This window comes from Triturus cristatus, chromosome 6 (genome assembly GCF_964204655.1).
Source record: "Triturus cristatus chromosome 6, aTriCri1.1, whole genome shotgun sequence".
NCBI classification, from domain to species: Eukaryota; Metazoa; Chordata; class Amphibia; order Caudata; family Salamandridae; genus Triturus; species Triturus cristatus.
In genome coordinates, this window is record NC_140589.1 from 1,190,530,504 (window position 1) to 1,190,602,592 (window position 72,089).

Consider the following 72,089-nt stretch of genomic DNA (forward strand, 5'->3'; position numbering starts at 1 on the left):
GACAGAGCGGGAGACTTTTTCTGAACAAGCGTAGTTGGCCTCTCGATACCTGCTACCTGTGGTCTTTGCTTTTCCCCTGGTGCGTGGCGTGGTCCCCGGCAGTTTGTGATACCGTTGCCCGGACTACATTTCCCAGCAGCACTTGCGGCGGAACCGGAAGCCGCATGATCCTTTGGCGCGCCTGGAGGCGCTTAAATTGCAGCAACGCCACCGCATCGCGGGTCCGCGCGCGGGTCGGCGCCGGGCTAAGCCCGGGCAAAGGGCGGGCCCTCTGTGGCCCTCAGTAGCCGAAGGAGGCCGGGTCGGGCCTATCCCATTGTCTCATTGCTGTTGAGACATTATTACGCCTGACTGGTATGTGTGGTTGTTATCACTAAATCCGTAACAATCGTCTTGGTGTTTACACAGACCCAGAGCTAATTGTGTTCTCTGTTGTTAATCGGTGAGCAGTGATATCCTTGCACTATGAATGAGCGGATGAAAAAGGGTACTCTTGATAGTTATTTTACGAAACCTAACACTGATTCTGCCCGGGAGGCTGCCCTTGCAGAACTTAGGGCTAGACGTCGTTGTTCAATAGAACATATAAAAAATATGGCATTAGCCACGACGTTTCCTGAAGCTGCATGCCCGGTCAATGAGGTTTCTTCTTCTCAAGACTCCATGCCACCCTTGGGTATTAATGACTCTATTACGTGCTCTGCTACCTCTTTTGTACAAGACCAAAGTACTGATTTGGCCTTACCTGTTCTTTTTTCCCCTATTCCTTCCCTTGATGACTCAAGTAATATCTTGGCTGTCCAAAATGAGTTATCGCCTCAAGTTACTGAGTCATTACCCATCATTGATATCACACTTAGCCAGACCACACTGACTGGCCCATTGCCCAGGAAAAGGAGGAAGATAGTTTCTGGGTTACGCAAAAACAAAAGTAATAATGTTTTTAACAGTAATTCCACTGTCGCCTGTTCTGGAAAAAGTGTTATCCCCTGCACAGTGAAACCATCTTCTACTGGTAGTATTGCCTCTTGCTTAAATGAAGCTGGAACTACTGGGGAGTTATTGGATAAAATTGATAAATTGATGAAAATACTTTTGCTGCCAATTGTAGAGAGCTTAAAGAATATTGAAAAAAGGCTAGAGAAAGTTGAAACTTTAGTAGGCAATAAGATGGAACAACACACAACCCCACCTGGCCCCTCACTTATATTATCCACCGCCTCGGTTTCTGCTACAGTTTCTCCTAATTTGCCCCCAGGAGAGCCAGCCTCTCAGATGATTACATCTACAAGTAAGGGAGGGGTTAGCCATTTAGATAGCACTACCATCTCTAAAACATCTTGTACAACCATGGCTAGGAAAAGTGTTGTAAATACCCCAAAGAAAGGGGGTCAATTGCTTGTCAAACCTGGGTATAATGCAGATTCCTCGACCAAACCACGAGGTCCGCTTTCTATCAATTTACCACCAGAGGCAGTTCCCTTGGTAGTTGTGCTTACAGGGGTTCCTACGATAAAATCGGAAGATGCAGAAGGATACCATCAATTAAAAAATAAAGTTATCCACTGGCTAGGCCAAAATCGCCCTCTTCCTCCTTACATCAATGGGGAAATTTTGCATGTAAGACGCCTGCCTTGGTTGGGTAACACGCCAAAAACCATAAATGGGGATGTTATCCTCATTAATTTTAGGGACCCAAGAGCTGTTGCCCATATTTTAAATTGGCAAATGCCTAGTAGGAGATCCGTTATCACAACATGGGAACTTACTTATTTTTTTTTTCCCAAGACCAAAACCAGTTGCCATCTCTGGTTTGGGGGACTTATCTAATACCCAACATATTCCTGTGATCCCCTTAAGAAACAGATTTGAGGTGCTAGAAAGCTTAGAGGATGTTGATTGACTCAATAATTATGAGTCTATGACAGTACTACCTGAGGCGCCGGAGATGAATATAAATATGCATTATAATGAGTCCAGTACTGTATTACTTACAGCAGAGGTAGTACATACCCCCGAGCATTTGGCTGATCTCGTTCTGCCTGCACCAGATAATGATATGGTTATTACTCAGGAATCATTGGGTAATTTATTCTCATGGAATATTGCTGGGTTGACCTCCAAAATGGAATCAACTGAGTGGTTGAGTTTTGTCAATAAATTTGACCTATGCATATTTCAGGAGACTTGGTCATGTGAAGCATGTTTTATGCAGGGATATTTGAACTATTTTGTCCCTGCGGTAAAAGGCCCTAGGGGCAGACCAATGGGGGGCCTGGTAGTATGGGTTCGCCAATCCTTAAAACTGGGCATTAAAGCTCTTGACACAAAAAACAAGGATATTCAATTAATTAGATTAGATTTAGACAAGCTGGGCACTGTAGACATCTATAATGTATATGTCCGGAGGAAGAAGAAAGGGAGGTCTGAGGTACTAGAAGATCTTGATAGTCTTATTGACATACACTCGTCGACCAACAACATTATCATTGCGGGTGATTTTAATAGCACATTTGAACCCTTGATAAGCAATGATGAGTTGTTTGGAGACGAGGAGGATCGACTATGGGGCGTGCCTAAACTGGAGTTGCCTCCCATAGTGCGATGGTCTGCTGACACCATTGGTTTAAATGCTCTATGTTATGAAAAAGGGTTAAGAGCGCTGAATGGCAGGACTAGTGGAGATAGGAATGGTGCAAGCACATTTGATAATGGCAGGTACAATAGTAGAATCGATTATGTGCTATGCAGCCTACAGTTATGGCCATCAATTTGTGACATGTCGGTGGATGGGAGGCTCGAGAGCGACCACAATCCCTTGTGCCTGTCACATAAGTGGTGGCCACACACTGGCTTGCCTGTGGGACTTCCTGTGCTCGTCCCACCCCGGACTGTCCCTACCAATAACATGAGGAGATTACCATGGGAAAAGGTAGCAATTAATCAACAGGCTATTGTAAGTATTAATAGCTACGTTGATCAAGCCACACTGGACCTAGAGCACTGTAACACACTTAGCAATGGCCTAGATAGGGTTGAAGGAATTCATAACTCCCTTTTTGACACAATTAAGGGATATTTCCTTAAGCCTGTCAAGGACAGAGGCGATAGAGTCCCAAAGCCAGCTGAATGGTACAATGATGAATGTAGGGAGTGTAGATTTGCTCTGGGTAATGCTATCAAGGGAGGGCAAACAGCTTTGATCCAAGCTGCCAGGAAAAATTACAAAACTAGTATTGTTAAGGCTAAACAAGCCTGGGATGAGCAACACTGGATTGAGTTAAAGGCAGCTAGCGATAGCAGGGATTCTCGGCTGTTCTGGCACATTGTTAGGTGGGGAAAATCAGGCGGTCCTGAATCCCCTCATTACAATGTCCCTGAAACTGAATGGGTAAAATTTTTTAAAAACCAATATGCTGCTTTTAACACCACCGAACGGCATGAGACAATCCGTGTAGACCTTCCAAAAGAAAACCCTTTTTGTCCTAGTGAAATTATGATTGCCTTGGATGCAGTTGCCTGCGGACGTGCCCCCGGCCTTGATGGAGTGCCAGCGGATCTATTTGTTAACGATAAAGAGCGCTGGTGCTCATATATTCACCATCTTATCAATGCTATTGCCCTGGGTGCATCAGTACCAAAATCCTGGCAGGGTGCAGTAATTATCCCCCTTTTCAAAAAAGGAGATCGATCATTGCCAGGTAACTACCAGTGGGGCGTGTGATCGTCAATAGGCTCCTGGATTGGGCGGAAGAGACTAATGCCCTTTCAACCTTCCAGGCTGGCTTTCGACGATCCACAAGCACGGTGGATCAGGTCTTTCGTTTCACCATGATACAATGGAGGACGGTAGTGCTCGGCAAAGGAAGCCTGTATGCGGCCTTTGTCGATCTACGGGCTGCTTTCGATCTGGTCCCCCGACTAAAGCTATGGACGGTTCTACAGAAGCAGGGCATCCCAAACGATTTGTTATCTATGATAATGAGACTCCACGAATCAAATTATGCAAGAATCCAGTGGGGTGGCTTAGGTTCAGTTACCTCAGACTTCCCAGTAGAGAGGGGCGTTAGACAGGGATGTTCGATGGCCCCAGTTCTTTTTACACTTTATATTAATGATGTTGTAACACGTATGACTTCCGCACAAGTGGATGCTCCCTTTTTAGATGGTATTAAAATTCCTATTTTAATGTTTGCTGATGACACACTCATCCTAGCTAAAACGCCGAGTGGATTGCAGTGTGCTTTGTCCATCTTTGACCAATTTTGCAAAGAGTATGGCCTAGAGGTAAATATTACTAAAACCAAGCTGATGACTTTCAACCCCCATCGTAGTTTTAAGACAAAAATTACCTTAAATAATCGCCCGCTGGAGGTAGTGAACAATTTCACTTACTTGGGTATGCATATATCCAATGTGAAGACCTGGCGGCATCATATTGAAATTGCAACAATCAAACATAGGCAATTGGCAGGTGCAATCAGCTCAGAGCACAGAAAATCCTTCACTAAACCTGTGAAACCAGTTTTACAGGTTTATGAAGCTAAAGCTCTGGGTTCTGTACTTTATGGTGCTGAGCTGTGGGGGTTTGAAAAAATGCCGGCTCTCCAACTTTCAGAGAATACATTCCTAAGGGCCATTACAGGCGTTCCTAAAAGTACTCCACTGCTACCCCTTAAGTACGATTTGGGTAGAAGAGCCATTTTAGATATGGCACGGCTCCGCCCAATATTGTACTGGCGCAGGTTATGGACAACGCCTGCACTTTCTCACTATGCAGGGGGCTTCCTAGACATCATAAGAACTGATCTCCACCATAAAATAGGTTGGTTAAAAGCGCTTAGGGCATCCCTGCTTGAGCTTGGTTTGAGTACACTTTGGGAAGATCCTGCAGGTTCAACCTTCCCTTCTAAAAGTGTGCTCAAGACCATTTACTGGGAGAGGGTTGCCCAGCGGAATTGGTGTAGCTCCAGCACTGGTAACATGACTAGAGAGTTCCTAGAGGCCAAGATGTATCCCCATCTTGAACCTTACTGGGATATTATAACTAAGCCCAGAGACAGGAAGCTTCTCTTTCAATTGAGAGCTGGAGCACTTCCCCTTAGATTTTTGACAGCAAAATGGGAAGCAGGAACTAGTGCTGTCTGTCCTGTCTGTGGTACAAATAACGAAACTATTGGTCATTTTCTGTTTTCTTGTAAAATTTATGCTGCACCACGGCGTATATGGCTTACCCCAATGTGCAAAAATTTAGGAACTACTAGTAGCATTGTTGCTTTACGCATTATATGCACTAGCACATTGCCTTGGATTTCAATTGCCACTGCAAAGTATCTAGGATGGGCGTGGATGATTAGATTGAGACTGCTAGTCATTTGACTATTCTCTTGAACAGGGTGAGACTGCTAGTCTTTTAACTATTCTCCCCCTTGCTAACTTTTAGCATTTTATCATATGTAATCTGTTTTAAAAAAAATCTTTTATCAATTAATTGTTTCTGTTTTTAATAACTAGTATCCACTGTTATTATTGCGGAATGTTCAATCCAGGGCTTCAATCATGTCTACCTGCATGCGATACAAACAACACTGTCGCTAAATGATAATAATGTCTCCCTTATGGATGTATTTTAATCAGAAATTGTTTAAAGTATGTAGTATCGAATTATACTGAATTTAATAGTTTTTTAACTTATTTAATGAAATGTTTATTGTAAATTGTACCTTGCTTTTATGAATATCATTCGAATAAAGCATACTTTGACTTGACTTGACTACTTCGTCTTTGTTCCTTCCCTTTAATCTAACTGCAAAACAACAATTCATGTCCATGAAGGATGCTACATACTCGTTACTGCACACTGAAAAGTTAGGACCTTTGCCTATCTCTGTGGCCGAATTGAACTCCGCTGTGTGGCTTATCCACGGGTTAATAACATTACCATTTCCTTTGTTTAAGTTCAGTTTGTGCATGAAACATTATGCCCTAGGCAGATATGAACCGTTGGTTAGTGCCTTCCTGCATGAAGTATGGTCACTCCCATTTACATATAGGTGCATGAGAGAAGGTAAAGAAGTATACTTGAAAGGTGAGAAATGCACTTCCACACCTGATCACTCGGTAGTTTGTAGGCACATCCAATTACATGGCGCTTGCAACGTCCAGGCACCAAATTTAGCATGCGTTCTGAAAGGGATTCCAGTGCCAGCTATTACACCCTCTTTCATGTTGCTAGCTAACGGTAGTTATTTGCTTTTAAATAACAAGGCTTGCTGCGGGATGCTAGTGGGAATTCCCTACATTGTGACTGTATCACAGAGAGTAGTCTGCTGTAAAAATGTCCTTTTCCCACCCCCGCATGTGCGGCTGGATGTATCCATCTGGCCTTCCATTCCAACCTTGAAAGCAGAGTTCAACAAGATGAGCAGAATAAGGGCTCTATTGTCTCAAAAAGAAGTCGCTCTGACTTCGTCCCGTGAAACATTTGTCCTTCACATAGCAAACACCCGCACAGAGGTGCATGCGCTTTTAAATACTGATCTCCCACTGTATTTCGGTGCCCTGATTCAAACTATATTTAATGCCTCGTCCACAACTGGCTTGGCTCATTTTTTCAAAATTGTGGGCTCCGGCCTTGTGACCTCCTTCCAAACTATTTTTGGTGTGATACCGGCATTTTTTCATTCTATTTTTTCCAGCGTCTTTGGCGGGCTCCCTTTGATTCTCGCCCACACGGCTGGTGTGCTGTTGTTGATCTGCTTACTGCACAATGGCTGCACGATTTGTGTCACGCTACAGCCTGTCCTGGCTGCTCCATCTTCGTGACCGGATGCTTGAATATTATGGAACGTTACCACTGGCCACCCTGAGTATAGCCTATGGATTGTCCTTCCGGTTTTCCTACTTTACGTGCGTGCAACCTGTTTTTCATTGCCTAGATTGTCCTTTCGAATGGCCTCTGGATTTGTGCCTGTCGAACTCGGTGTCTCCGGCTCCAGTTTATGATCGACTGATGAGTCCCTTAGTGGCTCATGATTGGACTGTTCTGGTGTCAGGATTATGGCCTGTAGAGCGGCTCACGGAGTCCTAGGGAATTGGGACATCGGTACGGCTGCATATGACTTCTTGGCGAGAAGTTATCTTGAAGAACACGCAAGTTGTCCTCTGAGTGTGCTAGAGGCTCCGGTTGTCGAAGAACATGTGTGTTCATTGGCCTTGTTAGACTGGATGGCGGAAACTTTTGAAGACCATTCCAATGACTTTCTCTTGGAGGCTGTCGCAACTTATTGTGCTTACACATTGATGGATTAACTTGGATGTCGTCCAACTTTCCTTGTCCGTCGCACACACATTTTTGTTTTGATTCGACATTTCGGCTCGCTGAGCCTTTGCCAGATTTTGCGATTTACCATTTTTTTTTCCCCCTTCAGCAACATATTTTTTCCCCTACTTTTTTCGTTTTTTTTTCTTCTTCGAACTTTCACTGCCCTTTATATGGATTTCCAATTCATGCACTTAGTTCCGTTCTATCGAACTTGAACTCTGCGTTTCTTAATTGTATCCCTAATTGTTCATGGTCCGATCAAGGGGGGGTGTAGTGAAGGCAGCGATTTATATACATACATTGCTATATTAGCATAAGCGCGTTAGATGTTAGAAACACCATCTTGCCACTTTTGCTGCTTTTGCACACGACATTGCAGGTACATGTTATTATTTGAAAACTGCTTGCTTGCTTTTTCTTCACATGAGAACTGTCTGTTGTTCACATCCCTAGACGTGCACTGCGACCTTGGTCTGAACATTGTGTGCAGAAACAGTCTGCGCAACCAGACAATGTATGTTTTTGATTTCAGGTTGATCGGCCCACGCTCTAGCCATAACACGCACACAGCTGCAAATACCTGAAAGTCGAGAGCCTTTAATATTGCAGTTTGCATGCATTACACACACATTCTGGAGAAGAACTTTTCCAGGCGCAGAGCAAAGCTGATCCTGTAATGTGATTCACCTAAGCTGAATTTTACGGTATGGGGTTCCCCATTCAAACCTAGAGACCTTCTATTAGTCTAATAATACTAGCTTACTAGTGAAGGGAAGGTGGTTGTATTCCACTGTCATTTATAATATCATTTCTCTCTTCATTTTCTATGGTATTGTAATAATGCTGATGGTTTTAATTTTAATCATTTGTCTGCTTATGTTGGCCAAAGTACTGCATCTTAGGACACGTAGTTTATAAAATAAACATTTTAAACTTTACCGTGTCTCTGATTACTCTTGTTGTGGACTGATATGAGAATAATAACGAACAGGTATTTCTGATTCCCACCATTCCTGAGAGTACTCTAAGTCGCTTGTTCTGGGTTGTCTATACATTGGGACCTCTGAGAAGATACGGATAACGAATGGGACACTGTTGCTAGTCGGATTGGGGTTCTGGGTACAGAGGTGAGTTTTTGGTACACCACAATTCACTGAGGTCCTGGTTTCCTGCGCATAGTTCTGTGCATGAGCAGAATCCCCGCAACAAGCTTTGTACAACATTATCACAATGCCCTGAACATCATGTAATAAAACTAAGGTACAAATGTCATCTCTATCTTCATTCACGGGGCGACAGGGGTATCTACATATCCATAACATCACTAATCTATACGTGCATCGCAAGGTTGCTTTATATATTCAAAGATGAGCATCCCAATAGATTGGTAGAGGAGGCACTTCAGCTGACACAAAGGGTCCCTGCATGCTGAGATCTCACCACACAGCTGTCTGAGTGATATCTTGTGAGGGGTGTCCAGTTCATGACCAAGATGGAGTCCTTTATTCTCTCCGATCAGGTAATAGTGTTGGATTGTCTCTTGGGGGAATTCTTGGCTCTACACCTACATACACTCTAGGTACACTTAGAGTAGGATTCGAATAGTAGGAGTACACTTGATTACAGCCTTGTTTTATGTGCCTACATATATACACTGTTTTAGCACCATGGTAAAACTATATCTACTATTTACGCTTTGGTGCTTGTAATCACTTTTATCTGCTTCTGTCTGTTAATCATTGCAGCACACATATTTTATACAAGAATAACGTTGGTTCAATAAACGTATTTAAAATGTCCCACTGTGTATTCACTGTATACTCCACTAAGAATAAGTAAGCACGAGTGACTGATCAAAAGGTTCTGTACTGTTGCCACGATTCCTGAGGGGTCAGGTTTGTCATGTTCAGAGGTTGCCAGAAACCATTTGCTCCCTGAGGTAGCACTGTGAGCTAGCTGGTTAATAGGGCAACAAATCCTGTGGGGTGTCCGGAATCAGTCTAGACACCAAGCCCCTAGTTTATGTTTTCCAACAAACGCACTGATTTTACAGATTAGTAGGAACACATGACAATTGGATGAGTACTTTTATGTTTTACATGTCCTGATAGTGGAAAATTAAGAGAAAAAAAAAGTTACTACTGTGAGGCATAACTCTCCCACAGGATAACATTAGGTTCCTATTACATTTAATAAGCATGAACCTTTCTTTGGGAGAAGCTAGAAATATCATGTTTGATGTCTAAGGAACTGTAAATTAAAATACGTTTTAATGGTAAGGTCAGATTTTAAGTCACAATTATCAAAGTATCATTTTTAGAAAGTTAGCACAAGGGGGTATGGTCTCGCTGTGAATGGAGTGAGATGCATGCCGCGGGAACTCCGGCCGATCGCCGCATTCCTAAGCCATTAACGCGGAGCTGGGGCTCTATCGGCGCCGCTTTCCGGGGTGTACTGGTGGCAGAGTGCGAGGGCCCCCCCCTGGCTAGCGGACAACGATGAGGGCTCACTTGCTGCGGTGGGGTGGCCGCCTTGCATCGGCCTCCTGGCCCTGAGCGTGGCGGCCGCCATCTTGTCTGGGACTCCCCTGTGGCGACGAACGCTATCCTGGGTCTCCCCCGGACTTCCTCAGTGCCACGCCACCCTCACAGAGGCACCAGAGCATACTTGAGACGGCCTCTGAGGCGCCGACGATCGGTTGGGGACTCTCTCCTGCCGCCCGGTTGTCCTCCTTGGGGCCAGGCGCAGGCCTGATTGCGGCGGGGACTGCCCGGGGCGGGCAATTGGCGAAGCCAACTCCTGGCAAATGAACTCTTCAGCGGTGAGAGGCGCTGCTGTGTGGCTGGCGGTGGGCATCACTTTTCACTTGGGATGTTTTTAATGTGTTTTTTATTCTAAATCAGGTACACATTGTTTTTATTAACAAAATTATTTGTTTATGGCACTTAGATGTTGAATTCTTAAACATCACCTTTCTTTGGGATGTGTTTAATGTTCTTCTCTTTTTCTTTTCTTTTGTCGTAATGAAGGAAGCTTACTGTTAAGTTGTGACCCTTGGATATATATATTTACACGTTTTTTCTTTGTACAGAATTTGTCTGCCACTGTTTTTGGTCTGTAAACATTCACTATTCCTCTGTACCAACGCATTGTATAGAGCTCCACTGTTTTTCTCTTTATCCTAATTTTTCTGACGATTATTAATATGTTATTTGATTATAAAGTGTAGTTTTTTGTAATTGTTGTATTATGCAAGATAATTAGTTCTTGAACTACTGTTTGGATTAAATAATAATCTTAGTTCTTTGGGGCCACGACTGAATTGACTGCGCTGTGCTGGAGGCACGATCTAGAGGGGCCTCGGCTTACACGACCCAACCAACAGGGCTTGATCGCCCTATAGGTAAGGGCCCGGATACACCTTGGTGCTTCGCATCACTGCGTGCCCTCACCATATTGATTGGAGCGGGCAGAGCCGACATCTTCATCTATCTATTAACGATCCCACAACCTCCCCTAACTACCATTCCTGGCACTGGTGGTTATTGGTCCCAGCCGAGAGATGACTCGCACCAAGTCAGTGAAGGACGCAACAGTACCCCCGAAGGACAACCCTGTGGCCGCGCTGTGGGGCAAAGCGGGCACAGCAGCCTCCGGAGAGATGGCCTCACAGACTGGGGGGGACTCACCACTTGTAACCCAGGCTTTCATGGCTAGCTTCATGTCGGAGCTCAAAACTGAAATCGGATCCTTATGTAGAGAGGTCCACTCCTGTGTTCGGGAGCTCAGGAGGGAGGTGACTGACCTCGGAGAACTAGTGGATGGCCTCGAGAAGATGGTAGATGCACGAACAGAGGACCAAGAGCAACTCTGGCAGTGCCTGGCCACCTTTGTGGAGCAACACATCGACCTGCAATTGAAACAGGAGGACTTGGAGAATTGGAGCCGCCGGAATAACCTCCGCATCCAGGGGGTTCCTCTAGGGGCCGAGGGGACAGACATCATGACCTATGTGGCGCAGCACCTACACGAGGTCTGGGGAGATAATGACGCCTCACCACCGGCTCTGGATCGAGCCCATTGAGTCTCTGGCCCCTCCAAACGACCAGGCCTCCTTCCTGATATTCTGACCCGGGTCCATTTTTTTACGGAAAAGGAGTCAATTCTGAAAGCGGCACGCTCTAAGCCGAAGCTTATCTATAATGGTGCTAAAATACATATCTACCAGGACCTTGCGCCCACTATGCTCCGGAGACGCCGAGACTTTCGACCTGTGACGGACAAGCTGAAAAGTTTAAATATCTAATATCAGAGGGGCCACCCCTTTGCGCTCATCTTCCAGCGGGAATCCAGAGGTCGGATGGTGAGGTCCCTCCGGGAAGTGGTGCAACTTCTCCACCTCTCCCTAATGCCACCATCTAGCCCTGCACGCTTTCCGCCTCTCACTCGGGCCCCTGCCAAACCATCCTGGTCTACAATAGACCGTAACCAGCGCCTTTCACACCCTGTAGAACAGACGTCTTCCCAAGCCAAGAATGAAATTATCCAGCACATCCATTCCATGGAAGGGGAACGCTCTACAGCCAGCTCCCGGCCCTCAACTCCTTGACTGACTTGATTCCCACCTTCACCGTCGGCGGAATGCACTGAATTCTGTAATTGTCTTATGATTTAGAGGTGTTGGCAACTCGCCCCCTGAGTTGGCCTTACCCCAGCTCCCCAATTGCAGTGCTGATGATGCTGGATCGTCCACCCGGATGACGCCACCGACGGCTGGAGACCCGCCCCCTCCCTGTTCCTGGGAGAGCGACTTCCCTGGGATCACACGTGCCTAAGGGCTTCGACTGACCCAAAACTGGAACAGGACACTGTGGCCTGGTTGGCCAATGTTGGTTGTATATATTTTGGTTGCCTATCTCTCTTTTCTCTCTCCCCTCTCCTTCTACCTCCTCTGTATCCCTTTCTATGGTGGGCGGGGGCACCCTTCGAGGCGATCTTCCCCCTCCAATGGGAGTGACATCTCCCTACCCATCTCCCCTACTGCTCCACCCTGCTCCCTACAGTGGCGTGATGGACTATTTCGGACTCTGACAAAATGATAACTGTTGCCCCTCCCTTGAAGATCTTGTCCCTCAATGTTAAGGGCCTTAACTGCCCCAACAAGCAACACCAAATATGGTGCTACCTCTTGCAACAAAACCCAGACATCATCCTCCTCCAGGAGACCCACCTTATAAATGCTGCTATCCCTCGCATGGCCCACCCTCACTATCCTGTCTAATTCTGGGCTGCAGCCCCACTAAAACGGCTGGAGTAGCGATACTCTGTAGACCCGGCATCAGGCAGGGGGAATCTAGGGTGTTTCGTAGTCAGGATGGATGCTTTGTCAGGGTTAGGGTCAGGATTGGGCATCACCTCTTCACATTGTGAAATATCTATGCGCCTAATCAGGCACAGGACTCCTATCTCCAGACGATCCTGCGGGAGCATGTCCCACAGGCAGATCCCTCATTGATCATAGGGGGGGACTTTAACATGGAGGGGGCAGCTTTCGGACCTTGGCCCACAGGACACCTGGCGCTACTACTCCCCTGACACGCGCGAATATTCATACTACTCACACGGGCACCGCTCGTACTCGCGTATCAATTACATTTTTATTTCCCACACTCTAATCAGCGAGTCGCTCTAGGCATCCATGTCCGACATCTCTGTCTCAGATCACGTCCATCTCAAACTTCTCATAAAAGACCGGTCTACCTGCACCTCTCGGACCTCAACTGGCACTTACCTCTGCACATTCTTCGGGACCCAGTCGATGTAGCAAGCCTGCGAACCGCCATTGACTCCTACTTCGCGACTAATGACATTCCCAAAACACCCTTCCCTGTAGTGTGGGATGCATTTAAGGCCACGATACGCGATCACATTACATCACTTGCAAATGCAAGGGTGCACAAGGCACGCCTCCTGGAGAACAACCTCTCCAAGGACATCAAGGCCCTGGAGAGACAGGACCAGGAGCGCCCCTCACTCACACACAAACATCGCCTCGCGAACCTTCGCTGGCAACTCCGCTCTCTTTGAACGAACAAGGCTGAGAGAGCTCTCCTAACTTTGAAACACCGCTATTTTGAAGGGGGGACAGGGTGGGTACGGTCCTGGCTAGACACCTACGAGTGCGTGCAGCTAAAGCACACATAGCCAATTTCCAGACTTGCAATGGCAAATGGGCCACCACAGAGATGGCTAAATGCGAAGCCTTCCACGCATACTACTCAGCACTCTATGCAACAGACGAGCCGCCCCGGGCCGGGTAAAAGATATTCTAAACAATTGCTCCTGGACTCCAATCAGTCCATATCACGCTCAGCAGCTGGAGGAACCCCTTATTCAAGAGGAGCTTGCGAGCGCGCTGAAAGATTTGCCCCTTGGGAAGTCACCGGGCCCGGATGGCCTTCCCCTGGCTTTCTACTGCATGTTTTTGCCACAGCTCCAACCCTAGCTCCTGCGACTGTTTAACTCCTTTACCAACACAGAGGGATCGTCCCCCTCCATGGGACTGGCAGAGATTGCCCTCATCCCCAAACCGGGCAAGGATCCTACACTATGCTCTTCATTTCGCCCTATACCCCTCTTAAACACAGATCTTAAAATCTACACTAAAATATTGGCCAAGCGACTTGACCCACACTTACCCGGAATTATTGAAACAGATCAGGTCGGCCTCATCCGGCATCTCCAAGAAGCAGACAATGTACGTAGAATCGCCCACCTCGTAGGTAAGGCACAACATTGGAACATACCAGCTTGTCTATTATCGCTCAACGCGGAAAAGGCATTCGACCAGGCAGACTGGACCTTCCTCCGGGCTGTGCTGCAGAGAATTGGGCTAGAACAGTCCATGATAGCCAGGATTATGGCTCCCTAGCGCTCTCCACAAGCCCATGTGTGAGTCAATGGTCAACTCATGAATCCCATCTCCATACGACGGGGCACGAGGCAGGGCTGCCCCCTTTCCCCCTTGCTGTTCGCCTAGTGGTAGAACCTTTGGCCATGATGATTTGACAGGCCACGGACATCCACGGTATCTCCCTTGGAGGTCAACAACACAAGGTGGCTCTTTTTGCCGATTACCTTATTCTAACGCTATCTTGCCCACATTCATCTCTCCCAGCAATCCTCTCTTTGTTGCAGTCCTTTGAATTGGCCTCCAGCCTCAAAATTAACCACAAGAAGTCCTGGGCCCTGAACCTAATGATCCCTGAGGTGGAGATTCCTGCACTGCAATCCCTTCTCCCCTACCAATGGGCTACTAACTCAATTCGCCATCTGGGACTCCAGTTGACCCCCTCACTCGCCACTTGGTCCCAAACGAACGGGATTGCAGGAGATCAGTCCTGGAGGACCTGAGGGTTTGGAAATCCCTCCCCCTCTCCTAGCTGGGCCGCCTAAACGCTATCAAAATGTCGGTACTTCCAAAATGTTTATATTTATTCCAATGTCTCCCCATCCCCATTCCGCAGCACCAGATCCAAAATCTTCAGTGAGACATCACAGGCTTCATCTAGGGTGGACTCAGGCCGCAATTCTCTAACACAATTCTCATGCTCCCGCGAGATAGGGGTGGGCTTGCGTGCCCCAACCTACTGGAATACTACTGGGCTTCCCATCTTCGCTTCGTCTCTGAATGGATGGCGAGAGAGAGCAAAAAGGTCTGGTTCCATATGGATAGGTCAGTAACTGGACGAACCATTTGGGACCTTTCCTGGCTACATCGGACCCCACGCACCGGTAGCGCTTACATTGCCATGCCCACCAAGACGTTGTTGGACATCTGGGATAAGGTTGCCATTTCCAAGGGGCTCACTACCTTCCCCTCCCCCTACATTCCCATTGCAGGCAATTCGCTATTTCCGTCGGCTCTTAAACCGCAGGCGTTCTCTAATTGGCTGGAAGGGAACTGCAGGACGATCCGAGAGCTGTTCACGGGGGACACATTTAAAACTTTTGCTCAATGTAAGGAGGAGTTGCAACTCCCGGAGGGAGCCAGGCTCCAATACACGCAGCTTCGCCACTGGTTATCCATGCCTGCTATAATGCAGGCTGCCACCCGAGCCTTCACCCCATTTGAACGCCTAGTGCGCTCCTTTGACGACTCGAAGGGACTTATATGTCGGACCTACCAGATCTTACAACACCCTCTGCTAGTAGCCACTCACCCATACCAACGACAATGGAAGTCAGCGTCTTCCGCCGTAATTGCACCTGCCCAGTGGAGTCGTCTGTAGCGGGACATACCGAAGGTCTATCGCAGTGTATCACAACGGGAAACCGCATACAAGATCATGATGCAATGGTATTACACACCATCTTGACTGCATAGGATGTTTCTCGCTTCCTCTCCGCTGTGCTGGAGATGCTTGTGCTCCCCGGGCGACATTATTCATATTTGGTGGGCCTGCCCGCTCCTGACCTTATTCTGGAATGAGGTTCTTAGTCATATTAACCCTGTCGCTGCTAGGCCTTTTCCCTCCCATGCTAAGCCTTTTTTGGGCTATTTGGGGTAGTGTGCGCTTAGGCCCCTGTATCTTTTTGACCACATAAGGTATCCACGCCAAATTTGCGTCCTTTTCTTGCAACATCATTGGGATTCTAAAGCTACCCAGAGTTTGTGGATTCCCCTGGAGGGTCCCAGAAATTAGCCAAAATACAGCAAAAAAATATTTTTTGGGGAAAAACGGGCTGCAAATGAAAGTGTCTGGGTTTTTCTCTGCAAATGGTATCAAAAAAGGGTTTGTAGGGCTGAAATCACAATTTTCACAGCTTTTAGGGTATGACAGACTTTTGTCAGAAAACCAACATTTTTTACACAATTTTGGCATTTTTCTGGGACATAGCCTATTTTTGCTATTTTGTGTGCTTTCAACCTCCTTCCAGTTAATGGTAGAAATGGGCCTAAAAGCAATAATGGATCCTGGAAAGCTATACATTTTTGAAAAGTAGACAGCATTCTTAATTCAGCAAGGGGTCATTTGTGTAGATCCATCAAGGTTTCTTTATAGAAACTAACAGTTAAATATAGGAAAAAATGAAAATTAGTTGAAAAAAACAGCCTTTTGTGCCAACGTCTAATTATGACAGCTCTTTGAAAGCAATATACCGTTACATCTACTGGACCTTCCTGGTTGTGGGGATATATAGGACTTGTAGGTTCACCAAGAACCCGACGAACCCAGAGTCAAAAACTGAGCAGCATTTTGCAATTGTTTTTTATTATGTTCCGGGTATATAGCAATTATTGTGGGAAAATGTATACATGGAAAAATCGGTATGAAAGACACCTATGTATTTTTGAAATGGGACCAAATTATAGAGTTTAGAAACAGGACATATTTGCAAATTTTCGAAATTGGGAATACTCATACTAGCATGAGAATTATCAGTCATTTTTCAAAATGACTTCTTTTTTACACAAAGTGTTTCATTTGGAAGGCAGAAATGCATCAAAAATCAATAGGTAATAACAGTTGCTTTACAAATCTGAATTACCCCAAGTCTCCCAATAAAAATGGTACCTCGCAAAACCCAAAGTGAACACACCACATTTTCACAATGAAAATGTATCCTCTTTTTGCAAAGTGTCTAGCTGTAGTTTTTGAACACTAGCTCTGCCGGCACCTAGTGAAATGTTGCAAACTAGACACCCAGGGGAATCCAGGATGGGGTGACTTGACTGCCTCCCACCAGATTCTGTTACCCAAAATCCCTTGCAAACTTAAGCAATTGTCAAAAAAACACATTTTCCCCACATTTCTGTGGTGGAAAGTTCTGGAATCTGCGTGGATCCCCAAATTTCCACCCACCCCGCGCTCCCCAAAGTCTTACGATAAAAATGGTACCTTACTTGTGCGGGTCGGCCTAGTGCCCGCGACAGGAAACGGCGCAAAACACAACATGGTCACACCTCAATTTCGCAGTGAAAAATGACCCTTTTTTGGCAAAGTGCCTAGCTGTAGTTTTTTAACCCAAGCTCTGCGGGCACCTTGGGAAACCTAGCAAACCTATACATTTTTGAATACTAGATACCCAGGGGAATCCAGGATGGGGTGACCTGACTGCCTCCCACCAGGGTCTGTTACCCAGAATCCCTTGCAAACCTAAAAATATTTTTTTTAAAACCACATTTTCCCTACATTTCTGTGGTGGAAAGTTCCGGAATCTACGTGGATCCACAAATGTCCACTCACCCCACTTTCCCCAAAGTCTTACGAGAAAAATAGTGCCTCACTTGTGCGGGTCGGCCTAGTGCCCGCGACAGGAAACGGCGGAAAACGCAACGTGGTCACACCTCAATTTCGCAGTGAAAAATGACCCTTTTTTGGCAAAGTGCCTAGCTGTAGTTTTTTAACCCTAGCTCTGCGGGCACCTTGGGAAACCTAGCAAACCTATACATTTTTTAAAACAAGACACCCAGGGGAATCCAGGATAGGGTGACTTGACTGCCTCCCACCAGGGTCTGTTACCCAGAATCCCTTGCAAACCTAAAAAATTGTCCAAAAAAAACATATTTTCTCCACATTTCTGTGGTGGAAAGATCCGGAATCTGCGTGGATCCACAAATTTCCACCCACCCCGTGTTCCCCATAGTCTTACTAGAAAAATGGTACCTCACTTGTGCGGGTCGGCCTAGTGCCCGCGACACGAAACGGCGCAAAACGCAACGTGATCACACCTCAATTTCGCAGTGAAAAATGACCCTTTTTTGCAAAGTGCCTAGCTGTAGTTTTTGAACCCTAGCTCTGCGGGCACCTTTGGAAACCTGGCAAACGTATACATTTCTGAAAACTAGACACCTGGGGGCTTCCAAGGAGGTATGGCTTGCGTGCATCCCCCAACGTTTCCTTACCCAGAATTCCCGGAAAACCTCCATTTTAGCTGAAAAAAATCAAATTTTTTACACATTTTTGTGTGGGAAAATTGTGGCATCATCGGGCTCACTCAAATTTCCCACCACCCAGCCTTCCCCCGGGTCTCCCGGTAAAAATGGTGCCTCACTTGTGTGGGAGGCCCAAGTAGCCGCGACAGGCAAGGGCCCAAAACGTAGTGAGCCGAAATCAGAATTGCCTATCTCAAAACCACCTGGTTTTGCAAGGGGGGTCACTTGGGTGTTTGGCCCGGTGCTCGGCGGCCATCTAAGGAAACCTACCAAACCCACACATTTCTGAAAACTAGTCACCCAGCGTTCCCCCAGGTCTCCCAATAAAAATGGTGCCTCACTTGTGTGGGAGGTCCAAGTACCCGCGACAGGCCAGGGCCCAAATTGTAGTCCCTGACCAAAAACTCATGGAACCCCCCTGGCAAAACCAGGTTGGTTTGTGATAGGTAATTTTGATGTCACATCAATAGGTTTTGGGCCCTTCCCTGCCGCGGGTACTTGGTCCACCCATAAAAGTGAGGTACCATTTATATTAGGATACTTGGAGAAATGCAGGGGGGTGGAAATTTGTTGTTACTTTCCGCCGCGTGAAAATTTGGGCAAAATAATGCAAGGAAAATGTCACAGTCACATTTTGGGGTTAGCAGGACATTGTGGGTAAGATAACTTGTTGGGATCCACAAGAGAGACCTCACCATGCACTCCCATTGGTGTTTAGTTTACGACAAAAACTACAGTTGTTAGGTTATTCTTAAATGAAAAGCTATAGCTTGGCAGAGAGACAAAACAAACAAAGATTACTGCACAGCTATCTATTCCTCAAGCACACACACATACTGGTTGCATTTGGCACGAGGGCGAGTGATGGTTCAGTATATAAAATTTTATAAACAAGAGATTTCACAAAAATGAAATGCACTGTCAATAATTGAAACGACAAAAAACTGAACCAATGACTCGCAGCTCGTGAGCTGTAAAGCCACGTCAAGGCACCAACCGCTTTACAGGCCATTCACACACCTTTCATACATGATACACACAAGACCGTTCACACCACCAGGCACCAAACCAACACATTCACAAAAAGGGACAAGGTACACCCTGTTTGACAAAAACAGAATAGAATTTTTTTTCCACACAACCATCTTTTCCTGAAGCACACATACATACTGGTTGGATTTGGCACGAGGGTGAGCGATGGTTCAGTATATATACTTGTATTAACCAGAGATTTCACAAAAAAGAAATGCACTGTTAATAATTGAAAGTACGAGAAACTGAACCATTGACTCACAGCTCGTGAGCTGTAAAGCCACGACAAGGAACCAACCTCTTTACAGGCCATTCATACACCTTTCATACATGTGACACATACAAAACCATTCACACCGCCAGCCGCGGGCCCAGCACATTATAACACTCACACCAGCAGACAGCGCCATTCAAGGGCCCATCACTTTCACACGCTCACATTCTTGACACAGCAACCACACCAGCTCACGGATTGCGTGGAGTGGCGTTTGGCTAGCAGTGTGTGTAGGGACCAGCAGCTAGTCACTACTCCCACACCGCCAGCCAAGTGCCAGCCCACTCACCGCCAGCCAAGCACCAGTCCACGCACACTGCAAGCCAAGCGCCAGCCCACTCACCGCCAGCGCTTCCCTCGTTGGTGGGTGTCACGATGGCCGGGAGCCGTCATGAGCACAGCCCCACTGTGACTCATGACGGCTCCCGGCCGTCGTGAGCACAGAAGGGGTTAAGGTAGTGCATGGCTTTCCCCTGCCTGAATCTCCAGTCGCAATTCTTTAGGCCTCAAGCCCGACAACTTGCGAGCGCTCATCAGTAGTGATTGGCATATTGCCCTCCACATGCTAGGGGCCGCTAAACAGCTCATTGCTTTGTATTGAAAAAAAAAGCAGAGACCCCCCCATCAACATCTGGTTCACGCGCTTGTGGCAGAAGTGAAGACCTCTACTCTGACCTATTTAATTTTTAACTAGACCCCACAGGGTTCAGAATTACCAAAAGACCTTCTGTATAGAATACATATACATGGAAATCATGAAATATTTTTAAAGGACTTTTTATTATCAAATTTTATCTTTTTGTAAGCATTGTTTTGATTTTATACAACTTTAAATACATGTATGTAAAAGTTTTTTTCACAATTATCTATTATCATAGCACATTCAGTATTAGCAATAACACATCATTTCTTTTTCATGAGAATTATGTAACATTAAGTCCACAAAGACACCCCCTAAGTATCAAATAACATAAACATGCAAATACTAATTATTATCAATCATTCAGTTCTGCTATCATACTCACACATACCTGCATACATACTACAACAATGCTAAGTCGCTATCTAAAATAGATGATGGGACCCTAAAGAGGATCTCAGGAATGTCAGTAGGCGGTCTATTACGTTCAAATCGCAACACCCAGTAAATCAAGGATAGACAAATCTCCAAAGCCACTTTACAGGAAACAGTTCGCGGTCTACGCGCATTTCAGTGGAAAACCACCTTCTTCAGGTCCGAGATTTGTTGATGGAACAATAAAGCTAATGTTTGCTCCCCTCTTTCCACAGACATCCCGTGAATGTTTTTATTGTTCCATCAACAAATCCTTGATTAGACCGTGTTGCAATTTGAACGTAATAGACCGCCTACTGTTCCCAGATAGATTTGATGTGCGTATAATGCTCTGTTACAGCGGGCGTGTCTGTGAGAGGTGGGGAAAGAGGCAAGAACTTAGGATGGAACCCGGTGGAAAAAAAGAAGGGAGAAACCTTAGACGCAGAGTGCGTGGCATTATTGTACGCAAATTCCGCCAAAGGGAGCGCTCTGAACCAGTCTTTGGAGGTAGTGCTTATTAGACACCGAAGATACTGTTCCAGTGTCTGATTGGTTCTCTCTGTTTGCCCATCTGTTTGTGGGTGGTATGCTGAAGAGAGGCGATGATCTATCTGAAGAACCTTACATAACCCCTGCCAAAATTTAGACACGAACTGAGGGCCTCTGTCCAAAAAGATGACAGATGGTAAACCGTGTAATCTGACAACATTGGTGATGAATACATCAGTGAGACCTAAGGCTGTGGGTACTTTCTTAAGAGGAATGAAATGGGCCATTTTGGATAGCATATCCACTATTACTAATATAGTAGTGAACCCTTGAATGGGTGGAAGATCGGTGATGAAGTCCATGCTGATGGAGGACCACGGTGTATCGGGGATGGGCAAAGGTTGTAACAAGCCAGCTGGAGCACAATGGGATGATTTTTGTCTTGCACAGGTAGGACAGGCCTTAACAAACTCCTCAATATCATGAGCCATGTCTTTCCACCAGAACCATCTCTTACATGTTAATAGAGTTTTTTCTCCTCCAGGCTGACCTGCCATAGGCAATGCATGACACCACCTCATAATCTGATCCCGAGTGTCTCTTGTAGGAATGAATAGACGGTTCTGATGATAAAACATACCTTCTGCAATTGAGTTGTCTGGATCGGTTAACCAGTTTTCCTTATCAATGGTAGCGAAGGCGCCAGTTATCTGTGAAGCAAAAGAACCGGCCTTGTCGGAAACTGACATAATTTTGCTTGCCGGGATGATGGGCATGGGGGTGTCTTCCGTGTGTTTATGTTCTATCCCTAAGCGGGACAGAGCGTCTGATTTGCCTTGTTGTGAACCTGGGCGAAAGGTAATTAAGAAATCGTATTCAGAAAAAAAGGAGACCCATCTCATCTGGCGTGGTGTAAGTACTCGAGCCGACCTAAAGAATTGAAGGTTCCGATGGTCGGTGTATATGGTGATGGTATGAGGTGACCCTAAAAGATAATGACGCCATTCTTGGAAGGCCAGTTTAATGGCCAGGAGTTCACGTTCCCCAACAGCATAATTTTGTTTTGCCTGTGAAAGTGTCTTTGAAAAATAGGCTACGGGATGAAGAACTCCCGATTGAGGGTCACGTTGAGAAAGAACCCCCCCAACTGCGAATTGAGAGGCGTCCGCCTCTACATAATAGGGTTGGTTTTCATCTGCATGCTGTATGATGGGAGCTGAAGTGAAGCTGGTCTTCAGTAATCGAAATGCTTTCTCAGCGGCCTCAGTCCACTCAAACACTACTCCCTTTTTCAGCAACCGAGTTATCGGGGTGACAATTTCAGAGAAATGATTAATAAATCTCCGATAGAAATGAGCAAAGCCCAAAAAGGACTGTACTTCCTTTACTGTTTTTGGGCTGTTCCAATTTGTTATAGCGGTGACTTTCTTTGGGTCCATATGTATGCCTTTGGGGGAGATCACAAACCCTAGGAATTCTACTCTGTCAACATGAAAAAAGCATTTATCCAATTTTGCAAACAGATTGTTGTCCTGTAGGCGTTGCAAGATTAACTTCACATGCTTTACATGTTCTTGAGTATTCTGAGAATAAATCAAAATATCATCAATGTAGACGATAACAAAAACATCTAAATACTCCCTTAAAATATCGTTAACAAAAAATTGAAATGCCGCAGGGGCATTGCATAGACCGAAGGGCATCACGCAATATTCAAACAGCCCGAATATGGTACGAAAGGCCGTCTTCCACTCATCTCCTTCTCTGACTCGGATCAAATGATAAGCCCCTCTTAAGTCTAATTTGGTGAAGATCTTAGCTTTTCTCACCTGATCCAAGAGAGAGGAGATGAGAGGGAGAGGGTATTTATTTTTGATGGTCACCTTGTTCAGTGCTCGATAGTCTAGGCAAGCTCTGAGACCCCCTTCTCGTTTGGGAATAAAAAAAATAGGAGACAGGGGAAGTAGAATGACGGATGAACCCTTTTTGTAACATGTTCAGTAAGTATTCTGAAAGATATTTCGTTTCTGGTTCTGTAAGGGCATACACCCGACTGACAGGGAGTTGTGCCCCTGGTATCAAATCAATTCTACAATCATACGATCGATGAGGCGGTAAGGTTATAGCTTGTTCCTCATCAAATAATCCTGCAAACTCCATATAGTCAGAGGGTAGAATTGAGACTTCAGGCTGAGACAAGGCACAACACAACGGGGCATTCCAATGAGCAACGTCTTTGTAACAATGTTGTAGACAATACGAGGAACGGAGCGTGACCTTCCTCGCAGTCCAGTCAATGAGCGGATTGTGTACTTGTAGCCAAGGGACTCCCAATATTGCGCCAAAATTAGGGGCATCAATTAAATCAAAGGAGAGGTCTTCTGTATGACCGTTATCGCAAGTCATCATGAGCCTAGGAGTCTGATAAGTGATCAACCCAGAGGATAGTTCTGTTCCATCCACGGCTCTTACCGTTTCAGGTTGATCCTTAGGAACTAAGTCTATGCCCAAAGATTTGGCAAAAGAGATGTCAAGGAAGTTACCGGTGGCTCCGGAATCAATCAAAATGGGCAAGGTTTTTCCCAGCTGCGAAGGTAATAATATTACCACTGAAATAGTGAAATGTTTGGGAATGAGAGCCACCGTATTGGCTAGAAAGTGAGAGATCTGAACGTGTGCAGGACTTGAACAGGTGATCTCTTGACCGTTCAAGTCTAGTAGTTTTCCGCCTGTGCCACAGCTCCGGATCGAGAGGCCATTGTTTTAATCGAAGTCTTTGGTTTAACCACACAGTCTCGTGCAAAATGACCTCCTTTGCCACAATACAAGCAAAGATTTCATTTTCTCCGCCTGTCTCGTTCTTCTGTAGAAAATGGGCCCCTAATGCCCCCTATCTGCATGGGTTCCACTATATCTTTGGTTTCCTTCTTCTCGCTTTTAGAGAGAAACAGACGGGTATAATCGCCCTTAGTCTTTTCTCCCTTTCTCTCTGTTAATCTATGGTCAAGCTTCACCACCAGATCTATGAAAGAAGAACAGTCCTCAGGGGGATCTACAATTTTTGATAAGATATCCTTTAATTCATCCTTGAGACCCCTGTAGAACAAGGAGGTTCTTTTTTCCTCAGGCCATTGTGTTTCAGTCACTAGCATGTTGAAGGTGGTGATATAGGTCAAAAGATCTTTAGACCCTTGTTTGAGATTTAACAACTCATTATCACTAGCTTGCATGTAAGAATGGCGATCAAAAAGACTTCTCATGCGTTCTTTAAATCTAGAGAGGTCGTATAATATGGGGTCATCGTTCTCTACAAGATGTACTGCCACTAAGATAGGAAATAATAAAGGCAATCTTTGCTGCATCGTCTGGAAAAGAGGCAGTTCTACACAAAAATTGTAGATGGCACTGGTTCATGAATACACCGTATTTGCTACTATCCCCACTGAATCTTTCTGGCATCGCTAATGGAGTTTGGGGAGGGGCTACTACTGTTACATTGACTGGTGCAGAAGAGGAAGCCCCACTTGCGGATACAGAGGCTGCAGTAGGAACCTGGAAATGAGCGGGCTGGATGTAACTCCTCTTTTGTTTTGGTATAGTGTCAGGGTTGACTGTGTCTAACTGTCTGTGAGTCTTCAACACCCCTAGCTCTGTCACTAGGCACTGATTTTCTCCTCTTATTATATTGAGCTCTGCTTGTAGATTAGCGACTAGGTCCACTAACTCGCTCGATGTTTGAGGGTTGGCATGAGACATGGCCTCATCCATCTTCGCTCAGGGGATAATATAAACGTGGGCTTGGCTTTTCTGTGAAGACCTGAGGCTTCGTAGTATAGAGCAGGCCAATATCCACGGGAGAGAAGAATGAGCCTTTCCTCTCCCCAGAGACAACTCACCCCACTAGCAAGAACAGGGAGATATATCTGAGGAGCGAAGAGACAGGAATGAGCCACCTGGAGGTTTCTAGATCGTCCTGTGGGGTAACAGGAGGAGACAAGACATGAACCTGCAGCAAAGGAAGACAAAGAACAAGGTACAGATTAGGACAAGTGTCTTCTATCTCAAGTGTGCTTAAACTCTTAAATTAACAGGTAACCTTGTGTACTTTCTCACACTTACACAGGATATGTATGCCAGTAGTTCTAAATGAGCTCCGTAATCGTCTTGAACGGAATCCAGAAGTGTTAGCATACGTGGTTCATCAGGATAATAAGTGCCCAGTTCATTAAGTGAAAGAAAAAATGTTTAACCGATACACGGCGTACTCTCACTGAGAGAAACAGGTTTGTGTCTCTGACTCTACTGGTAAGACGCCTTATACAGTATAAAGTCCAGCATGCACTTACTTGGGTTCAGTTAGGCAAAAAGGCATTGAATACCAGGGCGTCTCTTCTCTATGTATAGAGCGTCACAGTTCGTTCCCCACAGTGCAGCGTCCAACACCAAGGATACGTTTAGCGCGTCTTAGCGCTTTTTATCAACTTGTTGCTATTTTCGTCATAGCGTGTTCCAGAGCTGCGGCGATGAAATCAATAAAAATAAATGGCATCCAATTACCTCACTGCCCCGGTTTCCGTTGGTAGCCGTAGCACTGCGAACGCTTCCTCGCATTCGTGAAGTAAAGCAAAAAACGATTTCTTTCGAATGACGCGTGCTCACTCTATTGTAGTGAATTCCATACAGCTGATTTCCTTACCGCTACGGCGCTTTTCAACAGCCAGGGCAGAGTTTACCAATCCAGAATGCACAGCGCTTCCTCGCGCTATAAACAGGAGTTCAAACAAACAGCAGTCCCAGCGCTACCTCGCGCTACGGCAAAACAAGGATAGGGTTATCAGGAAACAACAATCAGCGCGTCCTCGCGCTCGAAGAGGAAAGTTCAAAGCAAACTCTGCAGTCATTAATCTGCACCAACAACAGGGATTCCACACGGCGTCCTCTTGTCAGGAGAAAGCAAGGGAACGTTCACAGGGTAAGGCGTGGCCCAATTACCAGGAAGCAAAGCCAAGCACCTGGGAGCAGCTCCTGCTTGCTTATATGCTGTTCAAGTCAGCTGATAGAGTCCCAGTGCAATGTGGGAAGGTACACAAGTCAACTACCCTCATGGTGCATTATGGGACATGTAGTTCACTAGTACAAGCGTAACCATACATGTAACAAGTCCACATCCTAACACCTCTCATTATTATTGAAGGCTTGAAAACATTTGGTTTTACTGACGATGATTTCTCAGCTCTCATCGGACAGATATCATGCACGAGTGGCAACAATGGAAATATAGGCAAAGACAACAGTGAGTGGAACAAATTTGAAGAAAAAAGCAAAAAGAATGGAGTCCCATGCTCACTATATGTTGGAATATTTAAAAGCAGGAGCCATTCCCTCAGGCTTAAGAGATAGAAATATACCAGCATTATTTGTAGAAGTACGCAAGTTCCTGGAGCGGTGGTCTCATATTGCTAACCGCTGCTCCAGGAACTGGATGATCCTGATTATTGAGACAGTGAAGGAGATGATACAAGTGCTCAATCAGGAAATCTCAGAACTAGAAGAAAAACTTAAAGCTAACAACAGTGTAGAAGAAGGGAAGAACAAACTCCTGAGCATTAATCAAGAACTACAGGAGTTTGAAGAGTACCTCTTTAAGAAAAAAACGGAAAAATTAAAAAAAGATATACGCTGGTTTACACAAGAGAAAATTTACCCCTACCTCCATAGCAACTTCTTTCAAGAAGAACGGTATGATGGAGGACAGACAATTACCTTTCATCAAAAGAGACAAAAGATCTTGACCTTTTCAGACACTAATTCATCAGACTCAGATTACGATGGCCCGACTACGAATGAAGGGCCAGGGTTTAACCCAAGAAATCATAGAGGACAATCATATAATTACCAACAATTTGGCCATTCCCCTTCTCCTTTTTTAGAACAGGGCAGGGGCAGGGGACGAGCGAGATTTCAAAGGCAAGGCAGGAACAACTACCACCAGACAGAGTAAGCACATCCACAGCCATATATGAGAACAAGAACCCAACAGTATTGGAAATCTTAGAAGATAACCATCTAGATAGAGATAGCATACCTATCTTCAATCTCTCTAGCCGTCAACTGACATTAGAAGAGACCACTCTGCTGAGTAAGGGACTATCCTTTGTCCCCAGCACCTCGCCAGATATTTTTACTATGAATAAAGATTTATTTTCATTCTTTCGGAAAGTCCGCTTGCAAAAATACATGTCTGAAAAAGAGTCCATAGAAGAGGAAGTCAATTACTCGGGATGCAGACCACCGTCAAAGTTTACACATACCTTAAAGATGGTAGGTCCGGAGGTTGCAATCTTCGAGAAAACAGTAATGAAAGAACTAGAGAAGATCACTAAGTATATACGCAAACCACCCCCTAACCTCACCAATCTGGAAAAAAAGCTCTCAAAAATTTGGAAAACAACAGACATATTACCATTAAACCTAGTGACAAAGCGGGTGGAATAGTGGTCATGGACAGTGATACATATGCTAAGAAAATGGAAAGCATGTTATTAGTACCTGAACATTACCAACCAGCTCGTAATTCAGTTTTGATAGATCTCAAAAATAGAATAGAAGCTAGCACTTCGCAAGCGTACACAGATGGCTTTATCTGTCACAAAGAACTAGAATTCTTGAATAAAAACAATACAGTAATTCCGGTACTCTATGGAGTCCCAAAAACCCATAAAAACATACTAGATCCTCCAATGCGCCCTTATCATATCATCCATCAATTCATGTACTGAGCCATTATCTCAATATGTGGACTCTTTCCTATGTCCCCTTACCAAACTGTATGAATCATACATTAGAGACACAGGTCACATGATAGCTACTGTTGAACATGTACCCTTTAATAGAGAACCCAATTTCTTGTAACTCTAGACATAGAGTCTCTTTACACAAACATACCCCAGGATTCGGCAATGGAGGCGGTGGCAGCCCTCCTAGCCAGAACTCCTGGGGATAGACCAAATGCTTTCATTCTAGAATGTCTAGGTATAGTTTTACACCACAACTACTTTGACATATTACCATTAAACCTAGTGACAAAGCGGGTGGAATAGTGGTCATGGACAGTGATACATATACTAAGAAAATGGAAAGCATGTTATTAGTACCTGAACATTACCAACCAGCTCGTAATTCAGTTTTGATAGATCTCAAAAATAGAATAGAAGCTAGCACTTCGCAAGCGTACACAGATGGCTTTATCTGTCACAAAGAACTAGAATTCTTGAATAAAAACAATACAGTAATTCCGGTACTCTATGGAGTCCCAAAAACCCATAAAAACATACTAGATCCTCCAATGCACCCTTATCATATCATCCATCAATTCATGTACTGAGCCATTATCTCAATATGTGGACTCTTTCCTATGTCCCCTTACCAAACTGTATGAATCATACATTAGAGACACAGGTCACATGATAGCTACTGTTGAACATGTACCCTTTAATAGAGAACCCAATTTCTTGTCACTCTAGACATAGAGTCTCTTTACACAAACATACCCCAGGATTCGGCAATGGAGGCGGTGGCAGCCCTCCTAGCCAGAACTCCTGGGGATAGACCAAATGCTTTCATTCTAGAATGTCTAGGTATAGTTTTACACCACAACTACTTTGAGTTTAAGGGGAAACTATACAAACAAATACAAGGTACTAGCATGGGTGCTTCATGTGCACCGAGTGTAGCCAATACGTATATGGGTGAATTTGAACTCAAGCACATCTTTAACGAAATGGCTCCTTTTTACGAGAATATTACAACATGGCACAGATATATTGACAACATATTTTATGTCTGGACTGGGGATGAAGTGACCCTAAATCAGTTCATTGAATGGGTAAATCACAGCAACTGTAACCTCAAATTTACTGCCAAATACTCACAAGACAAAGTAGAGTTTTTGGATATTTGGATTGAAAGCGGAGAAGAGAGCATTGAGGTTAGTCTGTATAGAAAACCGACAGCGAAAAATACAGTACTACAGCATGCTATCTATCAACCCTCGTGCCAAAAAGACTCAATCCCCTTTGGGGAATTTCTCAGAATCAAGCGTAATTGCACCAATATGCAGGATTTTATGAGACATGCAGAACAATTGAAAAAAAGACTACTACTCAGGGGTTACCCTAAACGTCTCATTAAACAATCTATGAAATGTGCCAAATATTATAATCGAGACAACCTGATTACTAGCAAGGAGATAGATTAGTTTGTGTGATCAATCACACATGCTACAATAACAAGATACAACAGATTCTAAATAAAAATTGGAAGATCTTAAATACTAATGACAATAGTATGTCACTTATGAAACCTATTGTAGCCTTTAGAAGGAACTCAAATTTACGAGATAAACTTGTACATAGCAGGATGCAACAAACTACAAGAACTATGGAACAGAATACTATTGACGGACTACCACAGATCTTGGGTAACCATAGATGTGGAACCTGTCATGCGTGTCCTACAGCCATCACCACAGAAGAATGGTCTTATGGCACAAAAAGAGGCAGACTCAAAAGCCACACAAATTGCAGAAGTCACAATGTTATCTACCTCATCCTATGTCCTTGTGGACTTGGCTATATAGGGGAAACTGGCAGAGAATTTCGCTTAAGACTATCAGAACACAAATCCGCCAGCAGAACGCACAAAACACAAGCCCCCATGGTTAAACATTATATGGCTTACAATCACAATGAGCAAGATATCAAATGGCTCATATTGGAGAATATAATCCACAAACCGGGCCATGATACTACAAAAGTGCGAAAGAATAGGGAGACTTTTTCTGGATCTTCCATTGTGACACAGTACGTAGGGGCCTCAATGAGGATATCACATGGATTATTACATAATTAATCAAGCCAAATAAGTGGACTTTAAAATACTTATACACATATACATTTATTACTCTTTGCTTGTCATTTCATTTGCCTCAACCACATTATCTCCATGTCTCTTAATTCTATCTAACATCATTGGGTTTTTTGGTATTTTCCATACCTGGTATTACATATTAGCGCTAAAAGTAAGAAGATATTTGATATTCCTTGTTTCCATATATATACAAGTTGGCTTTTTGTACTATGGATTATTGGCGTTCTAACCATTCCAACATGGCGCCCAAATTTCGAACAATTCATAGCACAGTACACTTTAGTGCTACATACTACTCAGGAACGGGACTAGGGAATGGAAACTGATCGTTATCTTACACACTGTTTTACCATTCCATAATGGCAACTCATAGTACAGCACAACTTAGGCTGGTAACTATTAGGGTACGGAAACTCCTAAATAATATATACACCCAATATGGCCACCTTAATTTTCCTTTTGGGCCCCTCAATTATTCTTACATATCGCTCCTAGCCGTGTAATTTATAGCCTTACTTTAATCTCTGTAAACATGTGAATATTAATACACTCTTCATCAAAAATATTGAGGATTCTTATTTTTCCCTTCCTGTGCTATATTTGATTCAGGACAATCACATCTATCTAAGATGGCGCTGACTTCTACGAAATAGGGTACATTGTAAATTCCCCGCTTCAAACACCGCGGGATTTCGGCCTATCCAATCTCCCTCCTATTAGTCCAAATACATCTTGGGAACTTCAACCTTTCAAAGATGGCGGCCAGAGTCGCTTGATTTTCCTTATTTTCATTTCACATATCGTGAGCCTTGGCGCGATCCCATAATACTCGTGAGAGTATTTAACATCTCGGAAACTTGGCGGGCATTGGCAAACCAGGTCACCCTACACAGAACGAGATGTCCGCATAGAGGTATGCGAACGGATTCCGCTTGTTAATATCACGCGTAAATCAGCCTCCTAGTTTGAATACATCTTACAACCCTTAACTTTTTTAAAGATGTCGGCTAGTGCCGCTTGATTTTCCCTGTCTGTACCAAACACTGGGTATTAGCCTATTAGGTCATCATACTTAGAACGAGATGTCCGGATAACTACAGACTAACGGAACCCGTTTGTTGGTATTACACGTAAAACAGCTCAGTCTGTCAGCGTTGCGTCTTTGCCGCTTTTTTCCACGCACATACTACTATGTCCAAATGCCGGCAAGCCTACAGGCGCCTCTCAGCTATTTACTGCATGTTGACTAATGGGGGGTCTACTCTGAGGGAAACTGCGCAATTAGTAACAGCGAGGGGCCTTCTATAACAGTTAGTTGTTTCTCAAACCACACCATGCATACTTGACAAAGGACTTTAAATAGTATAGCTGATAAGATGCCAATTCGCTCTGTATAACCATATCACTTATAGCTTTAACATCCCCCTTATTTGTTATTTGTGTTTCTTATTCACTAGCTCTTTTTAGTTCTTGTTAGGACTTCGCAAGAATGCAGAAGAAGATAACCTTCATTTGAAAATAAGGTCTGTGACTGACAGATCCCCTACTTTGGATCCATATTAGGAAATGAGGATTGGCCTCTTTTAGGGGTAAAACAATAGTGCTATACACAAATACCATAACTGTACTGACATAAATTCATTTGCGAATTATTAGCATTGTAAAACTATTTATTTATATCTGCAGCTACCTGCCTTTGATTTACCGTACTTCAGCCTGAAAATTTTCTTAAACAATTCGCACTCAACTATTTTCTGGAGGTATAGTCCACAATACATGTACAAAGGATTTTCCCAATTTAATTGTACCTGCCCGAGTTTGGATCCGGTCATGTTTCATGTTTCCCATTCTTCCTTCCAGAAACTGATATCCTTTGACATGCAATACAGAACTCCTCTTGCAAGACAAGTGTGTATTATACCAAATGAAGGTTAGCGATACGAAGACTCTACTCAGTTATAATTTCCCTCTCATGGGTGGCCGCTTCTTTCTCCAACTTTAAAAGTCACTGGGCCAGTCTTAACCTTACTTCATGACTATTCTATCTAACATAAAGTGGGTTCTACTTCTGGCCATCCTTCCTCCTGCACTTGGTCCATGCATGATACACCCAGATATTTAGACCACTCACAAATAACAGAGCACCAAATATAGCATAGAGTTCAATTGATTTTTGAAGTATTATCAAAATAATTAGAAGCACTCATATAATAAGTATCTATGACCTACCAAAACCTTCTGTTAGCTAATGTTTGCTCCCCTCTTTCCACAGACATCACATGAATGGTTTTATTGTTCCATAGACATAGCGACTATGGAACTCTTTACTGCGCGCTTGCAGTCTTGCTACACTCGATTCACTAAAATATGGCAACCACTGATCCATTACCTCTGTAAAATGGAGCACGCACGTCATCTGCCCCCAAAGCTCCGGGCTTTACGCCTCTTCGAGGAAGCTGTGATTCCGCCTGAAACTGATAGATTGACTGCATAAGCACATTGGTCCTACCCCTGTTCCTACATGGTATGCTGCAGGCGGTAACTAGATTATTGCACGCCATTGCTTCCCCCAAGCCCCCCAGCCCGCCACTCTCCCGCCCCCGCAAGTGCCTTGACCCCCACTATTTGGCACTATAAGCAATGGGACTATTTCCCCCTCTTTCGCACTATGTACTCAAGCCCCCTTGCATTAGCTCTTTTTTCCCTTCTTGTTCTCTCTCTGTCCTCTCACCACTCTCTGTTTGTTAACTTCCCTCTGCCCTCTTCTACAGGCTCTGTGCCACCTTTTCTTCCCTCGTTTTCTTGTTATGGTATTACTCATGTTGAATATGGGTCTTGAAACTCCTCTGCAATGCAACCTTATGCTGTGCCTGTTGTAATACGCGGCCGGCCCGCCATGGGTTGTAGGCGACTTGCTGTGTAATGCATATATAGATCTTCATTACCACAGTCCCCCATCCCTCCCTTAAAAAAACGCGGCCAGCCCTACATAGGGTTGCGGGCCCTATGCTGTGTATGTATAGACCCTCACTTTGGTTTCCTTGCAATAATAAAAACAGATTTATACAAAACGAGAGTTAACACAAGGAGATGATGGACGGAGCGCTGAATATTTTCAGATACTCACCCCCAGTCACAGATCTGGGTTGAATCCATCATCATTCTTTAGCTCACTTTGCCACCCCAGTTCAGACATAGCTATATGCAAATCAGTCTTGACCCTGTGCCTCATGGGAACAGTCCAACCCGAACTGCCAAGCCATGTCTTCCCTGGACGGGAAACAAGCATCCTGGGACCGGTTTCTGGGTAACACCCTTCATCAGCCAGGCTAGCTTGAATCCAGTGGCAAAGTGAGCAAGGGACCTGATCCAGCGCGAGACCGGGAAGAATGGGGAATAATATGTATCAATACCCTCCCTGCGTCGCAGACCCGACGTCACACCAGCTCATTCACACATGAAGTCATTGGTGGGGCCCATTACACCAACACTCACACGTCTCTCTCACTGAGTCTGCACACACAGGAGGGATGAGTAATTCAAGCGCTGGACATGTAGGGGAATACCTTATTACCTATAGGAAAATATTTACATTAAATACATTATGTACATCTGCATCTGTAGAATCCTAGCTTTAACATCAAGGCACTCCACCCACTTGGTCGACGGACCAACTAGTTGGATTGGTTGATGGTGATTGTCAAGACCAGCTTAACCTCACTACAACAATATATTGAATGGCATAATTAATTGACTCTAAAAGAATCACGAACACCTGAAATCATTTTTTTATGTAATTAATTTGCATAAAGGAAATTATCATTTATTCTCTCACTATTAATTTTCACTTGAGCATTGACATTTATTCAGCACATAAATCAAGAAACTGTTTAATAAAAGTCGTGAAGAGAAAATGTAGGTTTGCATTCATTTCATTATTCTCAAAATGGTTAAAAATCAATCCTTGGTCATGTAATTGACAGAGGGTTCCAAAATTAAGGATCAGTGAACCATAGTTAAAAACATGTATTTAATTCTAAAGATTACCTACACTAAAACCTTCCTACCCAGCACTAAAACCCCAACTTACTTAATTAACCCTTGACCTCCTCGACGACTTCTCTCACCCAGGCTAGTGTCCCGCAACGATCTCGAACCTACAGGGGTCATCAGTGCACAGTCTGGCATAATTCCAAGCTCCCAGCATCTCTCCAAAGCAGCTTTCTCCTCCGCCTTCTCTAACAACAAAGCCCAATTTTGGTCTGATATTTCTACTGTGTTTGCTGGCTCCCTACCCTCAAATGTTTCAACTCATGTTGTTTCCCTTGCTCTGATTGGTCATGATAATGCAGTTCTCAGCTCTCAGGATGCCCGTAGATAACAATGGAATTCTCAGCTTCCAGGATGTCCAGGAATAACAATGTGGTTCTCAGCTCCCAGGATGTTGGTGAATAACTTTGTTTGACAAGTTGATAGATACAAATTCGACTGTCCACAGTTCATTAGCAGGCATTCAAAGGTTCATTGGCAGGGATTCAACTGTTCAGTGTCAGGGATTCAGCTGTTTCCACGTGGTCATTCTTTGGCAGGCATTCGACTGCTTCTCTTTGCTAGCATTCTGGCTCTCAGCCGTTACCGGCATGGCCTCGAACATAGTCAGCTGGAGTTGCAAAGTTCAGTGGAGCACAGTGCATGCACGAGGTTCCTCCAGCCAGATGATGCAAGCATTTTCTACTGCGCAGAACCGGGAAAAACAAAGCCATCTTGAAACTGGCCACCAGCCAAACTATGATAAACACACACAAAGAAAATGTGAATACACAGAAAATAAGTGTTTTCTGTCCCCCCACCCACCAGAGCTAATATTTATCCCCTAAAAACTGTTACCTAGCGGAAAAGCATCACACTGCAAGCCATTAAAATGAAGCAAAAGCAGCATGCAATGCACAATGTACACTACAACATAGACATGCACTATTTAAATGCGCAAAATAGATTAAACGTGCGTTTTACACCATTAATTAATATGTTAATCAAACCTGTTAATGCAGAGCATTTCCCACATGTAATGTGTGTGTTTGGTTAATACACAGCAAACAAAATTAATATATTACTTTGTTATGGGGGTGATTGGTCTGAACGGGGTACACACAAAATCTTCTGTGCTCTGCTCCATCAGACCCACGTCCGGGCATACCCTGCCAACTTAGGGCGAACAAAGCACAAGGAGATGCTAGACGGAGCACTGAAACTTTTCAGACACTCACCCCCAGTCACAGATCTGGGTTGAATCCATCATCATTCTTTAGTTCACTTTGCCACCCCAGTTCAGACATAGCTATATGCAAATCAGTCTTGACCCTGTGCCTCATGGGAACAGTCCAGCTCGAACTGCCAAGCAATGTCTTTCCTGGACCAGAAAGAAGCATCCTGGTACCGGTTTCTTGGTAACACCCTTCATCAGCCAGGCTAGCTTGAATCCAGTGGCAAAGTGAGCAAGGCACCCAAGTCTGGGCATACCCTGCCAACTTAGGGCTTTGCCATCCCAGTTCAGACATAGCTATATGCAAATCAGTCTTGACCCTGTGCCTCATGGGAACAGTCGAGCTCGAACTACCAAGCCATGTCTTCCCTGGACCGGAAACAAGCTTCCTGGGACCGGTTTCTGGGTAACACCCTTCATCAGCCAGGCTAGCTTGAATCCAGTGGCAAAGTGAGCAAGGGACCCACGTCTGGGCATACCCTGTCAACTTAGGGCAAACAAAGCAAACACAAGAAGATGATGGACGGAGCGCTGAAACTTTTCAGACACTCACCTAAGTCACAGATCTGGGTTGAATCCGTCATCATTCTTTAGCTCTTTTTGCCACCCAGTTCAGACATAGCTATATGCAAATCAGTCTTGACCCTGTGCCTCATGGGAACAGTCCAGCCAGAACTGCCAAGCAATGTCTTCCCTGGACCAGAAACAAGCATCCTGGGACCGGTTTCTGGGTAACACCCTTCATCAGCCAGGCTAGCTTGAATCCAGTGGCAAAGTGAGCAAGGCACCCAAGTCTGGGCATACCCAGCCAACGTAGGGCAAACAAAGCAAACACAAGGAGATGATGGACGGAGCACTGAAACTTTTCAGACACTCACCCCCAGTCACAGATCTGGGTTGAATCCATCATCATTCTTTAGCTTACTTTGCCATCCCAGTTCAGACATAGCTATATGCAAATCAGTCTTGACCCTGTGCCTCATGGGAACAGTCGAGCCCGAACTACCAAGCCATGTCTTCCCTGGACCGGAAACAAGCTTCCTGGGACCGGTTTCTGGGTAACACCCTTCATCAGCCAGGCTAGCTTGAATCCAGTGGCAAAGTGAGGAAGGGACCCACGTCTGGGCATACCCTGCCAACTTAGGGCGAACAAAGCAAACACAAGGAGATTCTAGACGGAGCACTGAAACTTTTCAGACACTCACCTCCAGTCACAGATCTGGGTTGAATCCATCATCATTCTTTAGCTCACTTTGCCACCCCAGTTCAGACATAGCTATATGCAAATCAGTCTTGACCCTGTGCCTCATGGGAACAGTCCAGCCTGAACTGCCAAGCAATGTCTTCCCTGGACCAGAAAGAAGCATCCTGGGACTGGTTTCTGGGTAACACCCTTCATCAGCCAGGCTAGCATGAATCCAGTGGCAAAGTGAGCAAGGCACCCACGTCTGGGCATACCCTGTCAACTTAGGGCAAACAAAGCAAACACAAGGAGATGATGGACGGAGCACTGAAACGTTTCAGACACTCACCCCAGTCACAGATCTGGGTTGACTCCATCATCATTCTTTAGCTCACTCTGCCACCCAGTTCAGACATAGCTATATGCAAATCAGTCTTGACCCTGTGCCTCATGGGAACAGTCCAGCACGAACTGCCAAGCAATGTCTTCCCTGGACCAGAAACAAGCATCCTGGGACCGGTTTCTGGGTAACACCCTTCATCAGCCAGGCTAGCTTGAATCCAGTGGCAAAGTGAGCAAGGCACCCAAGCCTGGGCATACCCTGCCAACTTAGGGCAAACAAAGCAAACACAAGGAGATGATGGACGGAGCGCTGAAACTTTTCAGACACTCACCCCCCGTCACAGATCTGGGTTGAATCCATCATCATTCTTTAGCTCACTTTGCCATCCCAGTTCAGAAATAGCTATATGCAAATCAGTCTTGACCCTGTGCCTCATGGGAACAGTGGAGCCCGAACTACCAAGCCATGTCTTCCCTGGACCGGAAACAAGCTTCCCGGGACCGGTTTCCGGGTAACACCCTCCATCAGCCAGGCTAGCTTGAATCCAGTGGCAAAGTGAGAAAAGGACCCACGTCTGGGCATACCCTGCCAACTTAGGGCGAACAAGCCAAACACAAGGAGATGATGGACGGAGCGCTCAAACTTTTCAGACACTCTCCCCCAGTCACAGATCTGGGTTGAATCCATCATCATTCTTTAGCTCACTTTGCCTTCCCAGTTCAGAATTAGCTTTATGCAAATAAGTCTTGACCCTGTGCCTCATGGGAACAGTCCTGCCCGAACTGCCAAGCCATGTCTTCCCTGGACCGGAAGCAAGCATCCTGGGGTCGGTTACTGGGTAGCACCCTTCATCAGCCAGGCTAGCTTGAATCCAATGGCAAAGTGAGGAAGGGACCCACGTCTGGGCATACCCTGCCAACTTAGGGCGAACAAAGCAAACACAAGGAGATTCTAGACGGAGCACTGAAACTTTTCAGACACTCACCTCCAGTCACAGATCTGGGTTGAATCCATCATCATTCTTTAGCTCACTTTGCCACCCCAGTTCAGACATAGCTATATGCAAATCAGTCTTGACCCTGTGCCTCATGGGAACAGTCCAGCCTGAACTGCCAAGCAATGTCTTCCCTGGACCAGAAAGAAGTGAGAAAGGGACCCACGTCTGGGCATACCCTGCCAACTTAGGGCGAACAAAGCAAACACAAGGAGATGATGGACAGATTAGAAAGTTGGCATTTTCTTGTCATAACTATTTGGTGACTGAAGCCTGTTTCCTGGGGCCACATAACTAGGTTTACTTGTCCTTTATGTATTCTTCCCAGACAGCCAAGCAATAGAGGGACTGAATGTAGGCAAAATGGGGAGAGGAGCTGTGCACAGCCCTACCTGCACTTAACAGACCCTGCCTTAGATCACAAAGAAATTCACACTAGCCTATTATGCACCCAGACATCCCACCAGACATCATGCAGTGCTTCCCCCTGATGGCATGCTTGTGCCCACCCACACACACTGCACTCATCAGAAGCCAGGATAGTGAGGAAGCAGGAACAATGGCAGCTGTTCAGGGATTCTACACTGCTGTGGTTGCCCAATAATTCTTCCTGAAGGTTCAGTCTGTGGGTGGGGTAATGCTCGGTTGATGATTCCAGTGTGCAGCACTACCCACCACCCCATCACTGTGGTTAGTCTGCTCGCAAACATGAGAGGACTCAGATGTAGGGCAGGGCAGTTAAAGCGGAGAGCAGTCACTACTGGCTGAGTCTAGGTGGGCAAAAGGGTGGAAAAGTGGCAGCAGTGGCAACCGGATTCTCTTTGGTGCAGCTACTCTTAACCCTCTCTTGACCTTGATCCTGACTTATTTTTGCCTACCCTGTACTTGAGGACTAGCAAGCCAATTGGGAAGTAATTGATATTCCAGTGGTCACCGATCTAGGACCAACCAGCTGCAACTATTGTGCCATTTGTGCTATCTTGCCACCAGCCTGGTGTGTGGGCCGAGACAGTATTTAAGTCTACAGTATTTAAGTCCACAGGTCTTCAGTTTTCTTAAAACTTTTCTCAGGCCCTGTAACAGCCACCAGGCACTACCCGCAACCCATTTGTTGGGTTAATTGCAATTACAGTTCGAATTTCAGCCACTTTCAGCTTTCAGCTATCAGCTTCTGCCCCCCTCTACAGTCTGCCCTCTAATGACTATGGACTTTTGACTACAGTCACTGGTCAGCTGTGTGGGTGGTGGTAGCACCTGCAAGACCAGGGGGAGGTAAGTGCACATTGCTGCTGTGTGCTCTGTTATAGCGATGCAGACTTTATGACTTTAATGGACTTGTCAGGCCTTGCTTTCATGTTCCTTTGAGCACTCGAGTATAGGAAAGTTTTATTAGCATCGTTTCCTGCTCCTGGGGTGCAATTTTGTTTTTCTGGCCTTCAACCTGGTCCTTACTCTGTGTCTAGTGATCCCTGAGTTCTGTTACAAAATACAGGCTCATCCGGGGCAAGCCGCTGCTTGGACGCTGTCACCGAGGACACAATGTCAAGACACTCTTTTGGTTTTCTGCTTCCTATTTGTTTTATATTCGTTCTACATTTGCCCCCTCCCTTGCTTATTGACTATGGCAAAACAGAAGGCCACAAAGGGGATTGTGGGTGAAGATGAACAGAAAAGTCATAAATCTGCTTGAGACAACTGTGTACTTGACAGGATTGATGATCTTTTGGTGGAATGCAAACAAATCCTAACTCCAGATGCCACCGTGCCGCCCCCCCCCCTCTCCTGCTGCTCCCATTCTTCCATCTTCTGATGTAGCGGGAATCCAGTGGACAAATCCGTGGATTGTTTTTAGATCCAGGGGGCAGGGTCATCAACAGAGCACAGTTGCTCAGATAGCACTGTGTTCTTAGTCCCCTTTAGATATAATTGCTTCACCTGTGCCCTCTTCCCCCTCTGCTATCCTAAATTCTGATTTCAATGTGGTTGATGTGGTTGATTTTCCTTGGAGTAATCATTTTGTTTCCCTGAGTGATTCACAAGCTGATAGGATAAATGTTATTACTGAAGTCACTGGAGGTACTAATCTTGAACAACATTCCATCTATTTGACAGTGTTTGGGTGTCCCACTTATACTAAAGAAGTATTTCTTATTTCCCTTGTTCAATCCTTGAAGGAGAAGTTGGGTGCTCTAAAACGCATTCCGTTGTAACGCATGCCTTTACCACGCATGCATTACAACGCAAATGCCTTTACCACATACAACCTTTACCACGCATGCTTTTACAACGTATTTTGTTGTAAAGCATGTATGGTATAGGTCCATGCATGATAAAAATGTTCCCTAACTCCTGCCCTCAGTCCTCAAGCCAGACCCTGAACCTCCCCCACCCGACCCTTTTCAAAATTACCCGACCTCTGCCCTAATCCTTAAAAATAGTCCCCTGCACAACCCCCACTACTCCTGCCCTTTTAAAATAAATACCCGATTCTGCCCTAAGACCTAATTGTAGAACCCAGCGTGAACCCCACTGTCCCCTGCTCTTTTAAAAAAAATACCTGACCACTGCCCTAATCCCTAAAAATACACTCCTGCGCGACCCACACTGCCCCTGCCCATTTTAAAAATACCCGACCACTGCCCTAATCCCTAAAAATACACTCCTGCACGAACCCCACTGCCCACGCCCTTTTTATTAAAATCCACGACCCTGCTCTAAGGCCTAAACTTAGATCCCTGCGCGACCCACACTGCCCCTGCCCTTTTAAAATTTCCCCGACCACTGCCCTAATCCCTAAAAATACACTCCTGTCCAAACCACCACTGCCCACCACCACTGCCCACGCCCTTTTTAAAAAAAAATCCACAACCCTGCCCTAAGGCCTAAACTTAGAACCCTGCGCGATCCACACCGCCCCTGCCCTTTTTAAAAATACCTGACCACTGCCCTTATCCCTAAAATTACACTCCTGCACCACCCCACTGCCCCCACCCTTTTTCCTAAGCTCGAAATCTAGAAACCAGCGTGACCCCCACAGCCTTCTGCCTTTTTAAAAAATACCAGCCCCTGCCCTAATCACTAAAAAATACCCGCAACAAAAGCCATCTTAAAAATAATCCTCCTTACCTCAACAGGACAGCGACGAGGCAACTCTTGAAAAAGGAAGCGGAAGGATCTCTTTGCTCCCCATAATGACGTGGATAGCCTTGACCACGCAGGTGCCTTTACCACTGTTACCAGCATATGCCCTCCCCCCGTACGTTGCGTGTTGAAAGCTATGCTTGGTAACAATAAATGCGTGGTAATGGCTGCGTGGTAAAGGCATTGCGTGGAAACAGCGCGTTGTAAAGGCTGTTTCCCAATACTAACTCCTACTAGGGCTCCAGTAACTGCACATTTTTGCCCAAACATTGCTTCTGCTTCCTTTGGGCCCTTATGCCCTCCGTATAACCCACCAACCAGTTTGGGAAAATGTAATATAGAGAGATTCCTTCCCTCATCTGAAGCACAGACCTGTAGAACTGTAGGGGATGGCTAGATTTCCAGTGGCTCTAGTTCCTCCGGTATCAAGCACCAGCCGCACAGGAAAAATATTTCCATCACTTACCCTGGTCATGTTACAAGGAACCCAAATGGTAACCATGCAGAGATTAATGTATCTCAAAGCATGATGAAACATCCAGTTTATGGCTACAATGCAATGATAAACATCCCAAAGCTAACCCCCTGCTTGAAAGTGCAGACAGAAGAGAGTTTAAAAAACAAGACTATCCATTTGATTCATCATGTTTGGGGTTGTCACTCTGTTATATGGGACAACATTGATAGTGCTAAAAGATCAGGCTGTTCTAATTCTGGTGTCGACATCCTTGACTTAGTTTTAGGTTCTTCTGATATGGCTGACAGTCGGGTTGACCTTGATCATAGAACTAATCCACCAGGTAATTCCAACATACAGTTCTAACATACTAGACCTCAAGCCCCTGCTAGTACCAATGGCCCTCCTTTACCACTCAGTCTCATGGATTGACTTGAAGAAATATCCCAGGGAGACCAACTTATCACTATTCAGTGCCAACCCATTTTATGTTGGAGGGGCTAGTACAGAGTCTGACCTGCCTCTTAATTTACACATCATAAATACCCCTAGTGTACTTACCCGATTCAAGTTAATGCTATCATGACGGGGGTAGAAGGTATGGAAGGCATAGTGTCACAGCAGAATGTTGTTTATAAGGAAGGCCTCCCACTGATTTCTTGGAATTTGGCTGGAGTCAAATCAAAACTTATTGAGCAAAAAAGGTTCTCCTTTATCAGAAATTAAGATGTTTGCTTATTCTAGGAGACCTGGACACTGGACAAAATCCTCATTGTGGGGTTTGTTTCATACAGAGTGGAGCTTTAACACCGAGGAATTCAGGGTGGGTGGTTAGGGGGGTTATTGATACTGGTAAAGACTGACATTTTATGTAACCATGAAATTGTTGAATATAGACTCATCTGATTTAATGGTGGTAATGCTTGAATTACCAAAGGTTCAAAATTGGTGTTACCAAATATATATGTTAGGCTATGCCTTTGAATGGTGAATCCCCGATTATATCTCTTTTAGGCGATTTGATTGTTTAGTTCCAGCAGAATGCTAAAGTGATTATAGCTGTTGTTTCTAATTCTACATTTAAACCCTCTCAATTTCTTAGTAAGATAACAGAAAAGGAGGATAAACAACGGGGCATCCCCAGCCTTGAGTGTAAATCTCATCACTGTCTCTCCAAGGTTGCTCTACAAATTGCTTCTCTGGTGGTAGGGTGGAGCTTGAGAGCATGTAATGGAAGAACTCGCCCTGACCAAAAGAGAGCAGACACTTTTATGAGGGGAATCACCACTAGTGTGACTGATTATGTTTTCCTGGAGGTCAGTCTCTGGCCAATACTTCATTACATGGGGATTTTGCCACGTACAGATAGTCACCACAGCCCCCTGAATGTCACATGTGTGGGAAATGACCTCACAAAATTGTTGTCTAATCACAGCACTGTGGTCCCTGAACCTGTTGTGGCCAACAACTGTAGAAGAGTTTCCTGGTCTGGAGTTATGACTAATGAGAACCTCTAAGATGAGATATATCAGTGGTTTATATATTTTTTTTCCAATTATGAGACTTCCCCTGAGGAAGCTATACCAATCGTAGATATTCATGGAAGAGTTATTAACAAATTACAGAGGATTTATTATTTAAAAAAATCAACTGGTAACATGAAGCCCCTCCCAAAGACCCAAAAAGGTACAGAGAAGCACTATTAGCGGCCAGAACCAACTAGAAATTCATACAGCTCGTCTGGAATACAAGTGTGCAATGATGATGCAAAAAGGAAGTGGGAGGAAGCTAATTGGCAAAACATGCTCCAGGCCCTTAGAATGAACGATGGCTGGACATTTTGTCATATTGTTGCACATGGGACAATTGGAAGCTTGGAAGAACATTTTCTAAAACTATACGCTTAGGCTCAACCTACTAAACAGCCATCCAATGTGGTTGATGAGTGTCCGGAGGGTGATATTACCAAGCTAGGAAATGGGAAGACCGTTAAAAGCTTTTTTAGTCTAGAGAATACCCTTTCTGCTATTAAAAGTCTTAAGGCACTAAAGGTCCCTGGTCCCAATCATAATCCAGGTTATCTATATAAATTAGAACCTGGGCTGTGGGCTAGTTAAATGAACATTCACTCTAGTGCAATAGCAAGGGTTGGGTTAATCCCGGATACCTGGAGGGGGGCAGATATATTCCCAATATTTAAAAAAGGAGACGCTAATTGTCCGTCAAATTAGTGGCCTATTAGCCTAGTAGACAACCTTCAAAAAATATTCACCAGGCAGGTCTTAAATAGATTGTAAAAGTGGATGGAATATCAGAGAATTCTAATGACCTTTCAGGCAGGATTCTATGCCAAAATTAGCTCTTTAGATCAGATTTTTAAATGTGCCCACTTTTATTGGAAATATGTTTTGTTGGGCAACCAAAAACTCAATGTGGCATTTGCTGACCTATGTACTGTATTCAATCTGATAACCCGGAAGAGCCTTTGGAGAGTACTAGCCGGCCAGGGCACTTCCAGGTTGGTTAACTGAATTACTAGCTAGGTTGCATGAAAATAACTATGCGCAGTTCAGGTGGGGTGATAGAGGCGAGCTAACAAAGCGTATCCCAGTCGCAAGAGGGGTTCGACAGGGGTGCGTTTTGCCACCCACCTTGTTCACCTTATATATGAATGATGTAGCTGAGGAAGTGACAAAGTGTGTTGATGATTCTCCAACTCTCAACCGGGTTAAAACACCTATACTCCTGTTTGCAGATGATTCATTATTAATCTCCAAGTCCCTAAAGGGGTTACGAAATATGATAAATACGTTTTTAGAGTTCTGTGGCCATAGGGGTTAGGATTTAAATGCTGCAAAAACCAAATTCATGGTCTTTGGTGAGAATAGCTGGGAAAGACCTTTTGGAAAGGGTCTTTAGCATTCATTATTTGGGGGTGACACTGTCGGATACATGTTGGTGGGTCCACCAAGTAAATAAAGGAGGCCTCATGATATCACATGGATGAAAGGCCATTCTATGCTTACAGAAGAACACATACTTTTGTTCCATTTCCCCGGCTTTGGAGGGCTATTGAGCAAAAGCCCAAAGTGGTGCATTGTGGTGCAGAAGTTTTGGGGTCACACTGATACGATGAGGCACGCAGTGATGGAGAATGTATTTGTTAGATAATTGCTCTCAGTCCCCATAAGTACCCCCTTATCCCACTTTATTTTGATACGGGGATGAAAAGAGTATCTGATCAGGTGCTCTTTAAACCAGTTTTATTCTGGATCCATATCTGGACTACTCTGGAATTAGTTGTATATAGAGATTCCTTGAGTGATATAACGAATATGGACAGTGCCTTGGAGATACCCTAGTTAAGGTTTGTTTGTGAATGGTGCAAAACAATTGGGTTTGATAGAATGTGGGACTCACCTGAATTACTTTGTAAGGTGGATAAGCTGGTATTAAAATCTACCTACTGGTCTCTAGTGTGGCAAGAGGTAATAACCAGGGGCACTCTGGGCCACCTCACTGAGCAGTTCTTCGCATTTAAACCTACTCCTGCGTTTGAAATATTTATGGACAATATAACACCACCGCTGGCCAAGAGCTTGTTTATTAGATTTAGAACAGGCTGTTTGCCCCTTCAATCGTTAACTAAAAATTTGAACAAAAACTTCTTTTCTGATTCATACCCAGATTGTGGCATGAGTTCTGAGACCTTTGGCACGATTCCGAGCATTGCACTTTATATTACATTATGAGTTTTATACAACTTGGGACTTGTGGTTAATTTTAAATTATAATTTAGACATTGCAGAGATTAGATTATCATTTTGAGGGATTATCTTGATATTCCGACTGAAACAACTGAAATGATATTGCATAGCATGAGGTTTTCTGGGGTTAAGTTTTACGATTTCATTTTATTGTTCTATTATATCATATTTATGTATCAAGGAAAAATAGGAACCTCAGACCCACTCTTCAGTTCACTTCTGGACCTGCGGAAGAACTCCTAGAGGACTGCTCTGTTGCCTCTGACATGCTGTGCACTTTAGAGGACAGTCTTGGTGCGACAAGAGGACTGTCCTGCTGCCTGAAACATGCCCTCAGAGGGCTGCCCTGCTGCGTGAGACCGACATTTCTGCTAGAACCCTAGACTTCCAGAGTGACTCCGAGAGGTAGTTGGCTGGTCTCCTTATTGGGGCCTCAGCGACAGAAAAGGCTCCAACCATCTTGAACTTGCACCAGGACACAGCCTGAATTAGTCCTGGTCCTCCAAAAGGTGCGTCTACAGTCCAGGACTCTTGGAAATGGTGCTAAAGATGCCCAGATAGCCCAAATCCAAATCTTGAGACTATGAACAATTTCTGGCATAAATTTCTCTTAGAACCGAGAAGAGACCAGGACCTACCTGCTTGCCGATCCGCCCAAGGTGCTTCGCCGATCGGCCTTACTTTGTAGCTACTCTCACTACATTCCTCTGCACAGCAGCAAATCCTGTTCAGCCCTCCTCGCAGAATGGTTATCTGGCATTGTGGAGCCCTCGTCAGCTCCCGCCTCCAGCTTTGTCCAGCTAGGGATTTTGAACTTCCATAAAAGAGACTAAAAAGTAGAAATTTTCACTGCGGCTTCGTTCAGCGGCACTCCTATGATGCCAACTCCTCCTCAGACACTGCTGGGTGCCTTGCCCCCTAAACTTTATCGTCTCATACATTTTTCTTTAAAAATTCTTCTCTATCTGGAGGTAAGCGGAGACCGAGCCCAAACCACTTCATGTATCCAAAGCACAAACCATCACATTTTCCCTGGTCTCATATGACTCGATGTCCGTGGTTGGGGTTTTGATGTTTTAGGTGCTATTTTACACTTTAAAATTTAAAAATTCATACTTCCAGTTCTACTGATTGGATTTGTTACATTTTGGTGTCAAATAATTTATTAAAATGCACTTTATTTTTCTAAATGAGTGGGGAATTTTTCTTGGGTTGTGTTTTCATTGTATTACTGTTTCAGTGCTGCATAAATGCCTTACACATTGCCCCTAAGCTAAGCTTGACTACTTTTCTGCCAAATACCAGAGGGTTTAGCATGGGTTAATCTAGTGATTTTTTATGGTTTACCCTGAGAAGTATTGTGCCTATTGCTTGAGTAGGGCTTCACCCTCCTCAACCATCAATCCAATTTCTCACATCACCAGATTGTAAAACAGGCAAAATAATTTCTTGCAATAACTTAAAAATTAAATTTACATTGGGAATGAACTTAAAATCCAACTTAAGAATTTCCCTGTCAGGGAAAATATTTAAATATGTATAAGAAGTAACTAATACTTCTAACTCACCTAACCTTCTCGCTGAGGTGATGCAATTTCAAATGCTTTTTTTGAGAAAGAGCCATATCAGGTTCACGTTCTCTAATGGTTCAAATGACAGCTGCTGCAATCTCCTCAGGACTATGGAGAGATCCCAAGTTGGAGACTCAATCAGTGTCATGTGGTGTTCTGTATCCATGTTATGATATGAGATTCTGTAACTTGGTACCATCATCACCTGGAATAGAAGGGGCTCTAGAATGTAGGAGTTGACGGTTGGTGACAGGACGAAGTAGACTTGTTTCTGGATGTCTCTGTGGCTGGGGCCGATTGCGGAGTACTTGCAATGAATGCTATTTGGGTTACAAGCTGCCTCATCCCTACCTTTTACATTTGGCGATGACTTGAGGATTCAGACACCTGCAGCACAAGTCATTGTAGAGTTTTGGCCTCAACACAAAGCCATTTTTCTTGCCGCGAGTACCACAGAGGACAGCATTTGGCTAAAATGCATATCTTGTGGCACTCTTGCCATTCACATGGTGGTGATTGGGGTTTAAGGTTGTGAAAGTGTAACAGCAGAGCTGTGTACTTCGAGAGACAGCGTGAGAACATAGCTGCGCTGTGAGCTCGAGAGATGACACGAAAGATCGGTATCTGAAGAGATCGAGGGAGTTGCTGACGTGCTGTGATATACACCAGTGCGTGGTTGCTTGGCAACCTCCGTTTATTCCTTGCAGTCAATGAGGTATGACCCACTGCAGCGTGCATCAACACTTTTGTGCCTAGCAATCCCAGCGGAAGTCTGAGGTACTCGAAGGAATTGCTGATGCGCTGTGATGTGAACTAATGCGTGCTTGCCTTGAAACCCCTGTTTACGGGGGGAAATGCTTCCAATGTGGGAATGCTGGCCATATGGCGGATTTCAAGGATTATCCTGGGTGTAAGGTCATTTGGAATGTGTGTGGGAAGAAGGCTCATTTCACGAAGTGTTGCAGATCTGCCAACAGAGCTAAGAAAGTATTTGAGGTTGGGTGTGATAATGATGACTCAATAATCGCTTGCTTTAGATGCACCTTCTCGCAACCTACCCTGTGCATTCCTCGCCAGGGCTTGTAGGCGCTATATAAAAGAAAAATGCTACCGCCGGCCACAGCTTGCAGTGCATGTGCGCGAGCAGTAATCATGCCATATGGTGCCTCTGCTCAAGCGCGCATCCACGCACATGCACTGCAAGCTGTGGCCGGCGGTAGCATTTTTTTAAGCCCTTACTTAAAGTCTCACCAGACCAGCGCAAGCGCTGGGTCAGGCGAGACCTAGAAAGGACCTGTTTACTCCTACTGGTCACTACACAATATGCTGCCACCACCATGTTCGTGCTGCTCAACTCTTGTTGAAGTCGGGAGCCTCCCACCACTATGAAGATAGTGCTTTAGGCTCTAACAAAGATGCAATCCGTGAGACAGTTGTATGTTATGGTGCACATGCATGATCTGTGTTGGCCTTTAACAACAAAAATCAGCATTTGGGATCCAGTTGTCAGTATAGTTAGGGCACTCAAGGCAGGGGTGCAATTATACTGCCATGAAAAGGACTTTTCCATCCCAACAGGTATTTTGGGGGCATACAAGAAAAAAGAATGCAATACCATCCCTGATACTGCTGAGGACACATGCATCTGAGGCACATTTTATCCAATGATGGAAAAGTATTCTCAACATTGCTCCGACTCCAGGATAGTCATTTGTTATGACTGACCTTGATGCTAGGAGCTATTTGGTTGGGTTTTACTGGCAAAGCACCACCCTGATAGTGGGCTCAGGCACAAAAGGGGCACTTATCTTGAAATCTTCCCATCTACTGTTTTGCCAAAAAAGATTTCTTGCATGAAAAAGTTGAAAGGGTTTCAGAATGTTCTTTCCCGCTGATGCCTTTACCACCATTCCATCCAGCTCAGAGCCGCAATGTTAAGTGTCTGACAATTGTAGCTTTTGTATGAGGGTTCTTTGTGAGGCATCTATCTTTCAAGTCTTCATCCGCATTATCAGGCGTCCTGCTGTCACTGCTCCTGAAAAGGATGCTTCTGTACATTTACCACCAAAAGATACACCAGTAGTATTTGCAAAAATTGCTGATGGATCCCCACTTTCCTTTCTGACAATCATACAACTGCTGACGTCCATCAGCATCTCCTTCCTAGCGTAAGCCGCATACATGTCTGCTCAAATGGCATAGTTTGAAGCTTCAAATTATATTTTAAGCCTAGCTCCTAATTTTTTTTTATACAATGTTTGGTAAAGTGGCCAGGAATGCATTGACCTTGGTGGTTTGCAGAACCTCTCCTTTAAAATCTTGAAGAGAGTTAATTTTACTAAGGAAACGTGTAATTATTATCTTGTTAGTGTCTTTCAATTCCTTGAGTATGATTTGCTTACTAACATCTTGTAAGGGCAAATCTCCCACTTGTGCCCCTAATGTATTTCTAAGTAAAATCTCTCTTACTCTTCGGGCTTCTTTCAAAGCCTAATTCCTCCCTAATATGTTTGAGGAGGTCACAGAGCTGTGAGGCGTGAATGTATTTGCCTCTTTGGTCTCCATCAATGGTCTTCCTGCTTCTCCCTCTGCCTCAGCGAGGGCAGAATCTATTGCATCTTTAATAATTGTCTGAAAGTCGGCCCTTCAAACGTGCAGTTTTTCTCCTTCTTTCTTTACTTGGTCAATATTATTCTGTTAGGAGATAGCCTTTCTCCCCCACCGCAATAGCAGAGGCCGTTTGTGAATTCGGCCCAGAAAGAGAAACACCTGCAGCCTACCTGCGCCCCCGCCCAAACCTGCACTGACACTGAGGTGTGATGCCGCTAGTGACTGTGCCTAAACATTAATTGAACAATGCACAAAATATTTCACATAAACAAATCAGTAGAACATAAAACACTAAAGGAAAGTTGTGTGGCTTACCTCTGATAGAGACAGAGGGATACAGGAGGTGGGATGGGGAGGGGTACCTTCATCTAAGCCATTTCTTGATAATAGTGAAGGGATTTGAAATCTGCGATCTGAGGAGGAGTTGCCTTATTTAGTATGGAGTGGGGCAATGAGGACAACATGAGGGGTTAACAAAAATCCTGGTACCACATGAAGAGCTAGACAGACATTCAATGCATCCACACCTCAAACTCATAACACCTGGCATTGCTATGTTGTTTAATTGTGTCACTTAAAGTTTTTTTATTTATTTTAATTTTATGCTGAATATGTAATCACTGTGTGTGGTCCTGCCCATAAACATTGACAGACAAACTTGTTACTGGGCTAATTTGCAGACATGCTCAGGCATAGAAGTGACACAAAGCAAGCACATATGATAATTTAAGCGGGGAGGGGTGGGGCAGGGAAGGCCTTTCACAGAAACAATGGTGTGGTTCTAATAAAAGATAGGCCTGGGCCAAAATTCCGTTCCATTTGCGGAAATTGCAATAATTTGGCATTTTCGCGTTCCGCGGAAAGCGCGAAAATGTAAAAATGTTCGCATTCCACAGCTTAGCGATAATTTGTTTCTTGCTCGCGCTGTAAAAAAATACATTCTCGCGTGCGCGCGATCACCTTACCTGAATCCCCGCGTTCGCTGACAAGTTTTCCCGACCCGGTCGCGTTCTCCACGAGATATTGGATTGTTGGTAGCCATTTTGCGCTGTCTCGCAACAGTTCGCACTTGCATTGTCGCGCGATCACGTCATTCTTCTCGCGATCATGCACCGAGAAGATTGAGATCTCGAACATGTCATTCTACACCGCGAGCGAGAGCGTGAGGACGCGTGCACGTCTAATCGAACGGGAAAAGGAGAAAGAGACCCGAACACGTCATATCCAACGCGACAGAGAGCAAGAGAACGCGAGCATGTTATTTTCGACACGCCATCGACATCCGGCGGAAGTAATGTGAAGCTCGAGAACTCGAACATGTAAAATTTTCAATTTGGAGAAGAATATCAGCTCTAGCAGCATGAAACCTTCTGCAAATGATGATTTTGGATGAAAACAACTCCTCAGATTGACACTTGGCTGTCCTTTTTTGTTCAAGGAGTCCTTTTTTAAAAAGGTGGGGAGAGGGAGGAAGTGACACAGAATCTCCAACTTCCTGTTCCTGTCCAGCAGGCTCCTCCCAGTGCTTTGTCCATCTCCTGCTCATTCTGCCTTTGGATTTTGAGTTGGAAAGATCACTCTTTGTGTCTGCTGCATCATTGCAATTGGATTTGAGGATTTTTTGAACAGGATATTTTACAAGTAAGTGGTTGTTGTGTCTGTTTGATTGTGGGCATTGCAGTTGTTGTAACTACAATTTATTTTTGGTAACTATCATCATTCCTTTTTCTAAAAATGTTGTGGGTAGTAGTAGTCAGTAGTAGGCCCGAGCTAGTCATGGGCATGGCCTCATGGGTGTGTGCATGATGAAGCAACTGTTCCTTTGGTGTTTTTTTAATGTATTTCATTTTCAAGCATCATTTAGGGAAATGGATGGCATTGGATTGAGTTGGGGAAGTGTGTTCTTTTGGGGTGGCCTTTCTGATGTTGTTGGGCCTGGCCATGTGGCTGGTGGCCATTTTGAAGCCTAGGCCTGCAAGTTTGCTTGGCCTTGTCTGCCAACAGGCCTGCTTTCATCCACTAGGATCAGAGCAGGTAGCCACAGCTTTATTAATCAAGTGTTTTCTGTGTGGTCTGTTGAATTTAGACATCATTTAGGGCATGGATGGTATTAGATTGAGTTGGGGAAGTGTGTTTTTTTTGGAGTGGGCTTTCTGATGTTGTTGGGCCTGGCCATGTGGCTGGTGGCCTAGGACTGCAAGCTTGCCTGGCCTTGTCTGCCAACAGCCCTGCTTTCATCCACTAGGATCAGAGCAGGTAGCCACAGCTTTATTAATCAAGTGTTTTCTGTGTGGTCTGTTGAATTTAGACATCATTTAGGGCATGGATGGCATTGGATTGAGTTGGGGAAGTGTGTTTTTTTTGGTGGTCTTTCTGATGTTGTTGGGCCTGGCCATGTGGCTGGTGGCCATTTTGAAGCCTAGGCCTGCAAGCTTGCCTGGCCTTGTCTGCCAACAGGCCTGCTTTTGCATCCACTAGGATCAGAGCAGGTAGCCACAGCCTTATTAATCAGGTGTTTTCTGTGTGGTCTGTTGAATGTTTAGACATCATTTAGGGCATGGATGGCATTGGATTGACTTGGGGAAGTGTGTTTTTTTGGGGTGGCCTTCCTGATGTTGTTGGGCCTGGCCATGTGGCTGGTGGCCATTTTGAAGCCTAGGCCTGCAAGCTTGCCTGGCCTTGTCTGCCAACAGGCCTGCTTTTTCATCCACTAGGATCAGCGCAGGTAGCCACAGCTTTATTAATCAAGTGTTTTCTGTGTGGTCTGTTGAATTTCTAGACATCATTTAGGCCATGGATGGCATTGGATTGAGTTGGGGAAGTGTGTTTTTTTGGGGTGGCCTTTCTGATGTTGTTGGGCCTGGCCATGTGGCTGGTGGCCATTTTGAAGCCTAGGCCTGCAAGCTTGCCTGGCCTTGTCTGCCAACAGGCCTGCTTTTTCATCCACTAGGATCAGAGCAGGTAGCCACAGCTTTATTAATCAAGTGTTTTCTGTGTGGTCTGTTGAATTTCTAGACATCATTTAGGCCATGGATAACATTGGATTGAGTTGGGGAAGTGTGTTTTTTTGGGGTGGCCTTTCTGTTGTTGGGCCTGGCCATGTGGCTGGTGGCCATTGTGAAGCCGAGGCCTGCAAGCTTGCCTGGCCTTGTCTGCCAACAGGCCTGCTTTTTCATCCACTAGGATCAGAGCAGGTAGCCACAGCTTTATTAATCAAGTGTTTTCTGTGTGGTCTGTTGAATTTAGACATCATTTAGGGCATGGATGGTATTAGATTGAGTTGGGGAAGTGTGTTTTTTTTGGGGTGGGCTTTCTGATGTTGTTGGGCCTGGCCATGTGGCTGGTGGCCTAGGCCTGCAAGCTTGCCTGGCCTTGTCTGCCAACAGGCCTGCTTTTTCATCCACTAGGATCAGAACAGGTAGCCACAGCTTTATTAATCAAGTGTTTTCTGTGTGGTCTGTTGAATCTTTAGACATCATTTAGGGCATGGATGGCATTGATTGAGTTGGGGAAGTGTTTTTTTTTGGGGTGGCCTTCCTGATGTTGTTGGGCCTGGCCATGTGGCTGGTGGCCATTTTGAAGCCTAGGCCTGCAAGCTTGCCTGGCCTTGTCTGCCAACAGGCCTGCTTTTTCATCCACTAGGATCAGAGCAGGTAGCCACAGCTTTATTAATCAAGTGTTTTCTGTGTGGTCTGTTGAATTTAGACATCATTTAGGGCATGGATGGTATTAGGTTGAGTTGGGGAAGTGTGTTTTTTGAGGTGGCCTTTCTGATGTTGTTGGGCCTGGCCATGTGGCTGGTGGCCATTTTGAAGCCTAGGCTTGCAAGATTGCTTGGCCTTGTCTGCCAACAGGCCTGCTTTCATCCACTAGGATCAGAGCAGGTAGCCACAGCTTTATTAATCAAGTGTTTTCTGTGTGGTCTGTTGAATTTAGACATAATTTAGGGCATGGATGGTATTAGATTGAGTTGAGGAAGTGTGTTTTTTTTGGGGTGGGCTTTCTGGTGTTGTTGGGCCTGGCTATGTGGCTGGTGGCCTAGGCCTGCAAGCTTGCCTGGCCTTGTCTGCCAACAGGCCTGCTTTCATCCACTAGGATCAGAGCAGGTAGCCACAGCTTTATTAATCAAGTGTTTTCTGTGTGGTCTGTTAAATTTAGACATCATTTGGGGCATGGATGGCATTGGATTGAGTTGGGGAAGTGTGTATTTTTTTGGTGGCCTTTCTGATGTTGTTGGGCCTGGCCATGTGGCTGGTGGCCATTTTGAAGCCTAGGCCTGCAAGCTTGCCTGGCCTTGTCTGCCAACAGGCCTGCTTTTTCATCCACTAGGATCAGAGCAGGTAGCCACAGCTTTATTAATCAAGTGTTTTCTGTGTGGTCTGTTGAATTTTTAGACATCATTTAGGGCATGGATGGCATTGGATTGAGTTGGGGAAGTGTGTTGTTTTGGGGTGGCCTTCCTGATGTCGTTGGGCCTGGCCATGTGGCTGGTGGCCATTTTGAAGCCTAGGCCTGCAAGCTTGCTTGGCCTTGTCTGCCAACAGGCCTGCTTTCATCCATTAGGATCAGAGCAGGTAGCCACAGCTTTATTAATCAAGTGTTTTCTGTGTGGGGTGTTGAATTTAGACATAATTTAGGGCATGGATGGTATTAGATTGAGTTGGGGAAGTGTGTTTTTTTTGGGGTGGGCTTTCTGATGTTGTTGGGCCTGGCTATGTGGCTTGTGGCCTAGGCCTGCAAGCTTGCCTGGCCTTGTCTGCCAACAGGCCTGCTTTCATCCACTAGGATCAGAGCAGGTAGCCACAGCTTTATTAATCAAGTGTTTTCTGTGTGGTCTGTTGAATTTAGACATCATTTAGGGCATGGATGGTATTGGATTGAGTTGGGGAAGTGTGTATTTTTTTGGTGGCCTTTCTGATGTTGTTGGGCCTGGCCATGTGGCTGGTGGCCATTTTGAAGCCGAGGCCTGCAAGCTTGCCTGGCCTTGTCTGCCAACAGGCCTGCTTTTTCATCCACTAGGATCAGAGCAGGTAGCCACAGCTTTATTAATCAAGTGTTTTCTGTGTGGTCTGTTGAATTTTTAGACATCATTTAGGGCATGGATGGCATTGGATTGATTTGGGGAAGTGTGTTGTTTTGGGGTGGCCTTCCTGATGTTGTTGGGCCTGGCCATGTGGCTGGTGGCCATTTTGAAGCCTAGGCCTGCAAGATTGCCTGGCCTTGTCTGCCAACAGGCCTGCTTTTTCATCCACTAGGATCAGAGCAGGTAGCCTTAGCTTTATTAATCAAGTGTTTTCTGTGTGGTCTGTTGAATTTCTAGACATCATTTAGGCCATGGATGGCATTGGATTGAGTTGGGGAAGTGTGTTTTTTTGGGGTGGCCTTTCTGATGTTGTTGGGCCTGGCCATGTGGCTGGTGGTCATTTTGAAGCCTAGGCCTGCAAGCTTGCCTGGCCTTGCCTGCCAACAGGCCTGCTTTTTCATCCACTAGGATCAGAGCAGGTAGCCACAGCTTTATTAATCAAGTGTTTTCTGTGTGGTCTGTTGAATTTAGACATCATTTAGGCCATGGGTGGCATTGGATTGAGTTGGGGAAGTGTGTTTTTTTGGGGTGGTCTTTCTGATGTTGTTGGGCCTGGCCATGTGGCTGGTGGCCATTTTGAAGCCTAGGCCTGCAAGCTTGCCTTGCCTTTTCTGCCAACAGGCCTGCTTTTTCATCCACTAGGATCAGAGCAGGTAGCCACAGCTTTATTAATCAAGTGTTTTCTGTGTGGTCTGTTGAATTTTTAGACATCATTTAGGGAATGGATGGCATTGGATTGAGTTGGGGAAGTGTGTTTTTTTGGGTTGGCCTTTCTGATGTTGGTTGTCTTAAAGACATGCTTTTGTTGTATGTGTCAGGCGTGTTGGTGTGCAATGCATGCACCCTGCAGACCTTTTTGGGCCCTGTGAATGTTCGTATTTCCATTTTGTTTCATTAAAAAGGCAGAGCAGTGTGCTTTAGCATGCATCCTTTACCTTGCTTTTATAGGCCTTTTGTCAGCTCCTGGTGTTTCCCAGGCCCCCCGGATTGTTTATGATTTGTGAGTGTCCATGTGGGTGGTGGCCTATTTTTGTGTTTGGACTGGCAGTTATTAGTGTCCTGCTTTTGCCATAGGCCTGCATGGTTTTCCTATTGGCTATTTGGCTAACTGCTTCCATCCATCCACCCCCTTTGCCAGCAGCAGCTCCATGGATGCTGAGCTGCTCAAATAATTTAATGGCAAATAGGGTCCACCCCACTTCCATTACATTTTTATTTTGGTGGTTATTATTAACTTTCCTATCCTTCCTGAGAGTGTAGTGTGTGACTGTACACAGTAGTATAACATAGCCCTAGTTAAAAAAAAAAGTCATAAATGGCTAGACTATCTTTTGTTTGCACTAGTACAGTACTAAGTAACTGAACCACAACAACAAATGCAACATTTCACTGATGTTCTTCTCCTGGCTTATTTGCTTTTAGGTGCACAAAAGACAGAGGAGGAGGTGTCATCAGCATCACCCGGCTACCCGTTGTACTGCTAGCCAGACAGAAGTCCTGCTGCGCATCACGTCCACGTGTGACCAGAACTTGTTGTGCATCTGCATCCTGCCTGACATCTGAAGAAGATGGCCCCAAAGAAAGGTAACAGGTCCAGTACCAAGAAAGTTGCCGGTGAGAAGAAGGAACAGAAAAAGGAAGTGCCATTAACCACGACTGGTGGCGTGCCGGCCAATGTTTTTTTTGGCACCAAAAAAGTTACGCCTGCAGCAGCATTGTCCGGGAACCAAGCTGGGAGAAGCACAGCGGTCCAACCCCACCAACCTAGGCCCAAGGGCTTTAGTGTCCCAGAGGTAGCCAGTCTACTAACGAGCAGAGATGTTGAAGAAATGTCATTACCGCAAAGTAGTACACAATCAAGTTCAACGCAGGCGCAAACTCAGCAGATCAGTGTGCAGCCGCAACAAGAACAGCAGCAGCCACAACAAGAACAGCAGCAGCCGCAACAAGAACAGCAGCACCCGCAACAAGAACAGCAGCAGCCGCAACAAGAACAGCAGCAGCCGCAACAAGAACAGCAGCGGCTGCAACAAGAACAGCAGCAGCCGCAACAAGAACAGCAGCAGCCGCAACAAGAACAGCAGCGGCCGCATCAGCCCACCATAGTAGTTGTTGCTCCTGACATAGGGGCATTTCAGGAAATCGAGCTTCCTGCAGACAAAGTGGAGCAAAGTCAAACCACTGTTTCAGAAGATCTATTGCCTTCCAGACCACCAGCAAGGAAAAGAAGGCTTAGTCCATCATCTTCTTCTTCAAGCCCCGCTTCTGATGATCGTGATGCCACTTGGCTCCCACAAGCTCAGTCTGAGAGTGATATACGCCACAAGACAATGCTTCTGAAAAGGAAGGTCCCAGAAAAACTTAGAGTTATGGAGGTAGATGTAGAAGAGGGGGGTGATGATGATGTTGATGAAGACGAGCCAGTCATCACGCACATTACTCCCGCCCCAAAGGAATTGGAGACCAACATTCTCACCCTATCCAGAAAGGCTGCTACTGAGCGGGATGTAGCACGGATATCACCAACACAGGTTACACCACCACTACCTCCAGCTGCCATATTTTCCAAGGCCCGTCAGGGACCCACATCCATCTCAACCATCTCAGTAGGTAGCGGTAGTAAAAGTCACAGTCTAGGTGCACAGGGTCACATTTCAAGCACACTCTCCAGTTCATCTGGTATTGAAAGTGGCACATCCAGCAGTGCCAGAAAGTTCTCCTCCCCAGTTTGGGACTTCTTTACTGTTAGCGCCAAGGAGGAGAACGTTGCTATATGCTCAATTTGTCGGCAAGGTGTTCGGCGTGGTAAGCTTGGTACAAACTATGGTACCAGAGTACAAGCAAGTCATCTCAGAATACTTCACACTATCGTGTGGGAGGATCACCTACTTAAGTTAAAAGAAAGTAGAAAAACTCAACCCATTAAAGTTGGTCAGGATGAATCAGGGAGCGATATTATTGCGGTGGCAGGTGAAGAAGAGGGAGGCATTTCTAGCCCTGTCCCCAGTAGTGCAGTGGGAACGCCCACATCCTCCTTAGTAACATCAGAGTGGCACCGCAGTAAGAGCCATACTCTAAGTCAGGCTGAGAGTGAGACACCAAGGCGACCGAGTACCGCAATGAGACAATCTGTGTCGTTGAGCCTTAGTGGGTTAATGAAAACAGCACCACAAAGGAAAGTAATCCAGCCTACCATTGAGAGCATGTTTAGGTTGGAGGGGCAGTTCCAACGCAACCACCCAATGGCACGATTGTACAATGTGAAGCCTGCTAAAATGTTAGCGCTGGACCTTCTTCCTTTTTCATTTGTGGAAGGGGTGGGTTTCCTTGAATTTGCGTCTGCCATCTTCCCTAAATGGAAGGTTCCCAGCCGGTCCTATTTCGCAAGAATTGCTGTTCCAGCACTACATCATGATGTGCTGGATTTGGTTGGACAAGCTTTGCAGCAGAGTGAAGTCAGCAAGGAGGACTTTACAATGGGCCAAGCTATCCCATTATTGCAAATGATAGAGCATCAGCTGAATAATGTGTCTGAATCATACAAAGGTGTAGAGGACAAAAGGCAAGCCCATGACTTGGTGGAGAGCTTATCCCGGCGCTTAGCTGAAAATGTAAGGATACAAAATAACATTTTGTCACAAGAACATTACATTTGTGCCACAATTCTGGATCCACGTGCAAAACTTGGACTGAAGACATTCTTTGCTTTTTCCGAAATTGATGTTGCCCGCTACAAAAGTTGTATAGCTGAAGCAGCCAGTAAGTTGGAAAACGAACGGCTGCTAATTAAAAGCCCGCAAGATCAACCCACAAGAAGTACTGAAGCAGGCCATGCAGGATCAAGTGCAACTTCGTCGGCTGAGGGCAGTGCGTTTGGATCACAACACTCACCATCACTATCGACCACAGAAACAATAACTGGATCATTAGGCCGAGTACAATCATTACACGATTGGTATGTAAAGTTAGGCATTAATAAGCACTGTGCTGATGCACAGAAAAAACAGCACAAAAGCTTACCAGCAGCAACCCTGAACATTGAGCGGATGGTCCAGGCCTATCTGGACGACCCAACAGAGGTGTACATTGATCAAAACCCATTGCAGTATTGGTATAGGAAAAGGTCTGAATGGCCACAGCTCAGCAGGCTGGCAATAAGCTATCTGGCTTGCCCTGTTGCAAGTGTCTCTTCCGAACGTGTTTTCAGTGCTGCTGGTTCCATTGTAACATTGAGAAGGACCAGTCTCTCGCCCAAAAACGTGGAGCGGTTAACAATGATCAAAATGAATCAGCACTTCATACCACCGAATTACACAATACATGAAGCAATGGAGGAAGATGAGGACAGCGGATCAGGTGACGGAAGTAGTGTGTCACATGATGATTACCTACTACTGGCTGACCCCCCAGAGTTTGAGGACGAGCTATACTTCCCTGACAATTAGGCTTGCACTTACTGTCTTCCTCCCTTTTTTCCCACCGTTGTTTGTGTGTCTGTTGTTCCGGTTACAAGCTTGTGAATCACAACAAATCCATTACCACCGTCTTCTACTCTTCTTATTTAATATACAATTTTCAGGTGTCTGCAATTTGACAGTACAGTCCTCCGAATCCAGCTCCTCCGCTCCATCATACTGAATCTCCCACCCAAATCCATTGCCCTCATGAATGATGATTGGATGATGGTAAAATAGTACTACAAGAAAAAAATCAAACTTTCCTAGTCCTGCCAAAAGAAGTGGAGCATGAATCAGATGACTACTATAGCTATCCTCCTTTTAAGAGCCGAGTTGTGTTTGTTGTGCATGAATTTATGCAATTGTGCACTGCCACTAATCAACTTTCTACAGAACACACTAAACGTAACTCAAGGTGCATTCAATTTTCCCCTTCTTGCAAATAAGAAATTGCTTTTAATTCAATACAGGAAGGGGACTCACTATATCTGCGCAATGAGTATGATGACACAACAGCACCACCCATCATGATGATGGCGAAATAGACGGCCCGTTAACTTAAAATGAGAAGGAACAGGTAATGACAATTAATGGCATGTATTGGACACCTGACTCTGAGTGATTGGTCTTTATGTTTTCGTTGTTTGTTTGTTGTGCACAAAGTGAAGTCAAAGTGTACTAGTAATCTGTCTTTCTGTACACACTAAAGACTGACTCAAGTCAATAATATTTCTACTCTTGTTGCGTAATAACAATTTTACTTCTACTGCAGACCGATCTTCACAGTCAGTCAGTAAAAGTATCGGAGATGATGATGAAGTCAGGAGGACGTTTCATGAGTGGCATAAACTTAAAAGCCTAAAGGTAAACATGTCAACAACAACCACAGCAGACCCAAATGTCTGTAGAAGTGGAATAGAGTGTAGCGGTGGGATGACTGCGGTGCATTGATTTACTAACTTAAACTGTAAAATGCTATGTTTGGAATGGATAATGTGCTTTGCCTTTGACCAACTCTTTAAAAAAAAAAAAGTACTCTAAAGTCTTAACGTAGGATGTGCTACTGCTAAGCACTGTGGGCCTGCTCTCTCCTGTTATTGTTGAAGGTCAATGCTAAAAACAGACTAGAGTAGAGATGATGCATACATGCCACCTCGGAAAGTGTTCTTGTTGCACTACACCATAACTTGTGCATTTGTTTCAACTTTGTTTCTCAATATCCCCTTTGGTTTTCCATCTACAGTTACAGGCCGGGCCTTGCCCTATACTTTGGAAAACATTACAATGCATAGTTACCTTACCAATAAATCGACATTTTTGTTTCCAGCCGGGCAGTGGCGAGTGGCGAGGCGACACACCCAAGATTGATGGACGAGAGGAGGACCAAGAGGAATGCTGAGATGCAAATTCAGTCCACATTTTTTACCAGGATAACACAGTAACAGTATCCACTTTTATCTTCTTTTACATAATTTGATTAATATTTTGTATACAATCTTTACAAAAGTGTGTTCTTGAAGTTGTTATTATCATCATTAAGTTTGCTCTCTGTCTACGATTCTTCCCTACCAATATTTAAAATTTCTATTTGCTATCTATAAAAGTATTAAGGCCGGAACAACAGAACAAGAACTAGAAGTGTATGTAATCCGGGTCTCTCATCATCATGCATGCATTTCCTTTTTCTCCCTTAACATATGGATATGGTAGTCTTCAATGATTGTTGTTTGTTTGTTTTGTCCATGCATACTGTTTTTCTATGTCAAACCTTTCCCAAAAACCCCCTTCCCATCCATTCAACAAACCCTAATCCTCTTCCCCCGGGCTGTGTGACTTATTGTCGAGGTGTGACTAAATTAAATGTACACCAATACTTAATCACACACTTGCTGGGGCGGATGTGGCGAAAGCAACAGTACTTCAATTTCAAGGCAGAGCGATGATCTTCTTCTGCTTGCCCACCCATGAGTAGGATATTTTAGGTTATTTTATTTAACAAAGGAACATATACCTCAGCATGAATTGCCGGCATTGATTGGATTTGTTTGTTGTCATTCCTCATATACAGCACTAACTGTTAGGCTGTAGGCCTAGTCAAGTGACTAAGTTCTGTACTGTACTTCTTTTTTTTTTTTTTTAATTTATTTTATTGAGATTTACTGGTGTCATACAAAAAAAAAAAAAAGTTTTTACAAATTCATTAAATAGATATTCCTGTTAAACCATACAAGAACACGTTTAGACAATAATAACCATAGTAGATACATATAAAACAAGGCCAAACTATAAATATTAATAGGGCAATAGTTCTAAACCATTCGTTATCAGGAAATAAATAAAGCAGTATTTAGGCGCTCGAGCTCCTCCAGATGGCAAGTGGTGCCCAAATATTTCTTCCTAATTCCCTTAATGTTTTACCTTTTAACTCATATAGGCAAGCCTCAATATTGTGCACTCCCAGCAACCTTGCAATCCACATTTGAAAAGTGGGAGGGGAGGAATCTTTCCAACCTGCTGAAATAAGGATGCGTAGCACTGCAGTAGATATAAAGACCAGAGCTTCAGCCGCACTACCCAACTCCAATTTCCTATCTACACCTAGCAACATCAAAGTGGGGGATAGGCCAATCCTACGATCTAGCAGCCCCTCCAGAAACTTTGAGATTTCCATTAGTACCATAGAAAGCTTATCACACTGGTGGAACATGTGGATTAGGTCCGCTGGACCATTATTGCATCTAGGACATTTATCGTTCTCCACCAGACCCCAGGCATACAGCTTCGACGGAGTAAAATACAAATTAAACAGCATTTTGTAATGCTGAGCCCATAGGTTAGAAGATCGAAATAATCTCTTATTTAATGCAAGTGCTAGATCTAAATCCACGTCGGGGTCGCCTAATTTCCCTGCAATTGCAGATTCTGTTTTCTCCAAATCGTCCTGAATACCCGCCATTAAGTGGTTATAGACAAATGTTATTTTATTACCCCCGTTCCATAAATAATCGATCAAGGGGAAACGTCTTGTTTCAGATATCCTCGGTCTAAAAGCCTTCAACTTTTGGACTAACTGTCCGTACAAAAACCAGTGATTAGATGAAATCCCAAACTTGTGTTGGATCACTTCGAACCTGAGGACCTCCCCCCCCTCCATAATATCCCCAATAGAACTAATTCCATGTTCTTTCCAAGCCGCGCAATTCCTGTCCATACCCATATAAGGAAATAGGTTAGAGTTCCAGAGAAGGAGGTGCGCATTAATCTTAGGAATTTCAAGCAGCTTTTGGACGGCTTTCCATGACCCCCAAACCCCACCCATGATCTTAAGCCGGGCCTTCTTATAAAATCTCCGATCCACCTCGCTCAAGAGTAGCCCAACAGCCTTCTTCCCCACTAAAAGCTCAAAAATAGATGGGGGATCCTGACTCCCTACCTGGGCCGCTGCCGAGCTGGGGGCTGATTGAAAAAGTATTGACATTTGAGCCAGAAGGCAAGATAAATGATATAGACGAAGGTTTGGTAAAGCCATGCCCCCCCTTACAAATGGGAGCGACATAAGGTTCATGGAGCGCCTAGTCTTCCCATATTGCCAGATAAACCGGTTAAATATTGATTCCAGATTTTTTAATAGTTTTTCCTCCAGCAATAATGGGATGGCTCGAAACAAGTAAAGGACCTTCGGAAATATTGACATTTTAAGGACGTTTACCCGCCCTACCAGAGAGAGGTGTAATACGTCTAGCCTCTTTAATTCTGCTTCAATCGATCCCATAAGGGGGCAATAATTTTCTGTAATGATCTTATCTACTGAGGCATTAATTCTAACCCCTAAATAGACCGCTGAGTCTACGTATCTACTGTCCGATTTATTAATGTTCTTAGTACAAATAATCTGGGTCTTCCCCTCATTTAGCAGATACCCAGACCTGCTACCAAAGTCTTTCGCCAGCTCTGCAAGTGCAGACATCGCCTGCTGGGGGTCGGTAGTAAGAACCGCCAGATCGTCAGCGTATGCTAGCAGTTTGCTTGTATACCCGTTCAACATCACTGGACTAATCTGAGGGCAGCCCAAAATTCTTTGAATCAGGGGGTCTATATATAGTGAGAAGAGGATCGGGGAACAGGGACAACCCTGACGCGTTCCTCTCTTAATCACAATTTTCTCCGAACTCTCCCCCATTACTGACACCCTGGCCACCGGATCTTTATACATAGCTCTAAGAGCCCTGATGACCTTGGGACAAAATCCCCTGCCTACAAGAATACCCCACAAATACTCACAGACCACGCGGTCAAACGCTTTCTCCGCATCTAGGAGGATCATGGCCATCTCTCCCCCCCCCCGGCAGCATGAGCATCGAACAGTGCGATAGCACGGCGTGTGTGGTCCGTCGTTCCACGCCCAGGCACAAACCCATGCTGCCAAGGAGAGACAAGACCACCAATGACCCTCCCTAGCCTTTTGGCCCATATTTTCGAGTACAGTTTAGTATCCGCGTTGATGAGCGAGATAGGCCGGTAAGAACCTGGGTTCTCCTTGGGTTTATCCTTCTTGTGAAAGACAATTATATTGGTCTCTTTCCATGAATCTGGAATGTCCCCTGTACACAGTATACCATTAAAGAGATCCAGCAAGATAGGGACTATCTCAGATTCAATGCTTTTGTGCACTTCCAGGGGGATTCCGTCGGGTCCTGCTGCCTTACCAGCAGCAAGTTCCCGTAGGGCGGCCTGAATCTCACTTCCAGTCAGGTCCCTATCTAGCTCTTCTCTAGATAGATCATCCAGCATTGGACCCCAGCTACCATTCTCCTCCATTTGTGGTCCTTGGCGGCTCTCTTCATCGTACAATTTTTGATAGAAATTTTTAAACACCCTTAAAATTTCCTTTGTCTCCGAATAAGTCTTACCGTCCTCATGTATGCTAGATATGATGTTCCTCGATTTACCCTGTCTGATACGAAGTGCCAGAACCCTACCTGCCTGCTCCCCTGTCTCATACCGCTTAGCCCTTGATGCCTGATAATCCCCTACTGCCTTCTGTGTGACCAATTTTTGGAGTTCGGCTTTAATGATCCCCAACCATCTTTGGCTCTCTGTCCCATCTACACCGCTGCCAATGTCCCTAATGTGCAGTTCCTCCGCCTTCGCTAAATGACCCATAAGCCTATCTAGCTCTCCCCTGTCCGCCTTCCTTATTCTCGCTGAACAACTAATGGTTTCCCCTCTGAGGGCCGCATTAAAAGCTTCCCAAACGCTATTCCTAGAGGTACTATAGCGGTTTGCGTCAAAGAACTCCACTGTCCATTTTTTAATATGATCTATAAATCTTTGATCCGATAATAACCTTCTTTCAAAAGTCCAGCTAGTATGACTTTTCTCTGCTAAATCTATTCTACAAGATAGGATCAGCGTGTTGTGGTCAGAAATTATTCTAGGGATTTTCTTTATACTAACTCTATTCAGTTCCGACATCGATATAAAGAAGTAATCTAATTTAGAGTATTTTTGGAACGGGTGCGAGAAATACGTATACCCAGGGTTCTGTGTCTCCTTCTCACCCCAAACATCCTTAAGCCCATGTGAGCTCATGAGGGAGGACATAGCCCGAAACACCCTAGGTTTCCGTCCTGAATACTTAAATACATTATGCCAGTCAGTGGATATATTTAGATCACCGCAGACTATCAAGGGGGTTGGCCAGCCCGCTAGCTCCTCTTCCAGGAAGTTAAAAACCTCTGGATCATCGCAATTTGACCCATAAATCGAACAGATTGTATATCCTAAGTTCAGCTCTGCAACGACCCACCTACCCAGGCTATCGCTTTTAACCCGCTTCGCCCCCCCTAAAGAAGATCTGCCAAGGATTGCAACCCCCCTAGTTACAGATGTCTGTGATGTACAGGCTATCAAATCAAACCCCCTAATACAGAGTAAATTCCGTTTGGCCCACGGTAAGTGGGTCTCTTGCAAACAAAGTACATCTATCCCGTTGTGTTTAGCAAAATAATCCAGCTTTTGACGCTTTTTCCAGTCGTTCAGTCCGCTAACATTGACAGTACATATTTTAATGTTCATCATTATATAAATTTCTGATCATCAATGCATCTGTATGCCCTATTTGTCTCAGAATTCTCTGTAACATTATCCCAACTAACGCTCTTGCAACACTGACCCAACCAGCTTCATAGCTACCAAACTCCTTGCAACACCAGATTATCTCATTTTTCCTTTTTTCCCCCCACACCCAGTTCCCCCACCCCTCTCCCTTCTCACCCCCTCTACTCCCCAACCCCCCCCCCCCCGCACCCTCCCCTGTACCCCCTCAGACGAGGCGCTCAGACCTAGTCTGTGCATGGGATGAAAAGCAGTGGACGCAATGAGGAATAAAAAAAAATTTAAAAAAAGCCACTAACTGTAACCTAGGATCACGCCCCAGGGACGGACATACATTAGGAATGAGATGGCAGCACCATACAACCCCCTGAACAACCTAAGAGCCTGACAACCGCTGAGAAAAAGAGAAAACAACACTGTGACCCTCAGGAAATACCCTAGACAGACAAGATATCCGGCTGGTAATCTTTCCTGCAAAAATCTAATTGCCCAAAGAGTCTAGGTACTCCTTTGCCTTTATCTCAGATGAAAAATAGAGGGTCTTCCCTTCATTGATAACCTTTAACTGAGCGGGGTTTATCAGGTAGGCCTGTAGTTTTTTTTCCTGGAAGGGTTTGATGAGCTGCCGAAGCCTCCACCTCCTTTCTACCGTGGCATGGCAGAAATCTGGCCGGACGAAGAATGACATTCCCTCACTAGTCCTCCTTGCATCCGGTCTTGCCTTCTCTGCGATTAATTGCCTCAGTACGAAGTTGCCGAGAAAAATTAGAATAGCCCTTGGCTTGTCCCCTTCCCTCGCGTTTTTCCGTACTTTAAAGGGAGTGCGATGTACCCTCTGAATTTCGCAGGGCCAGTTCCAGCTAGAGAGCTCTGGGAATGCCCGGTCGAATAGTTTGATGGTGTACGCTCTGATGTCAGAGCCTTCGACCCCCTCCGGAATCCCAAGGACCCTGAGATTGTTACGTCTCAGTCTATTTTCCATGTCCTCGAGTTTCCATTGGATGTCTACCACTTGTGAGCAGTGGGCATCCACTTTAGATACTGCAGCTGCTGCCTCGGCCTCGGCTGATACGACCCTCTCCTCGAAGTTCGACACTCTGTCGCCCAGAGTCGTACAAGACTTAGACAGCTTCCTCACAGCCCCCTGCATTTTCCTCATAGCGGCTTGTGACTTCCTACTGTCTTGGCGTGTCTCCTCTCGATGAGAGACAATTTCCTGATGTATCAATTCCAGGAGCGACATCTGAGACGCCTCCGTGCTAGGGCTCCCTTGCAATGGCATGGCTGATGAATGGTCCCAGCTTAGCTCATAGTGATCTTTCGGACCTGCCGCAGGTCTGACCGCTGTAGTAGGGGGTACTTGCTCCTGATCACTTTCTGTGTCCTGCATACTGCCTTCCAGAAAGGAGCTTTGTTCGTCCTCGTCTGACCACTCTGCATTCTCAGACACCGAGAAGAAACATTCGCTAGGGACTTTTTCCGCCAAGCCCCCCACCGCTCCTGGAATAGCCTCACTAACAGCTGCGTCATGCCTGCCAGTCCCTTGGGCTACACCCAACTCAGGCTGTTCTTCACCCTTCTCATTTGGAGGGCCACTGCTGATATATTGGCCTACCTTAGAAGAAGTGCCAGTCTTGTTACCCAGGGTTTCTTGGCTTTCCGGTGTTCTTCCTGCTGCAGGGTCCCCCCAAATGACGGGTGCCGGGATAGTAGTAGTCGCTTGCCCGCTACCGGTCTGAGGAACTTCATCCAAAACTTCTTCGGAGACTTTCTCGGCAGCTACCGCTTCTGCACTCTCTTCGATGCCAGCAAGACCAGTGGGTAGTACCAAATGGTCCCCACCTTCCTGTGCTGCCCCTGCTGCTGCTTGCGATGTAACCTCCTTTGCCCCACTCTCCTTACTGCTTTTTGAAAATATATCAGCAATTGAGGCAGTTACTTGACGTGTCTTAACAGCCAGCTGCTGATGTTTCCTTGCAGCGGGCGATTGATGCTTCAGCAGTGCGTCTGCTTCCTCCAACTTCGCTGTTGCCCCCTCAGCACCTCCTTTCTTCTTGGACGCTGCCGATTTGGGATTAATTGTTTTAGGGGCCATTGCAGCCGAACTCTTCAGGCTGCCTCTTCTCCTTGTCATAGAGCAGAGATTGCCAAGAACCAAATCCAAGTCGCGGTCTCTCACACCGCTCCGCACTACACGGAGTTCCACACTACTCCGCAGACTCACCCGCAAGCCCCGCCCACCGACATTCGCCGATCGCCGGCAGCAGGGAGCGAGAGCCGCAACAACCTTAGCGGTCAGCGCCAGAGCCCGGAGAAAAGGTCTACCTAAACCGTAGCAGGTAAGCTGAAGGATCATTGCTTATTGTTTAATCCTCGGAGGACCAGCGGGCTGCCTTGATCCCTGTGTATGCCGCGCTGGGGCTTAGGACCGAATCCTCATTGCGTGATACTGCTGCCGGTCGATGTTACACGACCGCCATCTTGCCTCCCCGGGACCGCACTAACAACCCGTTCTGTACTGTACTTCATTCTACTACTCCTCTAACAGTCTCTCAAAGGTGATTGACTGTCTCATTTTCTTTTTTTGCAAATGCTGCCGCCCTGCCAGTGTCTACTACTACTACTACTATACTTCCACCACCACCACCCCAATCATGGCATGTTAGAAAAAGGAAACCATCTTCACCATGCAGCCATTGCTGTGCCACAGTTGGACATAAACATCAAGCACAGGTAAGAGAGAAGTTTGGGGGAGGCAGAATTAATAATGGACATGTTGTCAATGATTTCATTTTCACACACCAGTCGAGATAAAGAATGCAGAGACTAGAGGACAGACTGAAAGTACTAGAAGGACAAGTCAATCAGTGAGGTGTGTCGCATCTATCTGTTTGTGTCTTACACAGTCAGCCAATTATTTAAATCAAACACAGGCTATGGGCGGCCATGCACCAGCAAGGAAACAGTGTGATGTAAAACAGTTACCCCACCTACAAAACATTAACAACATTGCATGTAACATAGAAAAATATATTTAATTTTCCCTAACAAAAATAAACTAAACCCACAAAAGCTGACCCACCCCCCTCCCTAACCCCAACCAATGTCCAATTGTCCATAGGAGAAAAAGTCCGTAAAGAAAAAATCCCAAACCCAACACCCAAACAAGTTCCCACCCACCCAAACAAGAATTAAAAAAGCGGCAGAACTTAATGACAGGGACTAAGGTGTGGGGCGTGACTCAAGGAGGACACGCATTTGGTGCTCTAGACAGGCGACGCGGCGTCTTAGGGTGCGGCAGTTGCATCCACAGTGGGGGGGGGCACCGGAGATGGCACTACGATGGCGGCGGGCAGCCGCCAGACGGTGGCGCCGTACCGCTGGAGGGCGATGGCTGGGGCCCGGGGCACTGGAGGAGGCTTGAATTGCTGCCGCAGTCTTCTCCTCCTCCTCGGCTAAGACCACCAGCCGCCGGTATTCCCGCTGGATTGCCTCCAGCTTCCGGCGCCGTGCCTTGGCGGCCAACTCCTTGTGGTTTAGTTTAGGAGTAGCTGTGTATCAAAAAGAAAAAAACAAGACAAATGTAAAATATACTCTTACACATAGTGGCATGGTAGAGTAGCACTATAAAGCACAGTAGTACATAACATTTTAAATCTCGCCCGTCCTTCTTACTTCCACCCGTCTTTCACTTTTTAGTTGAACAGTGCACCAGGTGCTCTTCTCCATAAAACTTTCAAAGCGGAGTTGAAATCAGATAGATGAGGCCATTGGTTACTCAATACTCCCGCTCCTATGCAAATTAAAGGGATTGTAGTCTTCTAGTTCACCTTTCAAACGTCCCCAACAACTCATACTTACTTACGGCATCGGATGGCGGCCGGACTTTGTCCGCCCACCATGCTAAAAAGGGTGGTGGTCCCATGGGGACAATTAATTAGGATGATGCGCCCGGCACAGTGGCGGGCGCATCCTGTTTTTTTTACATTCTGGTTGGCGGTGCCAAAGCAATGCTAAAAATACATGTTGTGCTGCTTTTCCAAGCACAACATGATGGGCCCCGCACGGAGCCTGTCACGTTTTGCTTTGAAAGGCAGGGGGGTACCATAGCATAGGTAGGTACCCTCCATGGGGGCCCCCAAGCATACTCTGCAATGTCTGCATGCCTTTCCATGGTGGACGGCAATGCCGCCACGCAAAGGCATTCCAAAATGCAGATTATATGGCTGGCGGTGTGTTCAGAGAGACACCACTGCCATATTGAACCCTTTTCCGCCTGGTCGACATATGGGGGGGTCTGACTCTTTTCTACAGGGATGGCGGTAGGTTTGCCCCTGTGGTGTCGGCGGTGAATATCGCCGGCCCGGCGGGGGCAATACGCTCGCCATCCTAATGGGGCCCTAATTCTCAACAGTGCAGTATACATATACATACAGTACACCCTTGCAGTGAGTGTACTATCAAGTTCAACAATAGTTAAGGATTATGAATCTAATTTACCACCGCCCGCCACTGGTGCTGCCACTCCCCCTACCGCTCCGTTGCTATCTGCAGCAACTGCAGCATTCTCGCCCTCCGCATCGCCTTCGCTGGCCCCGGCAATGGTGGTCGGTAGTGCGCCTAGAAAACATTACACATTGATTAGGCGTCATATACACCTCCCCCTATTGATCAGTAGCAAGGTTGAAAAATTAGTTAATACTAACATACATCACTAGTACAAATCAGGTAGTAGTAGAGTAGACACTAATAGTTATATATGGTCATTATTGTAGCCTTTGCTTAATTAGCCCGAGCCATGCTACCATTTTACCTTTGTGTCTTTTATTTTTGCATATGTGACGTTACCTTGCAGTTTCTTGTATAAGACACCTTTGAGCCCAAATGACCTGCCTCACACTGCTACTGTCTAATCTACGCGCTGCGTACAAGCGGTCAACAAATACATTAACAAGCCACTTTTTTAGGAAGTGCTGGTATTCTGTTAGTTACTAGTCCATATTGCTTATCCATAAATGCTACACTTTTTGGCACGGTTGAGAAATGCTTGCAAGTTGCAATATACTAACGCAGACCATTTCATTTTTCGCATTACAGACGGAAGATTCCCTTCTACGAACCAGAGCTTTGCAGAGCTTCTGAATGATGCAACAACTACCAGTACTAGGTTCTCCTAAGATGAGGGATCCCTTCACTCACATCTTCATTTATAAATGTATATAAACTACATTCCTAGGGGATGCTGGTGCTGCCTTCCACCACTGTGCAGTTATCATGATTTAATTCCCAACTGTATAAGTGTAACAATGTTTATTGTTTTAATGTTATTGATTTTCCGGTTGGTGCTGCATTTTATAATAAAACACTGTACAGAGCTTCTCAATTCAAAATAAACATTTTGAACTTACATAGACGTGGTGGTATTTGGTGTGGACTAACTTACACGAGTGAGCAAATTAAAGTAAGGGTGTGCATGTGCATTGCTTTCACAACTGAGAGGTTGGGTGTGTTATGTTCTGGGTTGTCTACTTGTTGGGTATCTTGGGGGGAGGGTTCGGAGACCTAATAGTTATGACAAGACAGTACTATAGTCGAGCAGTGGAATTGTGGTGGGTGCTGAATTTCTGATTGTGGTGTGTGAGGAAGGTCCAACCTACCATCACCAACATCCTATTTTCTTGTACAAAGGTCTGTGTATGTGCAAGATCCCTACAACAGTAGTAGTATGTCCTATAGGCTATCATATCAAAATAGTAATAAATCTGGTTGGGCTTTTGTTGCTGTGAATTTTCAAAGCCTCAAGATTAACAAAGACTCAAGATCAATAAGACTAGAAGTAGTACAAGACGACGACCCAAAGGATTGGACTCAATGGCTAGAGCTACTGGTGAATATGAGTTTTATATTACAACCTTTCACATAAAGAGTGGCACTGGCCAACTGGGCAAGACTAGCTACTACAGTACAGACAGACTGATAGTATTAGTAGTAGTAGTACTGTCTGAGAGTCATCATAGCAGAGGCAGGGATAAGATTTTTGAAACCGTACAGATCGAAGGATAATTGTTGGTAAAAAAAACAGCATTTGGAAACTGAAACAATAGTTCGTGAAAAATATGGTGCAGTAAAAGTTATGGAATAAGAAATATTATTAAAAACAAGAAGACTTACTGGGGCCAGCAGAGGAGCCCTCATTGGTGTCCTCCTGGTGCTTTTCGGACTCTTGTCCCGCCGAACCCCCACTCCCTGTCTGTCTGCCCCTGGGTGCTGATGAACAGGAAAGATATAAGAAAGAGACAAACATTGATGGATGGTGTCAAACAAATACAATATGTTTCAACAACGGTCAAAAAACACTTATGTAAACAACAATTGCAATAACTAAATTGACCAATCTCATCTGGTCAACAAGTAGTATTGGGGGATTTGCGGATCGACTACTTAAGTTACTATTTATCAACAGTAATCCTGTCTTCCATTCTGATTCCAGAATACTAAGTTACAACTAAGCCTAAGAATGACGTACCACCCAACCTAGCCCACCTATTCCAGGCATGCCAATTGTACATTAAGTATGCATTTCCACTTCTTTTATTCCTCAACAATGCATATGGTCAAATGGAGGACACATGACTACATTTTTTGTATACACCAAATTTTGGGTTGATTGATTGATGCTGATGTTCTGCTAGTGCTAAGCCAATTACCACCACTCATTGAACAAACTAGAAATGGTTCTAATAAAGACTGCCGTAGTCGTACTAGCAGAACGTCACGTAACTGAGGGGGCATCACGCATACCACTAACAAATTAGAAACTCATACAAAGTACCTAAACCTAAGTATCAATCCGTCCTTATCTATTAGTGACAGGACAAAGTAAGGAGTGGACTAGAGTCACTGTAGCATTATGTAACTTAATTTCTCTAAAATAAACTCGTACAGAATCATGCTAAGCGACCGCAAACGCAAAGTTGCAAACAAGTAAGATTAGTAGTAGCGCAGAAGAGCACCTGTGTCATAAAAATTCACAGAAGTCTTTTAAACGTAATTAACCTGG